The following is a 72,089-nucleotide window of genomic DNA, read 5'->3' as shown; positions in this document are numbered from 1 at the left end:
GCACAGGGTCAAGACTGATTTGCATATGGCCATGTCTGAACTGGGGTGGCGTGGTGAGCAAAATAACAATGGATTAAACACAGATCTGCGACTGGGGGTGAATGTGTTGCCAATGTGCAATATTCCATCCATCATCTTGTGTGTTTTGCTGTTCGCCCTATGTGGGAAGGGTATGCCCAGACGTGGGTCCTGTGCTCACTACGCCACTGGAGTCAAGCTATCCTGGCTGAAGAGGGGTGAAACCCCGAAACCGGTCCTAAGATGCTTGATTCCGGTCCAGGGAAGACATGGCTTGGCAGTTCGGGCTGGACTGTTCCCATGAGGCACAGGGTCAAGACTGATTTGCATATGGCCATGTCTGAAGTGGGGTGGCGTGGTGAGCAAAATAACGATGGATTAAACCCAGATCTGTGACTGGGGGTGAATGTTTTGCCAATGTGCAACATTCCGTCCATCATCTTGAGTGATTTTCTGTGCGCCCTATGTGGGAAGCGGATGCCCAGACGTGGGTCCCGTGCTCACTACGCCACTGGAGTCAAGCTATCCTGGCTGAAGAGGGGTGAAACCCCGAAACCGGTCTTAGGATGCTTGATTCCGGTCCAGGGAAGACATGGCTTGGCAGTTCGGGCTGGACTGTTCCCATGAGGCACAGGGTCAAGGCTGATTTGCATATGGCCATGTCTGAACTGGGGTGGCCTGGTGAGCAAAAACACGATGGATTAAACCCAGATCTGTGACTGGGGGTGAATGTTTTGCCAATGTGCAACATTCCGTCCATCATCTTGTGTGTTTTGCTGTTCTCCCTATGTGGGAAGGGTATGCCCAGACGTGGATCCCGTGCTCACTACGCCACTGGAGTCAAACTACCCTGGCTGAAGAGGGGTGAAACCCCGGAACTGATCCTAGGATGCTTGATTCCGGTCCAGGGAAGACATGGCTTGGCAGTTCAGACTGGACTGTTCCCATGTTGCACAGGGTCAAGACTGATTTGCATATGGCCATGTCTGAACTGGGGTGGCGTGGTGAGCAAAATAACAATGGATTAAACACAGATTTGCGACTGGGGGTGAATGTGTTGCCAATGTGCAATATTCCATCCATCATCTTGTGTGTTTTGCTGTTCGCCCTATGTGGGAAGGGTATGCCCAGACGTGGGTCCCGTGCTCACTACGCCACTGGAGTCAAATTATCCTGGCTGAAGAGGGGTGAAACCCCGAAACCAGTCCTAGGATGCTTGATTCCGGTCCAGGGAAGACATGGCTTGGCAGTTTGGGCTGGACTGTTACCATGAGGCACAGGGTCAAGACTGCTTTGAATATGGCCATGTCTGAACTGGGGTGGCGTGATGAGCAAAATAACGGTGGAATAAACCCAGATCTGTGACTGGGGGTGAATGTTTTGCCAATGTGAATCATTCCGTCCATCATCTTGTGTGTTTTGCTGTTCGCCCTATGTGGATAGGGTATGCCCAGACTTGGATCCCGTGCTCACTACGCCACTGGAGTCAAGCTACCCTGGCTGAAGAGGGGTGAAACCCCGAAACTGGTCCTAGGATGCTTGATTCCGGTCCAGGGAAGACATGGCTTGGCAGTTCGGACTGGACTGTTCCCATGTTGCACAGGGTCAAGACTGATTTGCATATGGCCATGTCTGAACTGGGGTGGCGTGGTGAGCAAAATAACGATGGATTAAACCCAGATCTGTGAGTGGGCGTGAATGTTTTGCCAATGTGCAACATTCCGTCCATCATCTTGTGTGTTTTGCTGTTCGCCCTATGTGGGAAGGGTATGCCCAGACGTGGGTCCCGTGCTGACTACGCCACTGTAGTCAAACTATCCTGGCTGAAGAGGGGTGAAACCCCGAAACCGGTCCTAGGATGCTTGATTCCGGTCCAGGGAAGACATGGCTTGGCAGTTCGGGCTGGACTGTTCCCATGAGGCACAGGGTCAAGACGGATTTGCATATGGCCATGTCTGAACTGGGGTGGCATGGTGAGCAAAATAACGATGGATTAAACCCATATCTGTGACTGGGGGTGAATGCTTTGCCAATGTGCAACATTTCGTCCATCATCTTGAGTGATTTTCTGTTCGCCCTATGTGGGAAGGGTATGCCCAGACGTGGATCCCGTGCTCACTACGCCACTGGAGTCAAGCTACCCTGGCTGAAGAGGGGTGAAACCCAGAAACTGGTCCTAGGATGCTTGATTCCGGTCCAGGGAAGACATGGCTTGGCAGTTCGGACTGGACTGTTCCCATGTTGCACAGGGTCAAGACTGATTTGCATATGGCCATGTCTGAAGTGGGGTGGCGTGGTGAGCAAAATAACGATGGATTAAACCCAGATCTGTGACTGGGGGTGAATGTTTTGCCAATGTGCAACATTCCGTCCATCATCTTGAGTGATTTTCTGTGCGCCCTATGTGGGAAGCGTATGCCCAGACGTGGGTCCCGTGCTCACTACGCCACTGGAGTCAAGCTATCCTGGCTGAAGAGGGGTGAAACCCCGAAACCGGTCTTAGGATGCTTGATTCCAGTCCAGGGAAGACATGGCATGGCAGTTCGGGCTGGACTGTTCCCATGAGGCACAGGGTCAAGGCTGATTTGCATATGGCCATGTCTGAACTGGGGTGGCCTGGTGAGCAAAAACACGATGGATTAAACCCAGATCTGTGACTGGGGGTGAATGTTTTGCCAATGTGCAACATTCCGTCCATCATCTTGTGTGTTTTGCTGTTCGCCCTATGTGGGAAGGGTATGCCCAGACGTGGATCCCGTGCTCACTACGCCACTGGAGTCAAGCTACCCTGGCTGAAGAGGGGTGAAACCCCGAAACTGGTCCTAGGATGCTTGATTCCGGTCCAGGGAAGACATGGCTTGGCAGTTCGGACTGGACTGTTCCCATGTTGCACAGGGTCAAGACTGATTTGCATATGGCCATGTATGAACTGGGGTGGCGTGGTGAGCAAAATAACGATGGATTAAACCCAGATCTGTGACTGGGGGTGAATGTTTTGCCAATTTGCAACATTCCGTCCATCATCTTGTGTGTTTTGCTGTTCGCCCTATGTGGGAAGGGTATGCCCAGACGTGGGCCCGGTGCTCACTACGCCACTGTAGTCAAACTATCCTGGCTGAAGAGGGGTGAAACCCCGAAACCGGTCCTAGGATTCTTGATTCCGGTCCAGGGAAGACATGACTTGGCAGTTCGGGCTGGACTGTTGCCATGAGGCACAGGGTCAAGACTGATTTGCATATGGCCATGTCTGAACTGGGGTGGCGTGGTGAGCAAAATAACAATGGATTAAACACAGATCTGTGACTGGGGGTGAATGTTTTGCCAATATGCAACATTCCGTCCATCATCTTGTGTGTTTTGCTGTTCGCCCTATGTGGGAAGGGTATGCCCAGACGTGGGTCCCGTGCTCACTACGCCACTGTAGTCAAACTATCCTGGCTGAAGAGGGGTGAAACCCCGAAACCGGTCCTAGGATTCTTGATTCCGGTCCAGGGAAGACATGACTTGGCAGTTCGGGCTGGACTGTTGCCATGAGGCACAGGGTCAAGACTGATTTGCATATGGCCATGTCTGAACTGGGGTGGCGTGGTGAGCAAAATAACAATGGATTAAACACAGATCTGCGACTGGGGGTGAATGTGTTGCCAATGTGCAATATTCCATCCATCATCTTGTGTGTTTTGCTGTTCGCCCTATGTGGGAAGGGTATGCCCAGACGTGGGTCCTGTGCTCACTACGCCACTGGAGTCAAGCTATCCTGGCTGAAGAGGGGTGAAACCCCGAAACCGGTCCTAAGATGCTTGATTCCGGTCCAGGGAAGACATGGCTTGGCAGTTCGGGCTGGACTGTTCCCATGAGGCACAGGGTCAAGACTGATTTGCATATGGCCATGTCTGAAGTGGGGTGGCGTGGTGAGCAAAATAACGATGGATTAAACCCAGATCTGTGACTGGGGGTGAATGTTTTGCCAATGTGCAACATTCCGTCCATCATCTTGAGTGATTTTCTGTGCGCCCTATGTGGGAAGCGGATGCCCAGACGTGGGTCCCGTGCTCACTACGCCACTGGAGTCAAGCTATCCTGGCTGAAGAGGGGTGAAACCCCGAAACCGGTCTTAGGATGCTTGATTCCGGTCCAGGGAAGACATGGCTTGGCAGTTCGGGCTGGACTGTTCCCATGAGGCACAGGGTCAAGGCTGATTTGCATATGGCCATGTCTGAACTGGGGTGGCCTGGTGAGCAAAAACACGATGGATTAAACCCAGATCTGTGACTGGGGGTGAATGTTTTGCCAATGTGCAACATTCCGTCCATCATCTTGTGTGTTTTGCTGTTCTCCCTATGTGGGAAGGGTATGCCCAGACGTGGATCCCGTGCTCACTACGCCACTGGAGTCAAACTACCCTGGCTGAAGAGGGGTGAAACCCCGGAACTGATCCTAGGATGCTTGATTCCGGTCCAGGGAAGACATGGCTTGGCAGTTCAGACTGGACTGTTCCCATGTTGCACAGGGTCAAGACTGATTTGCATATGGCCATGTCTGAACTGGGGTGGCGTGGTGAGCAAAATAACAATGGATTAAACACAGATTTGCGACTGGGGGTGAATGTGTTGCCAATGTGCAATATTCCATCCATCATCTTGTGTGTTTTGCTGTTCGCCCTATGTGGGAAGGGTATGCCCAGACGTGGGTCCCGTGCTCACTACGCCACTGGAGTCAAATTATCCTGGCTGAAGAGGGGTGAAACCCCGAAACCAGTCCTAGGATGCTTGATTCCGGTCCAGGGAAGACATGGCTTGGCAGTTTGGGCTGGACTGTTACCATGAGGCACAGGGTCAAGACTGCTTTGAATATGGCCATGTCTGAACTGGGGTGGCGTGATGAGCAAAATAACGGTGGAATAAACCCAGATCTGTGACTGGGGGTGAATGTTTTGCCAATGTGAATCATTCCGTCCATCATCTTGTGTGTTTTGCTGTTCGCCCTATGTGGATAGGGTATGCCCAGACTTGGATCCCGTGCTCACTACGCCACTGGAGTCAAGCTACCCTGGCTGAAGAGGGGTGAAACCCCGAAACTGGTCCTAGGATGCTTGATTCCGGTCCAGGGAAGACATGGCTTGGCAGTTCGGACTGGACTGTTCCCATGTTGCACAGGGTCAAGACTGATTTGCATATGGCCATGTCTGAACTGGGGTGGCGTGGTGAGCAAAATAACGATGGATTAAACCCAGATCTGTGAGTGGGCGTGAATGTTTTGCCAATGTGCAACATTCCGTCCATCATCTTGTGTGTTTTGCTGTTCGCCCTATGTGGGAAGGGTATGCCCAGACGTGGGTCCCGTGCTGACTACGCCACTGTAGTCAAACTATCCTGGCTGAAGAGGGGTGAAACCCCGAAACCGGTCCTAGGATGCTTGATTCCGGTCCAGGGAAGACATGGCTTGGCAGTTCGGGCTGGACTGTTCCCATGAGGCACAGGGTCAAGACGGATTTGCATATGGCCATGTCTGAACTGGGGTGGCATGGTGAGCAAAATAACGATGGATTAAACCCATATCTGTGACTGGGGGTGAATGCTTTGCCAATGTGCAACATTTCGTCCATCATCTTGAGTGATTTTCTGTTCGCCCTATGTGGGAAGGGTATGCCCAGACGTGGATCCCGTGCTCACTACGCCACTGGAGTCAAGCTACCCTGGCTGAAGAGGGGTGAAACCCAGAAACTGGTCCTAGGATGCTTGATTCCGGTCCAGGGAAGACATGGCTTGGCAGTTCGGACTGGACTGTTCCCATGTTGCACAGGGTCAAGACTGATTTGCATATGGCCATGTCTGAACTGGGGTGGGGTGGTGAGCAAAATAACGATGGATTAAATCCAGATCTGTGACTGGGGGTGAATGTTTTGCCAATTTGCAACATTCCGTCCATCATCTTGTTTGTTTTGCTGTTCGCCCTATGTGGGAAGGGTATGCCCAGACGTGGGTCCGGTGCTCACTACGCCACTGTAGTCAAACTATCCTGGCTGAAGAGGGGTGAAACCCCGAAACCGGTCCTAGGATTCTTGATTCCGGTCCAGGGAAGACATGACTTGGCAGTTCGGGCTGAGGCACAGGGTCAAGACTGATTTGCATATGGCCATGTCTGAACTGGGGTGGCGTGGTGAGCAAAATAACAATGGATTAAACACAGATCTGTGACTGGGGGTGAATGTTTTGCCAATATGCAACATTCCGTCCATCATCTTGTGTGTTTTGCTGTTCGCCCTATGTGGGAAGGGTATGCCCAGACGTGGGTCCCGTGCTCACTACGCCACTGTAGTCAAACTATCCTGGCTGAAGAGGGGTGAAACCCCGAAACCGGTCCTAGGATTCTTGATTCCGGTCCAGGGAAGACATGACTTGGCAGTTCGGGCTGGACTGTTGCCATGAGGCACAGGGTCAAGACTGATTTGCATATGGCCATGTCTGAACTGGGGTGGCGTGGTGAGCAAAATAACAATGGATTAAACACAGATCTGCGACTGGGGGTGAATGTGTTGCCAATGTGCAATATTCCATCCATCATCTTGTGTGTTTTGCTGTTCGCCCTATGTGGGAAGGGTATGCCCAGACGTGGGTCCTGTGCTCACTACGCCACTGGAGTCAAGCTATCCTGGCTGAAGAGGGGTGAAACCCCGAAACCGGTCCTAAGATGCTTGATTCCGGTCCAGGGAAGACATGGCTTGGCAGTTCGGGCTGGACTGTTCCCATGAGGCACAGGGTCAAGACTGATTTGCATATGGCCATGTCTGAACTGGGGTGGCGTGGTGAGCAAAATAACGATGGATTAAACCCAGATCTGTGACTGGGGGTGAATGTTTTGCCAATGTGCAACATTCCGTCCATCATCTTGAGTGATTTTCTGTGCGCCCTATGTGGGAAGCGGATGCCCAGACGTGGGTCCCGTGCTCACTACGCCACTGGAGTCAAGCTATCCTGGCTGAAGAGGGGTGAAACCCCGAAACCGGTCTTAGGATGCTTGATTCCGGTCCAGGGAAGACATGGCTTGGCAGTTCGGGCTGGACTGTTCCCATGAGGCACAGGGTCAAGGCTGATTTGCATATGGCCATGTCTGAACTGGGGTGGCCTGGTGAGCAAAAACACGATGGATTAAACCCAGATCTGTGACTGGGGGTGAATGTTTTGCCAATGTGCAACATTCCGTCCATCATCTTGTGTGTTTTGCTGTTCTCCCTATGTGGGAAGGGTATGCCCAGACGTGGATCCCGTGCTCACTACGCCACTGGAGTCAAACTACCCTGGCTGAAGAGGGGTGAAACCCCGGAACTGGTCCTAGGATGCTTGACTCCGGTCCAGGGAAGACATGGCTTGGCAGTTCAGACTGGACTGTTCCCATGTTGCACAGGGTCAAGACTGATTTGCATATGGCCATGTCTGAACTGGGGTGGCGTGGTGAGCAAAATAACAATGGATTAAACACAGATTTGCGACTGGGGGTGAATGTGTTGCCAATGTGCAATATTCCATCCATCATCTTGTGTGTTTTGCTGTTCGCCCTATGTGGGAAGGGTATGCCCAGACGTGGGTCCCGTGCTCACTACGCCACTGGAGTCAAATTATCCTGGCTGAAGAGGGGTGAAACCCCGAAACCAGTCCTAGGATGCTTGATTCCGGTCCAGGGAAGACATGGCTTGGCAGTTTGGGCTGGACTGTTACCATGAGGCACAGGGTCAAGACTGCTTTGAATATGGCCATGTCTGAACTGGGGTGGCGTGATGAGCAAAATAACGGTGGAATAAACCCAGATCTGTGACTGGGGGTGAATGTTTTGCCAATGTGAAACATTCCGTCCATCATCTTGTGTGTTTTGCTGTTCGCCCTATGTGGATAGGGTATGCCCAGACTTGGATCCCGTGCTCACTACGCCACTGGAGTCAAGCTACCCTGGCTGAAGAGGGGTGAAACCCCGAAACTGGTCCTAGGATGCTTGATTCCGGTCCAGGGAAGACATGGCTTGGCAGTTCGGACTGGACTGTTCCCATGTTGCACAGGGTCAAGACTGATTTGCATATGGCCATGTCTGAACTGGGGTGGCGTGGTGAGCAAAATAACGATGGATTAAACCCAGATCTGTGAGTGGGCGTGAATGTTTTGCCAATGTGCAACATTCCGTCCATCATCTTGTGTGTTTTGCTGTTCGCCCTATGTGGGAAGGGTATGCCCAGACGTGGGTCCCGTGCTGACTACGCCACTGTAGTCAAACTATCCTGGCTGAAGAGGGGTGAAACCACGAAACCGGTCCTAGGATGCTTGATTCCGGTCCAGGGAAGACATGGCTTGGCAGTTCGGGCTGGACTGTTCCCATGAGGCACAGGGTCAAGACGGATTTGCATATGGCCATGTCTGAACTGGGGTGGCATGGTGAGCAAAATAACGATGGATTAAACCCATATCTGTGACTGGGGGTGAATGTTTTGCCAATGTGCAACATTCCGTCCATCATCTTGAGTGATTTTCTGTTCGCCCTATGTGGGAAGGGTATGCCCAGACGTGGATCCCGTGCTCACTACGCCACTGGAGTCAAGCTACCCTGGCTGAAGAGGGGTGAAACCCAGAAACTGGTCCTAGGATGCTTGATTCCGGTCCAGGGAAGACATGGCTTGGCAGTTCGGACTGGACTGTTCCCATGTTGCACAGGGTCAAGACTGATTTGCATATGGCCATGTCTGAACTGGGGTGGGGTGGTGAGCAAAATAACGATGGATTAAATCCAGATCTGTGACTGGGGGTGAATGTTTTGCCAATTTGCAACATTCCGTCCATCATCTTGTGTGTTTTGCTGTTCGCCCTATGTGGGAAGGGTATGCCCAGACGTGGGTCCGGTGCTCACTACGCCACTGTAGTCAAACTATCCTGGCTGAAGAGGGGTGAAACCCCGAAACCGGTCCTAGGATTCTTGATTCCGGTCCGGGGAAGACATGACTTGTCAGTTCGGGCTGCACTGTTGCCATGAGGCACAGGGTCAAGACTGATTTGCATATGGCCATGTCTGAACTGGGGTGGCGTGGTGAGCAAAATAACAATGGATTAAACACAGATTTGCGACTGGGGGTGAATGTGTTGCCAATGTGCAATATTCCATCCATCATCTTGTGTGTTTTGCTGTTCGCCCTATGTGGGAAGGGTATGCCAGGACGTGGGTCCCGTGCTCACTACGCCACTGGAGTCAAGCTATCCTGGCTGAAGAGGGGTGAAACCCTGAAACCGGTCCTAAGATGCTTGATTCCGGTCCAGGGAAGACATGGCTTGGCAGTTCAGGCTGGACTGTTCCCATGAGTCACAGGGTCAAGACTGATTTGCATATGGCCATGTCTGAACTGGGGTGGCGTGGTGAGCAAAATAGCCATGGATTAAAACCAGATCTGTGACTGGGGGTGAATGTTTTGCCAATGTGCAACATTCCGTCCATCATCTTTTGTGTTTTGCTGTTCGCCCTATGTGGGAAGGGTATGCCCAGACGTGAGTCCCGTGCTCACTACGCCACTGGAGTCAAACTATCCTGGCTGAAGAGGGGTGAAACCCCAAAACCAGTGCTAGGATGCTTGATTCCGGTCCAGGGAAGACATGGCTTGGCAGTTTGGGCTGGACTGTTACCATGAGGCACAGGGTCAAGACTGCTTTGAATATGGCCATGTCTGAACTGGGGTGGCGTGATGAGCAAAATAACGGTGGATTAAACCCAGATCTGTGACTGGGGGTGAATGTTTTGCCAATGTGAAACATTCCGTCCATCATCTTGTGTGTTTTGCTGTTCGCCCTATGTGGGAAGGGTATGCCCAGACGTGGGCCCCGTGCTCACTACGCCACTGTAGTCAAACTATCCTGGCTGAAGAGGGGTGAAACCCCGAAACCGGTCCTAGGATGCTTGATTCCGGTCCAGGGAAGACATGGCTTGGCAGTTCGGGCTGGACTGTTCCCATGAGGCACTGGGTCAAGACGGATTTGCATATGGCCATGTCTGAACTGGGGTGGCATGGTGAGCAAAATAACGATGGATTAAACCCAGATCTGTGACTGGGGGTGAATGTTTTGCCAATGTGCAACATTCTGTCCATCATCTTGAGTGATTTTCTGTTCGCCCTATGTGGGAAGCGTATGCCCAGACGTGGGTCCCGTGCTCACTACGCCACTGGAGTCAAGCTATCCTGGCTGAAGAGGGGTGAAACCCCGAAACCGGTCTTAGGATGCTTGATTCCGGTCCATGGAAGACATGGCTTGGCAGTTCGGGCTGGACTGTTCCCATGAGGCACAGGGTCAAGACTGATTTGCATATGGCCATGTCTGAACTGGGGTGGCGTGGTGAGCAAAATAACGATGGATTAAAACCAGATCTGTGACTGGGGGTGAATGTTTTGCCAATGTGCAACATTCCGTCCATCATCTTGTGTGTTTCGCTGTTCGCCCTATGTGGGAAGGGTATGCCCAGACGTGGGTCCCGTGCTCACTATGCCACTGGAGTCAAACTATACTGGCTGAAGAGGGGTGAAACCCCAAAACCGGTCCTAGGATGCTTGATTCCGGTCCAGGGAAGACATGGCTTGGCAGTTCGGGCTGGACTGTTCCCATGAGGCACAGGGTCAAGACGGATTTGCATATGGCCATGTCTGAACTGGGGTGGCGTGGTGAGCAAAATAACGATAGATTAAACCCAGATCTGTGACTGGGGGTGAATGTTTTGCCAATGTGCAACATTCCGTCCATCATCTTGAGTGATTTTCTGTTCGCCCTATGTGGGAAGGGTATGCCCAGACGTGGGTCCGGTGCTCACTACGCCACTGTAGTCAAACTATCCTGGCTGAAGAGGGGTGAAACCCCGAAACCGGTCCTAGGATTCTTGATTCCGGTCCAGGGAAGACATGACTTGGCAGTTCGGGCTGGACTGTTACCATGAGGCACAGGGTCAAGACTGCTTTGCATATGGCCATGTCTGAACTGGGGTGGCGTGGTGAGCAAAATAACGATGGATTAAAACCAGATCTGTGACTGGGGGTGAATGTTTTGCCAATGTGCAACATTCCGTCCATCATCTTGTGTGTTTTGCTGTTCACCCTATGTGGGAAGGGTATGCCCAGTCGGGATCCCGTGCTCACTACGCCACTGGAGTCAAGCAACCCTGGCTGAAGAGGGGTGAAACCCCGAAACTGGTCCTAGGATGCTTGATTCCGGTCCAGGGAAGACATGGCTTGGCTGTTTGGGCTGGACTGTTCCCATGAGGCACAGGGTCAAGACTGATTTGCATATTGCCCTGTCTGCGCCGGGGTGGTGTGGTGAGCAAAATAACGATGGACTAAACCCAGATCTGTGACTGGGGGTGAATGTTTTGCCAATGTGCATCATTCCGTCCATCATCTTGTGTGTTTTGCTGTTCGCCCTATGTGGGAAGGGTACGCCCAGACGTGGGTCCTGTGCTCACTACGCCACTGGAGTCAAGCTATCCTGGTTGAAGAGGGGTGAAACCCCGAAACCGGTCCTAAGATGCTTGATTCCAGTCCAGGGAAGACATGGCTAGGCAGTTCGGGCTGGACTGTTCCCATGAGGCACAGGGTCAAGACTGATTTGCATATGACCATGTCTGAACTGGGGTGGCCTGGTGAGCAAAAACACGATGGATTAAACCCAGATCTGTAACTGGGGGTGAATGTTTTGCCAATGTGCAACATTCCATCCATCATCTTGTGTGTTTTGCTGTTCGCCCTATGTGGGAAGGGTATGCCCAGACGTGGGTCCTGTGCTCACTAACCCACTGGAGTCAACCTATCTTGTCTGAAGAGGGGTGAAACCCCGAAACCGGTCCTAGGATGCTTGATTCCGGTCCAGGGAAGACATGGCTTGGCAGTTCGGGCTGGACTGTTCCCATGAGGCACAGGGTCAAGACTGATTTGCATATGGCCATGTCTGAACTGGGGTGGCGTGGTGAGCAAAATAACAATGGATTAAAACCAGATCTGTGACTGGGGGTGAATGTTTTGCCAATGTGCAACATTCCGTCCATCTTCTTGTGTGTTTTGCTGTTCGCCCTATGTGGGAAGGGTATGCCCAGACGTGGGTCCCGAGCTCACTACGCCACTGGAGTCAAACTATCCTGGCTGAAGAGGGGTGAAACCCCGAAACCAGTCCTAGGATGCGTGATTCCGGTCCAGGGAAGACATGGCTTGGCAGTTTGGGCTGGACTGTTACCATGAGGCACAGGGTCAAGACTGCTTTGCATATGGCCATGTCTGAACTGGGGTGGCGTGATGAGCAAAAAAACTATGGATTAAACCCCGATCTGTGACTGGGGGTGAATGTTTTGCCAATGTGAAACATTCCGTCCATCATCTTGTGTGTTTTGCTGTTCACCCTATGTGGGAAGGGTATGCCCAGACGTGGATCCCGTGCTCACTACGCCACTGGAGTCAAGCTACCCTGGCTGAAGAGGGGTGAAACCCCGAAACTGGTCCTAGGATGCTTGATTCCGGTCCATGGAAGACATGGCTTGGCAGTTCGGGCAGGTCTGTTCCCATGAGGCACAGGGTCAAGACTGATTTGCATATGGCCATGTCTGAACTGGGGTGGCGTGGTGAGCAAAATAACGATGGATTAAAACCAGATCTGTGACTGGGTGTGAATGTTTTGCCAATGTGCAACATTCCGTCCATCATCTTGTGTGTTTTGCTGTTCGCCCTATGTGGGAAGGGTATGCCCAGACGTGGGTCTCGTGCTCACTATGCCACTGTAGTCAAACTATCCTGGCTGAAGAAGGGTGAAACCCCAAAACCGGTCCTAGGATGCTTGATTCCGGTCCAGGGTAGACATGGCTTGGCAGTTCGGGCTGGACTGTTCCCATGAGGCACAGGGTCAAGACGGATTTGAATATGGCCATGTCTGAACTGGGGTGGCGTGGTGAGCAAAATAACGATAGATTAAACCCAGATATGTGACTGGGGGTGAATGTTTTGCCAATGTGCAACATTCCGTCCATCATCTTGAGTGATTTTCTGTTCGCCCTATGTGGGAAGGGTATGCCCAGACGTGGGTCCGGTGCTCACTACGCCACTGTAGTCAAACTATCCTGGCTGAAAAGGGGTGAAACCCCGAAACCGGTCCTAGGATTCTTGATTCCGGTCCAGGGAAGACATGACTTGGCAGTTCGGGCTGGACTGTTACCATGAGGCATAGGGTCAAGACTGCTTTGCATATGGCCATGTCTGAACTGGGGTGGCGTGGTGAGCAAAATAACGATGGATTAAAACCAGATCTGTGACTGGGGGTGAATGTTTTGCCAATGTGCAACATTTCGTCCATCATCTTGTGTGTTTTCCTGTTCGCCCTATGTGGGAAGGGTATGCCCAGACGTGGGTCCTGTGCTCACTACGCCACTGGAGTCAAACTATCCTGGCTGAAGAGGGGTGAAACCCCGAAACCGGTCCTAGGATGCTTAATTCCGGTCCAGGGAAGACATGGCTTGGCAGTTTGGGCTGGTCTGTTCCCATGAGGCACAGGGTCAAGACTGATTTGCATATGGCCCTGTCTGAGCCGGGGTGGCGTGGTGAGCAAAATAACGATGGACTAAACCCAGATCTGTGACTGGGGGTGAATGTTTTGCCAATGTGCAACATTCCGTCCATCATCTTGTGTGTTTTGCTGTTCGCCCTATGTGGGAAGGGTACGCCCAGACGTGGGTCCTGTGCTCACTACGCCACTGGAGTCAAGCTATCCTGGTTGAAGAGGGGTGAAACCCCGAAAACAGTCCTAAGATGCTTGATTCCGGTCCAGGGAAGACATGGCTAGGCAGTTCGGGCTGGACTGTTCCCATGAGGCACAGGGTCAAGACTGATTTGCATATGGCCATGTCTGAACTGGGGTGGCCTGGTGAGCAAAAACACGATGGATTAAACCCAGATCTGTAACTGGGGGTGAATGTTTTGCCAATGTGCAACATTCCGTCCATCATCTTGTGTGTTTTGCTGTTCGCCCTATGTGGGAAGGGTATGCCCAGACGTGGGTCCCGTGCTCACTACGCCACTGGAGTCAAACTATCCTGGCTGAAGAGGGGTGAAACCCCGAAACCGGTCCTAGGATGCTTGATTCCGGTCCAGGGAAGACATGGCTTGGCAGTTTGGGCTGGACTGTTCCCATGAGGCACAGGGTCAAGACTGATTTGCATATGGCCATGTCTGAACTGGGGTGGCGTGGTGAGCAAAATAACGATGGACTAAACAGGATCTGTGACTGGGGGTGAATGTTTTGCCAATGTGCAACATTCCGTCCATCATCTTGTGTGTTTTGCTGTTCGCCCTATGTGGGAAGGGTACGCCCAGACGTGGGTCCCGTGCTCACTACGCCACTGGAGTCAAGCTAACCTCGCTGAAGAGGGGTGAAACCCCGAAACCGGTCCTAGGATTCTTGATTCCGGTCCAGGGAAGACATGACTTGGCAGTTCGGGCTGGACTGTTGCCATGAGGCACAGGGTCAAGACTGATTTGCATATGGCCATGTCTGAACTGGGGTGGCGTGGTGAGCAAAATAACAATGGATTAAACCCAGATCTGCGACTGGGGGTGAATGTGTTGCCAATGTGCAATATTCCGACCATCATCTTGTGTGTTTTGCTGTTCGCCCTATGTGGGAAGGGTATGCCCAGACGTGGGTCCCGTGCTCACTACGCCACTGGAGTCAAGCTATCCTGGCTGAAGAGGGGTGAAACCCCGAAACCGGTCCTAAGATGCTTGATTCCGGTCCAGGGAAGACATGGCTTAGCAGTTCGGGCTGGACTGTTACCATGAGGCACAGGGTCAAGACTGCTTTGCATATGGCCATGTCTGAACTGGGGTGGCGTGATGAGCAAAATAACGATGGATTGAACCCATATCTGTGACTGGGGGTGAATGTTTTGCCAATGTGAAACATTCCGTCCATCATCTTGTGTGTTTTGCTGTTCACCCTATGTGGGAAGGGTATGCCCAGACGTGGATCCCGTGCTCACTACGCCACTGGAGTCGAGCTACCCTGGCTGAAGAGGGATGAAACCCCGAAACCGGTCCTAGGATGCTTGATTCCGGTCCATGGAAGACATGGCTTGGCATTTCGGACTGGACTGTTCCCATGTTGCACAGGGTCAAGACTGATTTGCATATGGTCATGTCTGAACTGGGGTGGCGTGGTGAGCAAAATAACGATGGATTAAACCCAGATCTGTGACTGGGGGTGAATGTTTTGCCAATGTGCAACATTCCGTCCATCATCTTGTGTGTTTTGCTGTTCGCCCTATGTGGGAAGGGTATGCCCAGACGTGGGTCCGGTGATCACTACGACACTGGAGTCAAGCTATCCTGGCTGAAGAGGGGTGAAACCCCGAAACCGGTCTTAGGATGCTTGATTCCGGTCCAGGGAAGACATGGCTTAGCAGTTCGGGCTGGACTGTTCCCATGAGGCACAGGGTCAAGGCTGATTTGCATATGGCAATGTCTGAACTGGGGTGGCCTGGTGAGCAAAAACACGATGGATTAAACCCAGATCTGTGACTGGGGGTGAATGTTTTGCCAATGTGCAACATTCCGTCCATCATCTTGTGTGTTTTGCTGTTCACCCTATGTGGGAAGGGTATGCCCAGACGTGGATCCCGTGCTCACTACGCCACTGGAGTCAAACTACCCTGGCTGAAGAGGGGTGAAACCCCGAAACTGGTCCTAGGATGCTTGATTCCGGTCCAGGGAAGACATGGCTTGGCAGTTCGGACTGGACTGTTCCCATGTTGCACAGGGTCAAGACTGATTTGCATATGGCCATGTCTGAACTGGGGTGGCGTGGTGAGCAAAATAACGATGGATTAAACCCAGATCTGTGACTGGGGGTGAATGTTTTACCAATTTGCAACATTCCGTCCATCATCTTGTGTGTTTTGCTGTTCGCCCTATGTGGGAAGGGTATGCCCAGACGTGGGTCCGGTGCTTACTACGCCACTGTAGTCAAACTATCCTGGCTGAAGAGGGGTGAAACCCCGAAACCGGTCCTAGCATTCTTGATTCTGGTCCGGGGAAGACATGACTTGGCAGTTCGGGCTGGACTGTTGCCATGAGGCACAGGGTCAAGACTGATTTGCATATGGCCATGTCTGAACTGGGGTGGCGTGGTGAGCAAAATAACAATGGATTAAACACAGATTTGCGACTGGGGGTGAATGTGTTGCCAATGTGCAATATTCCATCCATCATCTTGTGTGTTTTGCTGTTCGCCCTATGTGGGAAGGGTATGCCAGGACGTGGGTCCCGTGCTCACTACGCCACTGGAGTCAAGCTATCCTGGCTGAAGAGGGGTGAAACCCCGAAACCGGTCCTAAGATGCTTGATTCCGGTCCAGGGAAGACATGGCTTGGCATTTCGGGCTGGACTGTTCCCATGAGGCACATGGTCAAGACTGATTTGCATATGGCCATGTCTGAACTGGGGTGGCGTGGTGAGCAAAATAGCGATGGATTAAAACCAGATCTGTGACTGGGGGTGAATGTTTTGCCAATGTGCAACATTCCATCCATCATCTTGTGTGTTTTGCTGTTCGCCCTATGTGGGAAGGGTATGCCCAGACGTGGGTCCCGTGCTCACTACGCCACTGGAGTCAAACTATCCTGGCTGAAGAGGGGTGAAACCCCGAAACCGGTCCTAGGATGCTTGATTCCGGTCCAGGGAAGACATGGCTTGGCAGTTTGGGCTGGACTGTTCCCATGAGGCACAGGGTCAAGACTGATTTGCATATGGCCATGTCTGAACTGGGGTGGCGTGGTGAGCAAAATAACGATGGACTAAACAGGATCTGTGACTGGGGGTGAATGTTTTGCCAATGTGCAACATTCCGTCCATCATCTTGTGTGTTTTGCTGTTCGCCCTATGTGGGAAGGGTACGCCCAGACGTGGGTCCCGTGCTCACTACGCCACTGGAGTCAAGCTAACCTCACTGCAGAGGGGTGAAACCCCGAAACCGGTCCTAGGATTCTTGATTCCGGTCCAGGGAAGACATGACTTGGCAGTTCGGGCTGGACTGTTGCCATGAGGCACAGGGTCAAGACTGATTTGCATATGGCCATGTCTGAACTGGGGTGGCGTGGTGAGCAAAATAACAATGGATTAAACCCAGATCTGCGACTGGGGGTGAATGTGTTGCCAATGTGCAATATTCCGTCCATCATCTTGTGTGTTTTGCTGTTCGCCCTATGTGGGAAGGGTATGCCCAGACGTGGGTCCCGTGCTCACTACGCCACTGGAGTCAAGCTATCCTGGCTGAAGAGGGGTGAAACCCCGAAACCGGTCCTAAGATGCTTGATTCCGGTCCAGGGAAGACATGGCTTAGCAGTTCGGGCTGGACTGTTACCATGAGGCACAGGGTCAAGACTGCTTTGCATATGGCCATGTCTGAACTGGGGTGGCGTGATGAGCAAAATAACGATGGATTAAACCCATATCTGTGACTAGGGGTGAATGTTTTGCCAATGTGAAACATTCCGTCCATCATCTTGTGTGTTTTGCTGTTCCCCCTATGTGGGAAGGGTATGCCCAGACGTGGATCCCGTGCTCACTACGCCACTGGAGTCGAGCTACCCTGGCTGAAGAGGGATGAAACCCCGAAACCGGTCCTAGGATGCTTGATTCCGGTCCATGGAAGACATGGCTTGGCAGTTCGGACTGGACTGTTCCCATGTTGCACAGGGTCAAGACTGATTTGCATATGGTCATGTCTGAACTGGGGTGGCGTGGTGAGCAAAATAACGATGGATTAAACACAGATCTGTGACTGGTGGTGAATGTTTTGCCAATGTGCAACATTCCGTCCATCATCTTGTGTGTTTTGCTGTTCGCCCTATGTGGGAAGGGTATGCCCAGACCTGGGTCCGGTGATCACTACGACACTGGAGTCAAGCTATCCTGGCTGAAGAGGGGTGAAACCCCGAAACCGGTCTTAGGATGCTTGATTCCGGTCCAGGGAAGACATGGCTTGGCAGTTCGGGCTGGACTGTTCCCATGAGGCACAGGGTCAAGGCTGATTTGCATATGGCAATGTCTGAACTGGGGTGGCCTGGTGAGCAAAAACACCATGGATTAAACCCAGATCTGTGACTGGGGGTGAATGTTTTGCCAATGTGCAACATTCCGTCCATCATCTTGTGTGTTTTGCTGTTCGCCCTATGTGGGAAGGGTATGCCCAGACGTGGATCCCGTGCTCACTACGCCACTGGAGTCAAACTACCCTGGCTGAAGAGGGGTGAAACCCCGAAACTGGTCCTAGGATGCTTGATTCCGGTCCAGGGAAGACATGGCTTGGCAGTTCGGACTGGACTGTTCCCATGTTGCACAGGGTCAAGACTGATTTGCATATGGCCATGTCTGAACTGGGGTGGCGTGGTGAGCAAAATAACGATGGATTAAACCCAGATCTGTGACTGGGGGTGAATGTTTTACCAATTTGCAACATTCCGTCCATCATCTTGTGTGTTTTGCTGTTCGCCCTATGTGGGAAGGGTATGCCCAGACGTGGGTCCGGTGCTCACTACGCCACTGTAGTCAAACTATCCTGGCTGAAGAGGGGTGAAACCCCGAAACCGGTCCTAGGATTCTTGATTCCGGTCCGGGGAAGACATGACTTGGCAGTTCGGGCTGGACTGTTGCCATGAGGCACAGGGTCAAGACTGATTTGCATATGGCCATGTCTGAACTGGGGTGGCAGGTGAGCAAAATAACAATGGATTAAACACAGATTTGCGACTGGGGGTGAATGTGTTGCCAATGTGCAATATTCCATCCATCATCTTGTGTGTTTTGCTGTTCGCCCTATGTGGGAAGGGTATGCCAGGACGTGAGTGCCGTGCTCACTACGCCACTGGAGTCAAGCTATCCTGGCTGAAGAGGGGTGAAACCCCGAAACCGGTCCTAAGATGCTTGATTCCGGTCCAGGGAAGACATGGCTTGGCAGTTCTGGCTGGACTGTTCCCATGAGGCACAGGGTCAAGACTGATTTGCATATGGCCATGTCTGAACTGGGGTGGCGTGGTGAGCAAAATAGCGATGGATTAAAACCAGATCTGTGACTGGGGGTGAATGTTTTGCCAATGTGCAACATTCCGTCCATCATCTTGTGTGTTTTGCTGTTCGCCCTATGTGGGAAGGGTATGCCCAGACGTGGGTCCGTGCTCACTACGCCACTGGAGTCAAACTATCCTGGCTGAAGAGGGGTGAAACCCTGAAACCAGTGCTAGGATGCTTGATTCCGGTCCAGGGAAGACATGGCTTGGCAGTTTGGGCTGGACTGTTACCATGAGGCAAAGGGTCAAGACTGCTTTGAATATGGCCATGTCTGAACTGGGGTGGCGTGATGAGCAAAATAACGGTGGATTAAACCCAGATCTGTGACTGGGGGTGAATGTTTTGCCAATGTGAAACATTCCGTCCATCATCTTGTGTGTTTTGCTGTTCGCCCTATGTGGGAAGGGTATGCCAAGACGTGGGTCCCGTGCTCACTACGCCACTGTAGTTAAACTATCCTGGCTGAAGAGGGGTGAAACCCCGAAACCGGTCCTAGGATGCTTGATTCTGGTCCAGGGAAGACATGGCTTGGCAGTTCGGGCTGGACTGTTCCCATGAGGCACAGGGTCAAGACAGATTTGCATATGGCCATGTCTGAACTGGGGTGGCATGGTGAGCAAAATAACGATGGATTAAACCCAGATCTGTGACTGGGGGTGAATGTTTTGCCAATGTGCAACATTCCGTCCATCATCTTGTGTGTTTTGTTGTTCGCCCTATGTGGGAAGGGTATGCCCAGACGTAGATCCCGTGCTCACTACGCCACTGGAGTCAAGCTACCCTGGCTGAAGAGGGGTGAAACCCCGAAACTGGTCCTAGGATGCTTGATTCCGGTCCAGTGAAGAAATGGCTTGGCAGTTCGGACTGGACTGTTCCCATGTTGCACAGGGTCAAGACTGATTTGCATATGGCCATGTATGAACTGGGGTGGCGTGGTGAGCAAAATAACGATGGATTAAACCCAGATCTGTGACTGGGGGTGAATGTTTTGCCAATTTGCAACATTCCGTCCATCATCTTGTGTGTTTTGCTGTTCGCCCTATGTGGGAAGGGTATGCCCAGACGTGGGTCCGGTGCTCACTACGCCACTGTAGTCAAACTATCCTGGCTGAAGAGGGGTGAAACCCCGAAACCGGTCCTAGGATTCTTGATTCCGGTCCGGGGAAGACATGACTTGGCAGTTTGGGCTGGACTGTTGCCATGAGGCACAGGGTCAAGACTGATTTGCATATGGCCATGTCTGAACTGGGATGGCGTGGTGAGCAAAATAACAATGGATTAAACACAGATTTGCGACTGGGGGTGAATGTGTTGCCAATGTGCAATATTCCATCCATCATCTTGTGTGTTTTGCTGTTCGCCCTATGTGGGAAGGGTATGCCAGGACGTGGGTCCCGTGCTCACTACGCCACTGGAGTCAAGCTATCCTGGCTGAAGAGGGGTGAAACCCCGAAACCGGTCCTAAGATGCTTGATTCCGGTCCAGGGAAGACATGGCTTGGCAGTTCGGGCTGGACTGTTCCCATGAGGCACAGGGTCAAGACTGCTTTGCATATGGCCATGTCTGAACTGGGGTGGCGTGATGAGCAAAATAACGATGGATTAAACCCATATCTGTGACTGGGGGTGAATGTTTTGCCAATGTGAAACATTCCGTCCATCATCTTGTGTGTTTTGCTGTTCACCCCATGTGGGAAGGGTATGTCCAGACGTGGATCCCGTGCTCACTACGCCACTGGAGTCGAGCTACCCTGGCTGAAGAGGGATGAAACCCCGAAACCGGTCCTAGGATGCTTGATTCCGGTCCATGGAAGACATGGCTTGGCGGTTCGGACTGGACTGTTCCCATGTTGCACAGGGTCAAGACTGATTTGCATATGGTCATGTCTGAACTGGGGTGGCGTGGTGAGCAAAATAACGATGGATTAAACCCAGATCTGTGACTGGGGGTGAATGTTTTGCCAATGTGCAACATTCCGTCCATCATCTTGTGTGTTTTGCTGTTCGCCCTATGTGGGAAGGGTATGCCCAGACCTGGGTCCGGTGATCACTACGACACTGGAGACAAGCTATCCTGGCTGAAGAGGGGTGAAACCCCGAAACCGGTCTTAGGATGCTTGATTCCGGTCCAGGGAAGACATGGCTTGGCAGTTCGGGCTGGACTGTTCCCATGAGGCACAGGGTCAAGGCTGATTTGCATATGGCAATGTCTGAACTGGGGTGGCCTGGTGAGCAAAAACACGATGGATTAAACCCAGATCTGTGACTGGGGGTGAATGTTTTGCCAATGTGCAACATTCCGTCCATCTTCTTGTGTGTTTTGCTGTTCGCCCTATGTGGGAAGGGTATGCCCAGACGTGGATCCCGTGCTCACTACGCCACTGGAGTCAAACTACCCTGGCTGAAGAGGGGTGAAACCCCGAAACTGGTCCTAGGATTCTTGATTCCGGTCCAGGGAAGACATGGCTTGGCAGTTCGGACTGGACTGTTCCCATGTTGCACAGGGTCAAGACTGATTTGCATATGGCCATGTCTGAACTGGGGTGGCGTGGTGAGCAAAATAACGATGGATTAAACCCAGATCTGTGACTGGGGGTGAATGTTTTACCAATTTGCAACATTCCGTCCATCATCTTGTGTGTTTTGCTGTTCGCCCTATGTGGGAAGGGTATGCCCAGACGTGGGTCCGGTGCTCACTACGCCACTGGAGTCAAACTATCCTGGCTGAAGAGGGGTGAAACCCCGAAACCGGTCCTAGGATTCTTGATTCCGGTCCGGGGAAGACATGACTTGGCAGTTCGGGCTGGACTGTTGCCATGAGGCACAGGGTCAAGACTGATTTGTATATGGCCATGTCTGAACTGGGGTGGCGTGGTGAGCAAAATAACAATGGATTAAACACAGATTTGCGACTGGGGGTGAATGTGTTGCCAATGTGCAATATTCCATCCATCATCTTGTGTGTTTTGCTGTTCGCCCTATGTGGTAAGGGTATGCCAGGACGTGGGTCCCGTGCTCACTACGCCACTGGAGTCAAGCTATCCTGGCTGAAGAGGGGTGAAACCCCGAAACCGGTCCTAAGATGCTTGATTCCGGTCCAGGGAAGACATGGCTTGGCAGTTCGGGCTGGACTGTTCCCATGAGGCACAGGGTCAAGACTGATTTGCATATGGCCATGTCTGAACTGGGGTGGCGTGGTGAGCAAAATAGCGATGGGTTAAAACCAGATCTGTGACTGGGGGTGAATGTTTTGCCAATGTGCAACATTCCGTCCATCATCTTGTGTGTTTTGCTGTTCGCCCTATGTGGGAAGGGTATGCCCAGACGTGGGTCCGTGCTCACTACGCCACTGGAGTCAAACTATCCTGGCTGAAGAGGGGTGAAACCCTGAAACCAGTGCTAGGATGCTTGATTCCGGTCCAGGGAAGACATGGCTTGGCAGTTTGGGCTGGACTGTTACCATGAGGCAAAGGGTCAAGACTGCTTTGAATATGGCCATGTCTGAACTGGGGTGGCGTGATGAGCAAAATAACGGTGGATTAAACCCAGATCTGTGACTGGGGGTGAATGTTTTGCCAATGTGAAACATTCCGTCCATCATCTTGTGTGTTTTGCTGTTCGCCCTATGTGGGAAGGGTATGCCCAGACGTGGGTCCCGTGCTCACTACGCCACTGTAGTTAAACTATCCTGGCTGAAGAGGGGTGAAACCCCGAAACCGGTCCTAGGATGCTTGATTCTGGTCCAGGGAAGACATGGCTTGGCAGTTCGGGCTGGACTGTTCCCATGAGGCACAGGGTCAAGACGGATTTGCATATGGCCATGTCTGAACTGGGGTGGCATGGTGAGCAAAATAACGATGGATTAAACCCAGATCTGTGACTGGGGGTGAATGTTTTGCCAATGTGCAACATTCCGTCCATCATCTTGTGTGTTTTGTTGTTCGCCCTATGTGGGAAGGGTATGCCCAGACGTGGATCCCGTGCTCACTACGCCACTGGAGTCAAGCTACCCTGGCTGAAGAGGGGTGAAACCCCGAAACTGGTCCTAGGATGCTTGATTCCGGTCCAGTGAAGAAATGGCTTGGCAGTTCGGACTGGACTGTTCCCATGTTGCACAGGGTCAAGACTGATTTGCATATGGCAATGTCTGAACTGGAGTGGCGTGGTGAGCAAAATAACGATGGATTAAACCCAGATCTGTGACTGGGGGTGAATGTTTTGCCAATTTGCAACATTCCGTCCATCATCTTGTGTGTTTTGCTGTTCGCCCTATGTGGGAAGGGTATGCCCAGACGTGGGTCCGGTGCTCACTACGCCACTGTAGTCAAACTATCCTGGCTGAAGAGGGGTGAAACCCCGAAACCGGTCCTAGGATTCTTGATTCCGGTCCGGGGAAGACATGACTTGGCAGTTCGGGCTGGACTGTTGCCATGAGGCACAGGGTCAAGACTGATTTGCATATGGCCATGTCTAAACTGGGATGGCGTGGTGAGCAAAAGAACAATGGATTAAACACAGATTTGCGACTGGGGGTGAATGTGTTGCCAATGTGCAATATTCCATCCATCATCTTGTGTGTTTTGCTGTTCGCCCTATGTGGGAAGGGTATGCCAGGACGTGGGTCCCGTGCTCACTACGCCACTGGAGTCAAGCTATCCTGGCTGAAGAGGGGTGAAACCCCGAAACCGGTCCTAAGATGCTTGATTCCGGTCCAGGGAAGACATGGCTTGGCAGTTCGGGCTGGACTGTTCCCATGAGGCACAGGGTCAAGACTGCTTTGCATATGGCCATGTCTGAACTGGGGTGGCGTGATGAGCAAAATAACGATGGATTAAACCCATATCTGTGACTGGGGGTGAATGTTTTGCCAATGTGAAACATTCCGTCCATCATCTTGTGTGTTTTGCTGTTCACCCTATGTGGGAAGGGTATGCCCAGACGTGGATCCCGTGCTCACTACGCCACTGGAGTCGAGCTACCCTGGCTGAAGAGGGATGAAACCCCGAAACCGGTCCTAGGATGCTTGATTCCGGTCCATGGAAGACATGGCTTGGCAGTTCGGACTGGACTGTTCCCATGTTGCACAGGGTCAAGACTGATTTGCATATGGTCATGTCTGAACTGGGGTGGCGTGGTGAGCAAAATAACGATGGATTAAACCCAGATCTGTGACTGGGGGTGAATGTTTTGCCAATGTGCAACATTCCGTCCATCATCTTGTGTGTTTTGCTGTTCGCCCTATGTGGGAAGGGTATGCCCAGACCTGGGTCCGGTGATCACTACGACACTGGAGTCAAGCTATCCTGGCTGAAGAGGGGTGAAACCCCGAAACCGGTCTTAGGATGCTTGATTCCGGTCCAGGGAAGACATGGCTTGGCAGTTCGGGCTGGACTGTTCCCATGAGGCACAGGGTCAAGGCTGATTTGCATATGGCAATGTCTGAACTGGGGTGGCCTGGTGAGCAAAAACACGATGGATTAAACCCAGATCTGTGACTGGGGGTGAATGTTTTGCCAATGTGCAACATTCCGTCCATCTTCTTGTGTGTTTTGCTGTTCGCCCTATGTGGGAAGGGTATGCCCAGACGTGGATCCCGTGCTCACTACGCCACTGGAGTCAAACTACCCTGGCTGAAGAGGGGTGAAACCCCGAAACTGGTCCTAGGATGCTTGATTCCGGTCCAGGGAAGACATGGCTTGGCAGTTCGGACTGGACTGTTCCCATGTTGCACAGGGTCAAGACTGATTTGCATATGGCCATGTCTGAACTGGGGTGGCGTGGTGAGCAAAATAATGATGGGTTAAACCCAGATCTGTGACTGGGGGTGAATGTTTTACCAATTTGCAACATTCCGTCCATCATCTTGTGTGTTTTGCTGTTCGCCCTATGTGGGAAGGGTATGCCCAGACGTGGGTCCGGTGCTCACTACGCCACTGTAGTCAAACTATCCTGGCTGAAGAGGGGTGAAACCCCGAAACCGGTCCTAGGATTCTTGATTCCGGTCCGGGGAAGACATGACTTGGCAGTTCGGGCTGGACTGTTGCCATGAGGCACAGGGTCAAGACTGATTTGCATATGGCCATGTCTGAACTGGGGTGGCGTGGTGAGCAAAATAACAATGGATTAAACACAGATTTGCGACTGGGGGTGAATGTGTTGCCAATGTGCAATATTCCATCCATCATCTTGTGTGTTTTGCTGTTCGCCCTATGTGGTAAGGGTATGCCAGGACGTGGGTCCCGTGCTCACTACGCCACTGGAGTCAAGCTATCCTGGCTGAAGAGGGGTGAAACCCCGAAACCGGTCCTAAGATGCTTGATTCCGGTCCAGGGAAGACATGGCTTGGCAGTTCGGGCTGGACTGTTCCCATGAGGCACAGGGTCAAGACTGATTTGCATATGGCCATGTCTGAACTGGGGTGGCGTGGTGAGCAAAATAGCGATGGATTAAAACCAGATCTGTGACTGGGGTGAATGTTTTGCCAATGTGCAACATTCCGTCCATCATCTTGTGTGTTTTGCTGTTTGCCCTATGTGGGAAGGGTATGCCCAGACGTGGGTCCGTGCTCACTACGCCACTGGAGTCAAACTATCCTGGCTGAAGAGGGGTGAAACCCTGAAACCAGTGCTAGGATGCTTGATTCCGGTCCAGGGAAGACATGGCTTGGCAGTTTGGGCTGGACTGTTACCATGAGGCAAAGGGTCAAGACTGCTTTGAATATGGCCATGTCTGAACTGGGGTGGCGTGATGAGCAAAATAACGGTGGATTAAACCCAGATCTGTGACTGGGGGTGAATGTTTTGCCAATGTGAAACATTCCGTCCATCATCTTGTGTGTTTTGCTGTTCGCCCTATGTGGGAAGGGTATGCCCAGACGTGGGTCCCGTGCTCACTACGCCACTGTAGTTAAACTATCCTGGCTGAAGAGGGGTGAAACCCCGAAACCGGTCCTAGGATGCTTGATTCTGGTCCAGGGAAGACATGGCTTGGCAGTTCGGGCTGGACTGTTCCCATGAGGCACAGGGTCAAGACGGATTTGCATATGGCCATGTCTGAACTGGGGTGGCATGGTGAGCAAAATAACGATGGATTAAACCCAGATCTGTGACTGGGGGTGAATGTTTTGCCAATGTGCAACATTCCGTCCATCATCTTGTGTGTTTTGTTGTTCGCCCTATGTGGGAAGGGTATGCCCAGACGTGGATCCCGTGCTCACTACGCCACTGGAGTCAAGCTACCCTGGCTGAAGAGGGGTGAAACCCCGAAACTGGTCCTAGGATGCTTGATTCCGGTCCAGTGAAGAAATGGCTTGGCAGTTCGGACTGGACTGTTCCCATGTTGCACAGGGTCAAGACTGATTTGCATATGGCAATGTCTGAACTGGGGTGGCGTGGTGAGCAAAATAACGATGGATTAAACCCAGATGTGTGACTGGGGGTGAATGTTTTGCCAATTTGCAACATTCCGTCCATCATCTTGTGTGTTTTGCTGTTCGCCCTATGTGGGAAGGGTATGCCCAGACGTGGGTCCGGTGCTCACTACGCCACTGTAGTCAAACTATCCTGGCTGAAGAGGGGTGAAACCCCGAAACCGGTCCTAGGATTCTTGATTCCGGTCCGGGGAAGACATGACTTGGCAGTTCGGGCTGGACTGTTGCCATGAGGCACAGGGTCAAGACTGATTTGCATATGGCCATGTCTGAACTGGGGTGGCGTGGTGAGCAAAATAACAATGGATTAAACACAGATTTGCGACTGGGGGTGAATGTGTTGCCAATGTGCAATATTCCATCCATCATCTTGTGTGTTTTGCTGTTCGCCCTATGTGGGAAGGGTATGCCAGGACGTGGGTCCCGTGCTCACTACGCCACTGGAGTCAAGCTATCCTGGCTGAAGAGGGGTGAAACCCCGAAACCGGTCCTAAGATGCTTGATTCCGGTCCAGGGAAGACATGGCTTGGCAGTTCGGGCTGGACTGTTCCCATGAGGCACAGGGTCAAGACTGATTTGCATATGGCCATGTCTGAACTGGGGTGGCGTGGTGAGCAAAATAGCGATGGATTAAAACCAGATCTGTGACTGGGGGTGAATGTTTTGCCAATGTGCAACATTCCGTCCATCATCTTGTGTGTTTTGCTGTTCGCCCTATGTGGGAAGGGTATGCCCAGACGTGGGTCCGTTCTCACTACGCCACTGGAGTCAAACTATCCTGGCTGAAGAGGGGTGAAACCCTGAAACCAGTGCTAGGATGCTTGATTCCGGTCCAGGGAAGACATGGCTTGGCAGTTTGGGCTGGACTGTTACCATGAGGCAAAGGGTCAAGACTGCTTTGCATATGGCCATGTCTGAACTGGGGTGGCGTGATGAGCAAAATAACGGTGGATTAAACCCAGATCTGTGACTGGGGGTGAATGTTTTGCCAATGTGAAACATTCCGTCCATCATCTTGTGTGTTTTGCTGTTCGCCCTATGTGGGAAGGGTATGCCCAGACGTGGGTCCCGTGCTCACTACGCCACTGTAGTCAAACTATCCTGGCTGAAGAGGGGTGAAACCCCAAAACCGGTCCTAGGATGCTTGATTCCGGTCCAGGGAAGACATGGCTTGGCAGTTCGGGCTGGACTGTTCCCATGAGGCACAGGGTCAAGACGGATTTGCATATGGCCATGTCTGAACTGGGGTGGCATGGTGAGCAAAATAACGATGGATTAAACCCAGATCTGTGACTGGGGGTGAATGTTTTGCCAATGTGCAACATTCCGTCCATCATCTTGAGTGATTTTCTGTTCGCCCTATGTGGGAAGCGTATGCCCAGACGTGGGTCCCGTGCTCACTACGCCACTGGAGTCAAGCTATCCTGGCTGAAGAGGGGTGAAACCCCGAAACCGGTCTTAGGATGCTTGATTCCGGTCCAGGGAAGACATGGCTTGGCAGTTCGGGCTGGACTTTTCCCATGAGGCACAGGGTCAAGGCTGATTTGCATATGGCCATGTCTGAACTGGGGTGGCCTGGTGAGCAAAAACACGATGGATTAAACCCAGATCTGTGACTGGGGGTGAATGTTTTGCCAATGTGCAACATTCCGTCCATCATCTTGTGTGTTTTGCTGTTCACCCTATGTGGGAAGGGTATGCCCAGACGTGGATCCTGTGCTCACTACGCCACTGGAGTCAAGCAACCCTGGCTGAAGAGGGGTGAAACCCCGAAACTGGTCCTAAGATGCTTGATTCCGGTCCAGGGAAGACATGGCTTGGCAGTTCGGGCTGGACTGTTCCCATGAGGCACAGGGTCAAGACTGCTTTGCATATGGCCATGTCTGAACTGGGGTGGCGTGATGAGCAAAATAACGATGGATTAAACCCATATCTGTGACTGGGGGTGAATGTTTTGCCAATGTGAAACATTCCGTCCATCATCTTGTGTGTTTTGCTGTTCACCCTATGTGGGAAGGGTATGCCCAGACGTGGATCCCGTGCTCACTACGCCACTGGAGTCGAGCTACCCTGGCTGAAGAGGGATGAAACCCCGAAACCGGTCCTAGGATGCTTGATTCCGGTCCATGGAAGACATGGCTTGGCAGTTCGGACTGGACTGTTCCCATGTTGCACAGGGTCAAGACTGATTTGCATATGGTCATGTCTGAACTGGGGTGGCGTGGTGAGCAAAATAGCGATGGATTAAACCCAGATCTGTGACTGGGGGTGAATGTTTTGCCAATGTGCAACATTCCGTCCATCATCTTGTGTGTTTTGCTGTTCGCCCTATGTGGGAAGGGTATGCCCAGACCTGGGTCCGGTGATCACTACGACACTGGAGTCAAGCTATCCTGGCTGAAGAGGGGTGAAACCCCGAAACCGGTCTTAGGATGCTTGATTCCGGTCCAGGGAAGACATGGCTTGGCAGTTCGGGCTGGACTGTTCCCATGAGGCACAGGGTCAAGGCTGATTTGCATATGGCAATGTCTGAACTGGGGTGGCCTGGTGAGCAAAAACACGATGGATTAAACCCAGATCTGTGACTGGGGGTGAATGTTTTGCCAATGTGCAACATTCCGTCCATCTTCTTGTGTGTTTTGCTGTTCGCCCTATGTGGGAAGGGTATGCCCAGACGTGGATCCCGTGCTCACTACGCCACTGGAGTCAAACTACCCTGGCTGAAGAGGGGTGAAACCCCGAAACTGGTCCTAGGATGCTTGATTCCGGTCCAGGGAAGACATGGCTTGGCAGTTCGGACTGGACTGTTCCCATGTTGCACAGGGTCAAGACTGATTTGCATATGGCCATGTCTGAACTGGGGTGGCGTGGTGAGCAAAATAATGATGGGTTAAACCCAGATCTGTGACTGGGGGTGAATGTTTTACCAATTTGCAACATTCCGTCCATCATCTTGTGTGTTTTGCTGTTCGCCCTATGTGGGAAGGGTATGCCCAGACGTGGGTCCGGTGCTCACTACGCCACTGTAGTCAAACTATCCTGGCTGAAGAGGGGTGAAACCCCGAAACCGGTCCTAGGATTCTTGATTCCGGTCCGGGGAAGACATGACTTGGCAGTTCGGGCTGGACTGTTGCCATGAGGCACAGGGTCAAGACTGATTTGCATATGGCCATGTCTGAACTGGGGTGGCGTGGTGAGCAAAATAACAATGGATTAAACACAGATTTGCGACTGGGGGTGAATGTGTTGCCAATGTGCAATATTCCATCCATCATCTTGTGTGTTTTGCTGTTCGCCCTATGTGGTAAGGGTATGCCAGGACGTGGGTCCCGTGCTCACTACGCCACTGGAGTCAAGCTATCCTGGCTGAAGAGGGGTGAAACCCCGAAACCGGTCCTAAGATGCTTGATTCCGGTCCAGGGAAGACATGGCTTGGCAGTTCGGGCTGGACTGTTCCCATGAGGCACAGGGTCAAGACTGATTTGCATATGGCCATGTCTGAACTGGGGTGGCGTGGTGAGCAAAATAGCGATGGATTAAAACCAGATCTGTGACTGGGGGTGAATGTTTTGCCAATGTGCAACATTCCGTCCATCATCTTGTGTGTTTTGCTGTTTGCCCTATGTGGGAAGGGTATGCCCAGACGTGGGTCCGTGCTCACTACGCCACTGGAGTCAAACTATCCTGGCTGAAGAGGGGTGAAACCCTGAAACCAGTGCTAGGATGCTTGATTCCGGTCCAGGGAAGACATGGCTTGGCAGTTTGGGCTGGACTGTTACCATGAGGCAAAGGGTCAAGACTGCTTTGAATATGGCCATGTCTGAACTGGGGTGGCGTGATGAGCAAAATAACGGTGGATTAAACCCAGATCTGTGACTGGGGGTGAATGTTTTGCCAATGTGAAACATTCCGTCCATCATCTTGTGTGTTTTGCTGTTCGCCCTATGTGGGAAGGGTATGCCCAGACGTGGGTCCCGTGCTCACTACGCCACTGTAGTTAAACTATCCTGGCTGAAGAGGGGTGAAACCCCGAAACCGGTCCTAGGATGCTTGATTCTGGTCCAGGGAAGACATGGCTTGGCAGTTCGGGCTGGACTGTTTCCATGAGGCACAGGGTCAAGACGGATTTGCATATGGCCATGTCTGAACTGGGGTGGCATGGTGAGCAAAATAACGATGGATTAAACCCAGATCTGTGACTGGGGGTGAATGTTTTGCCAATGTGCAACATTCCGTCCATCATCTTGTGTGTTTTGTTGTTCGCCCTATGTGGGAAGGGTATGCCCAGACGTGGATCCCGTGCTCACTACGCCACTGGAGTCAAGCTACCCTGGCTGAAGAGGGGTGAAACCCCGAAACTGGTCCTAGGATGCTTGATTCCGGTCCAGTGAAGAAATGGCTTGGCAGTTCGGACTGGACTGTTCCCATGTTGCACAGGGTCAAGACTGATTTGCATATGGCAATGTCTGAACTGGGGTGGCGTGGTGAGCAAAATAACGATGGATTAAACCCAGATGTGTGACTGGGGGTGAATGTTTTGCCAATTTGCAACATTCCGTCCATCATCTTGTGTGTTTTGCTGTTCGCCCTATGTGGGAAGGGTATGCCCAGACGTGGGTCCGGTGCTCACTACGCCACTGTAGTCAAACTATCCTGGCTGAAGAGGGGTGAAACCCCGAAACCGGTCCTAGGATTCTTGATTCCGGTCCGGGGAAGACATGACTTGGCAGTTCGGGCTGGACTGTTGCCATGAGGCACAGGGTCAAGACTGATTTGCATATGGCCATGTCTGAACTGGGGTGGCGTGGTGAGCAAAATAACAATGGATTAAACACAGATTTGCGACTGGGGGTGAATGTGTTGCCAATGTGCAATATTCCATCCATCATCTTGTGTGTTTTGCTGTTCGCCCTATGTGGGAAGGGTATGCCAGGACGTGGGTCCCGTGCTCACTACGCCACTGGAGTCAAGCTATCCTGGCTGAAGAGGGGTGAAACCCCGAAACCGGTCCTAAGATGCTTGATTCCGGTCCAGGGAAGACATGGCTTGGCAGTTCGGGCTGGACTGTTCCCATGAGGCACAGGGTCAAGACTGATTTGCATATGGCCATGTCTGAACTGGGGTGGCGTGGTGAGCAAAATAGCGATGGATTAAAACCAGATCTGTGACTGGGGGTGAATGTTTTGCCAATGTGCAACATTCCGTCCATCATCTTGTGTGTTTTGCTGTTCGCCCTATGTGGGAAGGGTATGCCCAGACGTGGGTCCGTTCTCACTACGCCACTGGAGTCAAACTATCCTGGCTGAAGAGGGGTGAAACCCTGAAACCAGTGCTAGGATGCTTGATTCCGGTCCAGGGAAGACATGGCTTGGCAGTTTGGGCTGGACTGTTACCATGAGGCAAAGGGTCAAGACTGCTTTGAATATGGCCATGTCTGAACTGGGGTGGCGTGATGAGCAAAATAACGGTGGATTAAACCCAGATCTGTGACTGGGGGTGAATGTTTTGCCAATGTGAAACATTCCGTCCATCATCTTGTGTGTTTTGCTGTTCGCCCTATGTGGGAAGGGTATGCCCAGACGTGGGTCCCGTGCTCACTACGCCACTGTAGTCAAACTATCCTGGCTGAAGAGGGGTGAAACCCCAAAACCGGTCCTAGGATGCTTGATTCCGGTCCAGGGAAGACATGGCTTGGCAGTTCGGGCTGGACTGTTCCCATGAGGCACAGGGTCAAGACGGATTTGCATATGGCCATGTCTGAACTGGGGTGGCATGGTGAGCAAAATAACGATGGATTAAACCCAGATCTGTGACTGGGGGTGAATGTTTTGCCAATGTGCAACATTCCGTCCATCATCTTGAGTGATTTTCTGTTCGCCCTATGTGGGAAGCGTATGCCCAGACGTGGGTCCCGTGCTCACTACGCCACTGGAGTCAAGCTATCCTGGCTGAAGAGGGGTGAAACCCCGAAACCGGTCTTAGGATGCTTGATTCCGGTCCAGGGAAGACATGGCTTGGCAGTTCGGGCTGGACTTTTCCCATGAGGCACAGGGTCAAGGCTGATTTGCATATGGCCATGTCTGAACTGGGGTGGCCTGGTGAGCAAAAACACGATGGATTAAACCCAGATCTGTGACTGGGGGTGAATGTTTTGCCAATGTGCAACATTCCGTCCATCATCTTGTGTGTTTTGCTGTTCACCCTATGTGGGAAGGGTATGCCCAGACGTGGATCCCGTGCTCACTACGCCACTGGAGTCAAGCAACCCTGGCTGAAGAGGGGTGAAACCCCGAAACTGGTCCTAGGATGCTTGATTCCAGTCCAGGGAAGACATGGCTTGGCTGTTTGGGCTGGACTGTTCCCATGAGGCACAGGGTCAAGACTGATTTGCATATGGCCCTGTCTGCGCCGGGGTGGTGTGGTGAGCAAAATAACGATGGACTAAACCCAGATCTGTGACTGGGGGTGAATGTTTTGCCAATGTGCATCATTCCGTCCATCATCTTGTGAGTTTTGCTGTTCGCACTATGTGGGAAGGGTACGCCCAGACGTGGGTCCTGTGCTCACTACGCCACTGGAGTCAAGCTATCCTGGTTGAAGAGGGGTGAAACCCCGAAAACGGTCCTAAGATGCTTGATTCCGGTCCAGGGAAGACATGGCTAGGCAGTTCGGGCTGGACTGTTCCCATGAGGCACAGGGTCAAGACTGATTTGCATATGACCATGTCTGAACTGGGGTGGCCTGGTGAGCAAAAACTCGATGGATTAAACCCAGATCTGTAACTGGGGGTGAATGTTTTGCCAATGTGCAACATTCCATCCATCATCTTGTGTGTTTTGCTGTTCGCCCTATGTGGGAAGGGTATGCCCAGACGTGGGTCCTGTGCTCACTAACCCACTGGAGTCAACCTATCCTGTCTGAAGAGGGGTGAAACCCCGAAACCAGTCCTAGGATGCGTGATTCCGGTCCAGGGAAGACATGGCTTGGCAGTTTGGGCTGGACTGTTACCATGAGGCACAGGGTCAAGACTGCTTTGCATATGGCCATGTCTGAACTGGGGTGGCGTGATGAGCAAAAACACTATGGATTAAACTCAGATCTGTGACTGGGGGTGAATGTTTTGCCAATGTGAAACATTCCGTCCATCATCTTGTGTGTTTTGCTGTTCACCCTATGTGGGAAGGGTATGCCCAGACGTGGATCCTGTGCTCACTACGCCACTGGAGTCAAGCTACCCTGGCTGAAGAGGGGTGAAACCCCGAAACTGGTCCTAGGATGCTTGATTCCGGTCCATGGAAGACATGGCTTGGCTGTTCGGGCTGGACTGTTCCCATGAGGCACAGGGTCAAGACTGATTTGCATATGGCCATGTCTGAACTGGGGTGGCGTGGTGAGCAAAATAACGATGGACTAAACAGGATCTGTGACTGGGGGTGAATGTTTTGCCAATGTGCAACATTCCGTCCATCATCTTGTGTGTTTTGCTGTTCGCCCTATGTGGGAAGGGTACGCCCAGACGTGGGTCCCGTGCTCACTACGCCACTGGAGTCAAGCTAACCTCGCTGAAGAGGGGTGAAACCCCGAAACCGGTCCTAGGATTCTTGATTCCGGTCCAGGGAAGACATGACTTGGCAGTTCGGGCTGGACTGTTGCCATGAGGCACAGGGTCAAGACTGATTTGCATATGGCCATGTCTGAACTGGGGTGGCGTGGTGAGCAAAATAACAATGGATTAAACCCAGATCTGCGACTGGGGGTGAATGTGTTGCCAATGTGCAATATTCCGTCCATCATCTTGTGTGTTTTGCTGTTCGCCCTATGTGGGAAGGGTGTGCCCAGACGTGGGTCCCGTGCTCACTACGCCACTGGAGTCAAGCTATCCTGGCTGAAGAGGGGTGAAACCCCGAAACCGGTCCTAAGATGCTTGATTCCGGTCCAGGGAAGACATGGCTTAGCAGTTCGGGCTGGACTGTTACCATGAGACACAGGGTCAAGACTGCTTTGCATATGGCCATGTCTGAACTGGGGTGGCGTGATGAGCAAAATAACGATGGATTAAACCCATATCTGTGACTGGGGGTGAATGTTTTGCCAATGTGAAACATTCCGTCCATCATCTTGTGTGTTTTGCTGTTCACCCTATGTGGGAAGGGTATGCCCAGACGTGGATCCCGTGCTCACTACGCCACTGGAGTCGAGCTACCCTGGCTGAAGAGGGATGAAACCCCGAAACCGGTCCTAGGATGCTTGATTCCGGTCCATGGAAGACATGGCTTGGCAGTTCGGACTGGACTGTTCCCATGTTGCACAGGGTCAAGACTGATTTGCATATGGTCATGTCTGAACTGGGGTGGCGTGGTGAGCAAAATAACGATGGATTAAACCCAGATCTGTGACTGGGGGTGAATGTTTTGCCAATGTGCAACATTCCGTCCATCATCTTGTGTGTTTTGCTGTTCGCCCTATGTGGGAAGGGTATGCCCAGACCTGGGTCCGGTGATCACTACGACACTGGAGTCAAGCTATCCTGGCTGAAGAGGGGTGAAACCCCGAAACCGGTCTTAGGATGCTTGATTCCGGTCCAGGGAAGACATGGCTTGGCAGTTCGGGCTGGACTGTTCCCATGAGGCACAGGGTCAAGGCTGATTTGCATATGGCAATGTCTGAACTGGGGTGGCCTGGTGAGCAAAAACACGATGGATTAAACCCAGATCTGTGACTGGGGGTGAATGTTTTGCCAATGTGCAACATTCCGTCCATCTTCTTGTGTGTTTTGCTGTTCGCCCTATGTGGGAAGGGTATGCCCAGACGTGGATCCCGTGCTCACTACGCCACTGGAGTCAAACTACCCTGGCTGAAGAGGGGTGAAACCCCGAAACTGGTCCTAGGATGCTTGATTCCGGTCCAGGGAAGACATGGCTTGGCAGTTCGGACTGGACTGTTCCCATGTTGCACAGGGTCAAGACTGATTTGCATATGGCCATGTCTGAACTGGGGTGGCGTGGTGAGCAAAATAATGATGGGTTAAACCCAGATCTGTGACTGGGGGTGAATGTTTTACCAATTTGCAACATTCCGTCCATCATCTTGTGTGTTTTGCTGTTCGCCCTATGTGGGAAGGGTATGCCCAGACGTGGGTCCGGTGCTCACTACGCCACTGTAGTCAAACTATCCTGGCTGAAGAGGGGTGAAACCCCGAAACCGGTCCTAGGATTCTTGATTCCGGTCCGGGGAAGACATGACTTGGCAGTTCGGGCTGGACTGTTGCCATGAGGCACAGGGTCAAGACTGATTTGCATATGGCCATGTCTGAACTGGGGTGGCGTGGTGAGCAAAATAACAATGGATTAAACACAGATTTGCGACTGGGGGTGAATGTGTTGCCAATGTGCAATATTCCATCCATCATCTTGTGTGTTTTGCTGTTCGCCCTATGTGGTAAGGGTATGCCAGGACGTGGGTCCCGTGCTCACTACGCCACTGGAGTCAAGCTATCCTGGCTGAAGAGGGGTGAAACCCCGAAACCGGTCCTAAGATGCTTGATTCCGGTCCAGGGAAGACATGGCTTGGCAGTTCGGGCTGGACTGTTCCCATGAGGCACAGGGTCAAGACTGATTTGCATATGGCCATGTCTGAACTGGGGTGGCGTGGTGAGCAAAATAGCGATGGATTAAAACCAGATCTGTGACTGGGGGTGAATGTTTTGCCAATGTGCAACATTCCGTCCATCATCTTGTGTGTTTTGCTGTTTGCCCTATGTGGGAAGGGTATGCCCAGACGTGGGTCCGTGCTCACTACGCCACTGGAGTCAAACTATCCTGGCTGAAGAGGGGTGAAACCCTGAAACCAGTGCTAGGATGCTTGATTCCGGTCCAGGGAAGACATGGCTTGGCAGTTTGGGCTGGACTGTTACCATGAGGCAAAGGGTCAAGACTGCTTTGAATATGGCCATGTCTGAACTGGGGTGGCGTGATGAGCAAAATAACGGTGGATTAAACCCAGATCTGTGACTGGGGGTGAATGTTTTGCCAATGTGAAACATTCCGTCCATCATCTTGTGTGTTTTGCTGTTCGCCCTATGTGGGAAGGGTATGCCCAGACGTGGGTCCCGTGCTCACTACGCCACTGTAGTTAAACTATCCTGGCTGAAGAGGGGTGAAACCCCGAAACCGGTCCTAGGATGCTTGATTCTGGTCCAGGGAAGACATGGCTTGGCAGTTCGGGCTGGACTGTTTCCATGAGGCACAGGGTCAAGACGGATTTGCATATGGCCATGTCTGAACTGGGGTGGCATGGTGAGCAAAATAACGATGGATTAAACCCAGATCTGTGACTGGGGGTGAATGTTTTGCCAATGTGCAACATTCCGTCCATCATCTTGTGTGTTTTGTTGTTCGCCCTATGTGGGAAGGGTATGCCCAGACGTGGATCCCGTGCCCACTACGCCACTGGAGTCAAGCTACCCTGGCTGAAGAGGGGTGAAACCCCGAAACTGGTCCTAGGATGCTTGATTCCGGTCCAGTGAAGAAATGGCTTAGCAGTTCGGACTGGACTGTTCCCATGTTGCACAGGGTCAAGACTGATTTGCATATGGCAATGTCTGAACTGGGGTGGCGTGGTGAGCAAAATAACGATGGATTAAACCCAGATGTGTGACTGGGGGTGAATGTTTTGCCAATTTGCAACATTCCGTCCATCATCTTGTGTGTTTTTTACTGTTCGCCCTATGTGGGAAGGGTATGCCCAGACGTGGGTCCGGTGCTCACTACGCCACTGTAGTCAAACTATCCTGGCTGAAGAGGGGTGAAACCCCGAAACCGGTCCTAGGATTCTTGATTCCGGTCCGGGGAAGACATGACTTGGCAGTTCGGGCTGGACTGTTGCCATGAGGCACAGGGTCAAGACTGATTTGCATATGGCCATGTCTGAACTGGGGTGGCGTGGTGAGCAAAATAACAATGGATTAAACACAGATTTGCGACTGGGGGTGAATGTGTTGCCAATGTGCAATATTCCATCCATCATCTTGTGTGTTTTGCTGTTCGCCCTATGTGGGAAGGGTATGCCAGGACGTGGGTCCCGTGCTCACTACGCCACTGGAGTCAAGCTATCCTGGCTGAAGAGGGGTGAAACCCCGAAACCGGTCCTAAGATGCTTGATTCCGGTCCAGGGAAGACATGGCTTGGCAGTTCGGGCTGGACTGTTCCCATGAGGCACAGGGTCAAGACTGATTTGCATATGGCCATGTCTGAACTGGGGTGGCGTGGTGAGCAAAATAGCGATGGATTAAAACCAGATCTGTGACTGGGGGTGAATGTTTTGCCAATGTGCAACATTCCGTCCATCATCTTGTGTGTTTTGCTGTTCGCCCTATGTGGGAAGGGTATGCCCAGACGTGGGTCCGTTCTCACTACGCCACTGGAGTCAAACTATCCTGGCTGAAGAGGGGTGAAACCCTGAAACCAGTGCTAGGATGCTTGATTCCGGTCCAGGGAAGACATGGCTTGGCAGTTTGGGCTGGACTGTTACCATGAGGCAAAGGGTATAGACTGCTTTGAATATGGCCATGTCTGAACTGGGGTGGCGTGATGAGCAAAATAACGGTGGATTAAACCCAGATCTGTGACTGGGGGTGAATGTTTTGCCAATGTGAAACATTCCGTCCATCATCTTGTGTGTTTTGCTGTTCGCCCTATGTGGGAAGGGTATGCCCAGACGTGGGTCCCGTGCTCACTACGCCACTGTAGTCAAACTATCCTGGCTGAAGAGGGGTGAAACCCCAAAACCGGTCCTAGGATGCTTGATTCCGGTCCAGGGAAGACATGGCTTGGCAGTTCGGGCTGGACTGTTCCCATGAGGCACAGGGTCAAGACGGATTTGCATATGGCCATGTCTGAACTGGGGTGGCATGGTGAGCAAAATAACGATGGATTAAACCCAGATCTGTGACTGGGGGTGAATGTTTTGCCAATGTGCAACATTCCGTCCATCATCTTGAGTGATTTTCTGTTCGCCCTATGTGGGAAGCGTATGCCCAGACGTGGGTCCCGTGCTCACTACGCCACTGGAGTCAAGCTATCCTGGCTGAAGAGGGGTGAAACCCCGAAACCGGTCTTAGGATGCTTGATTCCGGTCCAGGGAAGACATGGCTTGGCAGTTCGGGCTGGACTTTTCCCATGAGGCACAGGGTCAAGGCTGATTTGCATATGGCCATGTCTGAACTGGGGTGGCCTGGTGAGCAAAAACACGATGGATTAAACCCAGATCTGTGACTGGGGGTGAATGTTTTGCCAATGTGCAACATTCCGTCCATCATCTTGTGTGTTTTGCTGTTCACCCTATGTGGGAAGGGTATGCCCAGACGTGGATCCCGTGCTCACTACGCCACTGGAGTCAAGCAACCCTGGCTGAAGAGGGGTGAAACCCCGAAACTGGTCCTAGGATGCTTGATTCCGGTCCAGGGAAGACATGGCTTGGCTGTTTGGGCTGGACTGTTCCCATGAGGCACAGGGTCAAGACTGATTTGCATATGGCCCTGTCTGCGCCGGGGTGGTGTGGTGAGCAAAATAACGATGGACTAAACCCAGATCTGTGACTGGGGGTGAATGTTTTGCCAATGTGCATCATTCCGTCCATCATCTTGTGAGTTTTGCTGTTCGCACTATGTGGGAAGGGTACGCCCAGACGTGGGTCCTGTGCTCACTACGCCACTGGAGTCAAGCTATCCTGGTTGAAGAGGGGTGAAACCCCGAAAACGGTCCTAAGATGCTTGATTCCGGTCCAGGGAAGACATGGCTAGGCAGTTCGGGCTGGACTGTTCCCATGAGGCACAGGGTCAAGACTGATTTGCATATGACCATGTCTGAACTGGGGTGGCCTGGTGAGCAAAAACTCGATGGATTAAACCCAGATCTGTAACTGGGGGTGAATGTTTTGCCAATGTGCAACATTCCATCCATCATCTTGTGTGTTTTGCTGTTCGCCCTATGTGGGAAGGGTATGCCCAGACGTGGGTCCTGTGCTCACTAACCCACTGGAGTCAACCTATCCTGTCTGAAGAGGGGTGAAACCCCGAAACCAGTCCTAGGATGCGTGATTCCGGTCCAGGGAAGACATGGCTTGGCAGTTTGGGCTGGACTGTTACCATGAGGCACAGGGTCAAGACTGCTTTGCATATGGCCATGTCTGAACTGGGGTGGCGTGATGAGCAAAAACACTATGGATTAAACTCAGATCTGTGACTGGGGGTGAATGTTTTGCCAATGTGAAACATTCCGTCCATCATCTTGTGTGTTTTGCTGTTCACCCTATGTGGGAAGGGTATGCCCAGACGTGGATCCTGTGCTCACTACGCCACTGGAGTCCAGCTACCCTGGCTGAAGAGGGGTGAAACCCCGAAACTGGTCCTAGGATGCTTGATTCCGGTCCATGGAAGACATGGCTTGGCTGTTCGGGCTGGACTGTTCCCATGAGGCACAGGGTCAAGACTGATTTGCATATGGCCATGTCTGAACTGGGGTGGCGTGGTGAGCAAAATAACGATGGACTAAACAGGATCTGTGACTGGGGGTGAATGTTTTGCCAATGTGCAACATTCCGTCCATCATCTTGTGTGTTTTGCTGTTCGCCCTATGTGGGAAGGGTACGCCCAGACGTGGGTCCCGTGCTCACTACGCCACTGGAGTCAAGCTAACCTCGCTGAAGAGGGGTGAAACCCCGAAACCGGTCCTAGGATTCTTGATTCCGGTCCAGGGAAGACATGACTTGGCAGTTCGGGCTGGACTGTTGCCATGAGGCACAGGGTCAAGACTGATTTGCATATGGCCATGTCTGAACTGGGGTGGCGTGGTGAGCAAAATAACAATGGATTAAACCCAGATCTGCGACTGGGGGTGAATGTGTTGCCAATGTGCAATATTCCGTCCATCATCTTGTGTGTTTTGCTGTTCGCCCTATGTGGGAAGGGTGTGCCCAGACGTGGGTCCCGTGCTCACTACGCCACTGGAGTCAAGCTATCCTGGCTGAAGAGGGGTGAAACCCCGAAACCGGTCCTAAGATGCTTGATTCCGGTCCAGGGAAGACATGGCTTAGCAGTTCGGGCTGGACTGTTACCATGAGACACAGGGTCAAGACTGCTTTGCATATGGCCATGTCTGAACTGGGGTGGCGTGATGAGCAAAATAACGATGGATTAAACCCATATCTGTGACTGGGGGTGAATGTTTTGCCAATGTGAAACATTCCGTCCATCATCTTGTGTGTTTTGCTGTTCACCCTATGTGGGAAGGGTATGCCCAGACGTGGATCCCGTGCTCACTACGCCACTGGAGTCGAGCTACCCTGGCTGAAGAGGGATGAAACCCCGAAACCGGTCCTAGGATGCTTGATTCCGGTCCATGGAAGACATGGCTTGGCAGTTCGGACTGGACTGTTCCCATGTTGCACAGGGTCAAGACTGATTTGCATATGGTCATGTCTGAACTGGGGTGGCGTGGTGAGCAAAATAACGATGGATTAAACCCAGATCTGTGACTGGGGGTGAATGTTTTGCCAATGTGCAACATTCCGTCCATCATCTTGTGTGTTTTGCTGTTCGCCCTATGTGGGAAGGGTATGCCCAGACGTGGGTCCGGTGATCACTATGACACTGGAGTCAAGCTATCCTGGCTGAAGAGGGGTGAAACCCCGAAACCGGTCTTAGGATGCTTGATTCCGGTCCAGGGAAGACATGGCTTGGCAGTTCGGGCTGGACTGTTCCCATGAGGCACAGGGTCAAGGCTGATTTGCATATGGCAATGTCTGAACTGGGGTGGCCTGGTGAGCAAAAACACGATGGATTAAACCCAGATCTGTGACTGGGGGTGAATGTTTTGCCAATGTGCAACATTCCGTCCATCATCTTGTGTGTTTTGCTGTTCGCCCTATGTGGGAAGGGTATGCCCAGACGTGGATCCCGTGCTCACTACGCCACTGGAGTCAAACTACCTTGGCTGAAGAGGGGTGAAACCCCGAAACTGGTCCTAGGATGCTTGATTCGGGTCCAGGGAAGACATGGCTTGGCAGTTCGGACTGGACTGTTCCCATGTTGCACAGGGTCAAGACTGATTTGCATATGGCCATGTCTGAACTGGGGTGGCGTGGTGAGCAAAATAACGATGGATTAAACCCAGATCTGTGACTGGGGGTGAATGTTTTACCAATTTGCAACATTCCGTCCATCATCTTGTGTGTTTTGCTGTTCGCCCTATGTGGGAAGGGTATGCCCAGACGTGGGTCCGGTGCTCACTACGCCACTGTAGTCAAACTATCCTGGCTGAAGAGGGGTGAAACCCCGAAACCGGTCCTAGGATTCTTGATTCCGGTCCGGGGAAGACATGACTTGGCAGTTCGGGCTGGACTGTTGCCATGAGGCACAGGGTCAAGACTGATTTGCATATGGCCATGTCTGAACTGGGGTGGCGTGGTGAGCAAAATAACAATGGATTAAACACAGATTTGCGACTGGGGGTGAATGTGTTGCCAATGTGCAATATTCCATCCATCATCTTGTGTGTTTTGCTGTTCGCCCTATGTGGGAAGGGTATGCCAGGACGTGGGTCCCGTGCTCACTACGCCACTGGAGTCAAGCTATCCTGGCTGAAGAGGGGTGAAACCCCGAAACCGGTCCTAAGATGCTTGATTCCGGTCCAGGGAAGACATGGCTTGGCAGTTCGGGCTGGACTGTTCCCATGAGGCACAGGGTCAAGACTGATTTGCATATGGCCATGTCTGAACTGGGGTGGCGTGGTGAGCAAAATAGCGATGGATTAAAACCAGATCTGTGACTGGGGGTGAATGTTTTGCCAATGTGCAACATTCCGTCCATCATCTTGTGTGTTTTGCTGTTCGCCCTATGTGGGAAGGGTATGCCCAGACGTGGGTCCCGTGCTCACTACGCCACTGGAGTCAAACTATCCTGGCTGAAGAGGGGTGAAACCCCGAAACCGGTCCTAGGATGCTTGATTCCGGTCCAGGGAAGACATGGCTTGGCAGTTTGGGCTGGACTGTTCCCATGAGGCACAGGGTCAAGACTGATTTGCATATGGCCATGTCTGAACTGGGGTGGCGTGGTGAGCAAAATAACGATGGACTAAACAGGATCTGTGACTGGGGGTGAATGTTTTGCCAATGTGCAACATTCCGTCCATCATCTTGTGTGTTTTGCTGTTCGCCCTATGTGGGAAGGGTATGCCCAGACGTGGGTCCCGTGCTCACTACGCCACTGGAGTCAAACTATCCTGGCTGAAGAGGGGTGAAACCCCGAAACCGGTCCTAGGATGCTTGATTCCGGTCCAGGGAAGACATGGCTTGGCAGTTTGGGCTGGACTGTTCCCATGAGGCACAGGGTCAAGACTGATTTGCATATGGCCATGTCTGAACTGGGGTGGCGTGGTGAGCAAAATAACGATGGACTAAACAGGATCTGTGACTGGGGGTGAATGTTTTGCCAATGTGCAACATTCCGTCCATCATCTTGTGTGTTTTGCTGTTCGCCCTATGTGGGAAGGGTACGCCCAGACGTGGGTCCCGTGCTCACTACGCCACTGGAGTCAAGCTAACCTCGCTGAAGAGGGGTGAAACCCCGAAACCGGTCCTAGGATTCTTGATTCCGGTCCAGGGAAGACATGACTTGGCAGTTCGGGCTGGACTGTTGCCATGAGGCACAGGGTCAAGACTGATTTGCATATGGCCATGTCTGAACTGGGGTGGCGTGGTGAGCAAAATAACAATGGATTAAACCCAGATCTGCGACTGGGGGTGAATGTGTTGCCAATGTGCAATATTCCGTCCATCATCTTGTGTGTTTTGCTGTTCGCCCTATGTGGGAAGGGTATGCCCAGACGTGGGTCCCGTGCTCACTACGCCACTGGAGTCAAGCTATCCTGGCTGAAGAGGGGTGAAACCCCAAAACCGGTCCTAAGATGCTTGATTCCGGTCCAGGGAAGACATGGCTTAGCAGTTCGGGCTGGACTGTTACCATGAGGCACAGGGTCAAGACTGCTTTGCATATGGCCATGTCTGAACTGGGGTGGCGTGATGAGCAAAATAACGATGGATTAAACCCATATCTGTGACTGGGGGTGAATGTTTTGCCAATGTGAAACATTCCGTCCATCATCTTGTGTGTTTTGCTGTTCACCCTATGTGGGAAGGGTATGCCCAGACGTGGATCCCGTGCTCACTACGCCACTGGAGTCGAGCTACCCTGGCTGAAGAGGGATGAAACCCCGAAACCGGTCCTAGGATGCTTGATTCCGGTCCATGGAAGACATGGCTTGGCAGTTCGGACTGGACTGTTCCCATGTTGCACAGGGTCAAGACTGATTTGCATATGGTCATGTCTGAACTGGGGTGGCGTGGTGAGCAAAATAACGATGGATTAAACCCAGATCTGTGACTGGGGGTGAATGTTTTGCCAATGTGCAACATTCCGTCCATCATCTTGTGTGTTTTGCTGTTCGCCCTATGTGGGAAGGGTATGCCCAGACCTGGGTCCGGTGATCACTACGACACTGGAGTCAAGCTATCCTGGCTGAAGAGGGGTGAAACCCCGAAACCGGTCTTAGGATGCTTGATTCCGGTCCAGGGAAGACATGGCTTGGCAGTTTGGGCTGGACTGTTCCCATGAGGCACAGGGTCAAGGCTGATTTGCATATGGCAATGTCTGAACTGGGGTGGCCTGGTGAGCAAAAACACGATGGATTAAACCCAGATCTGTGACTGGGGGTGAATGTTTTGCCAATGTGCAACATTCCGTCCATCATCTTGTGTGTTTTGCTGTTCGCCCTATGTGGGAAGGGTATGCCCAGACGTGGATCCCGTGCTCACTAAGCCACTGGAGTCAAACTACCCTGGCTGAAGAGGGGTGAAACCCCGAAACTGGTCCTAGGATGCTTGATTCCGGTCCAGGGAAGACATGGCTTGGCAGTTCGGACTGGACTGTTCCCATGTTGCACAGGGTCAAGACTGATTTGCATATGGCCATGTCTGAACTGGGGTGGCGTGGTGAGCAAAATAACGATGGATTAAACCCAGATCTGTGACTGGGGGTGAATGTTTTACCAATTTGCAACATTCCGTCCATCATCTTGTGTGTTTTGCTGTTCGCCCTATGTGGGAAGGGTATGCCCAGACGTGGGTCCGGTGCTCACTACGCCACTGTAGTCAAACTATCCTGGCTGAAGAGGGGTGAAACCCCGAAACCGGTCCTAGGATTCTTGATTCCGGTCCGGGGAAGACATGACTTGGCAGTTCGGGCTGGACTGTTGCCATGAGGCACAGGGTCAAGACTGATTTGCATATGGCCATGTCTGAACTGGGGTGTCGTGGTGAGCAAAATAACAATGGATTAAACACAGATTTGCGACTGGGGGTGAATGTGTTGCCAATGTGCAATATTCCATCCATCATCTTGTGTGTTTTGCTGTTCGCCCTATGTGGGAAGGGTATGCCAGGACGTGGGTCCCGTGCTCACTACGCCACTGGAGTCAAGCTATCCTGGCTGAAGAGGGGTGAAACCCCGAAACCGGTCCTAAGATGCTTGATTCCGGTCCAGGGAAGACATGGCTTGGCAGTTCGGGCTGGACTGTTCCCATGAGGCACAGGGTCAAGACTGATTTGCATATGGCCATGTCTGAACTGGGGTGGCGTGGTGAGCAAAATAGCGATGGATTAAAACCAGATCTGTGACTGGGGGTGAATGTTTTGCCAATGTGCAACATTCCGTCCATCATCTTGTGTGTTTTGCTGTTCGCCCTATGTGGGAAGGGTATGCCCAGACGTGGGTCCGTGCTCACTACGCCACTGGAGTCAAACTATCCTGGCTGAAGAGGGGTGAAACTCTGAAACCAGTGCTAGGATGCTTGATTCCGGTCCAGGGAAGACATGGCTTGGCAGTTTGGGCTGGACTGTTACCATGAGGCAAAGGGTGAAGACTGCTTTGAATATGGCCATGTCTGAACTGGGGTGGCGTGATGAGCAAAATAACGGTGGATTAAACCCAGATCTGTGACTGGGGGTGAATGTTTTGCCAATGTGAAACATTCCGTCCATCATCTTGTGTGTTTTGCTGTTCGCCCTATGTGGGAAGGGTATGCCCAGACGTGGGTCCCGTGCTCACTACGCCACTGTAGTTAAACTATCCTGGCTGAAGAGGGGTGAAACCCCGAAACCGGTCCTAGGATGCTTGATTCTGGTCCAGGGAAGACATGGCTTGGCAGTTCGGGCTGGACTGTTCCCATGAGGCACAGGGTCAAGACGGATTTGCATATGGCCATGTCTGAACTGGGGTGGCATGGTGAGCAAAATAACGATGGATTAAACCCAGATCTGTGACTGGGGGTGAATGTTTTGCCAATGTGCAACATTCCGTCCATCATCTTGTGTGTTTTGTTGTTCGCCCTATGTGGGAAGGGTATGCCCAGACGTGCATCCCGTGCTCACTACGCCACTGGAGTCAAGCTACCCTGGCTGAAGAGGGGTGAAACCCCGAAACTGGTCCTAGGATGCTTGATTCCGGTCCAGTGAAGAAATGGCTTGGCAGTTCGGACTGGACTGTTCCCATGTTGCACAGGGTCAAGACTGATTTGCATATGGCAATGTCTGAACTGGGGTGGCGTGGTGAGCAAAATAACGATGGATTAAACCCAGATCTGTGACTGGGGGTGAATGTTTTGCCAATTTGCAACATTCCGTCCATCATCTTGTGTGTTTTGCTGTTCGCCCTATGTGGGAAGGGTATGCCCAGACGTGGGTCCGGTGCTCACTACGCCACTGTAGTCAAACTATCCTGGCTGAAGAGGGGTGAAACCCCGAAACCGGTCCTAGGATTCTTGATTCCGGTCCGGGGAAGACATGACTTGGCAGTTCGGGCTGGACTGTTGCCATGAGGCACAGGGTCAAGACTGATTTGCATATGGCCATGTCTGAACTGGGGTGGCGTGGTGAGCAAAATAACAATGGATTAAACACAGATTTGCGACTGGGGGTGAATGTGTTGCCAATGTGCAATATTCCATCCATCATCTTGTGTGTTTTGCTGTTCGCCCTATGTGGGAAGGGTATGCCAGGACGTGGGTCCCGTGCTCACTACGCCACTGGAGTCAAGCTATCCTGGCTGAAGAGGGGTGAAACCCCGAAACCGGTCCTAAGATGCTTGATTCCGGTCCAGGGAAGACATGGCTTGGCAGTTCGGGCTGGACTGTTCCCATGAGGCACAGGGTCAAGACTGCTTTGCATATGGCCATGTCTGAACTGGGGTGGCGTGATGAGCAAAATAACGATGGATTAAACCCATATCTGTGACTGGGGGTGAATGTTTTGCCAATGTGAAACATTCAGTCCATCATCTTGTGTGTTTTGCTGTTCACCCTATGTGGGAAGGGTATGCCCAGACGTGGATCCTGTGCTCACTACGCCACTGGAGTCAAGCTACCCTGGCTGAAGAGGGGTGAAACCCCGAAACTGGTCCTAGGATGCTTGATTCCGGTCCATGGAAGACATGGCTTGGCTGTTCGGGCTGGACTGTTCCCATGAGGCACAGGGTCAAGACTGATTTGCATATGGCCATGTCTGAACTGGGGTGGCGTGGTGAGCAAAATAACGATGGACTAAACAGGATCTGTGACTGGGGGTGAATGTTTTGCCAATGTGCAACATTCCGTCCATCATCTTGTGTGTTTTGCTGTTCGCCCTATGTGGGAAGGGTACGCCCAGACGTGGGTCCCGTGCTCACTACGCCACTGGAGTCAAGCTAACCTCGCTGAAGAGGGGTGAAACCCCGAAACCGGTCCTAGGATTCTTGATTCCGGTCCAGGGAAGACATGACTTGGCAGTTCGGGCTGGACTGTTGCCATGAGGCACAGGGTCAAGACTGATTTGCATATGGCCATGTCTGAACTGGGGTGGCGTGGTGAGCAAAATAACAATGGATTAAACCCAGATCTGCGACTGGGGGTGAATGTGTTGCCAATGTGCAATATTCCGTCCATCATCTTGTGTGTTTTGCTGTTCGCCCTATGTGGGAAGGGTGTGCCCAGACGTGGGTCCCGTGCTCACTACGCCACTGGAGTCAAGCTATCCTGGCTGAAGAGGGGTGAAACCCCGAAACCGGTCCTAAGATGCTTGATTCCGGTCCAGGGAAGACATGGCTTAGCAGTTCGGGCTGGACTGTTACCATGAGACACAGGGTCAAGACTGCTTTGCATATGGCCATGTCTGAACTGGGGTGGCGTGATGAGCAAAATAACGATGGATTAAACCCATATCTGTGACTGGGGGTGAATGTTTTGCCAATGTGAAACATTCCGTCCATCATCTTGTGTGTTTTGCTGTTCACCCTATGTGGGAAGGGTATGCCCAGACGTGGATCCCGTGCTCACTACGCCACTGGAGTCGAGCTACCCTGGCTGAAGAGGGATGAAACCCCGAAACCGGTCCTAGGATGCTTGATTCCGGTCCATGGAAGACATGGCTTGGCAGTTCGGACTGGACTGTTCCCATGTTGCACAGGGTCAAGACTGATTTGCATATGGTCATGTCTGAACTGGGGTGGCGTGGTGAGCAAAATAACGATGGATTAAACCCAGATCTGTGACTGGGGGTGAATGTTTTGCCAATGTGCAACATTCCGTCCATCATCTTGTGTGTTTTGCTGTTCGCCCTATGTGGGAAGGGTATGCCCAGACGTGGGTCCGGTGATCACTATGACACTGGAGTCAAGCTATCCTGGCTGAAGAGGGGTGAAACCCCGAAACCGGTCTTAGGATGCTTGATTCCGGTCCAGGGAAGACATGGCTTGGCAGTTCGGGCTGGACTGTTCCCATGAGGCACAGGGTCAAGGCTGATTTGCATATGGCAATGTCTGAACTGGGGTGGCCTGGTGAGCAAAAACACGATGGATTAAACCCAGATCTGTGACTGGGGGTGAATGTTTTGCCAATGTGCAACATTCCGTCCATCATCTTGTGTGTTTTGCTGTTCGCCCTATGTGGGAAGGGTATGCCCAGACGTGGATCCCGTGCTCACTACGCCACTGGAGTCAAACTACCTTGGCTGAAGAGGGGTGAAACCCCGAAACTGGTCCTAGGATGCTTGATTCGGGTCCAGGGAAGACATGGCTTGGCAGTTCGGACTGGACTGTTCCCATGTTGCACAGGGTCAAGACTGATTTGCATATGGCCATGTCTGAACTGGGGTGGCGTGGTGAGCAAAATAACGATGGATTAAACCCAGATCTGTGACTGGGGGTGAATGTTTTACCAATTTGCAACATTCCGTCCATCATCTTGTGTGTTTTGCTGTTCGCCCTATGTGGGAAGGGTATGCCCAGACGTGGGTCCGGTGCTCACTACGCCACTGTAGTCAAACTATCCTGGCTGAAGAGGGGTGAAACCCCGAAACCGGTCCTAGGATTCTTGATTCCGGTCCGGGGAAGACATGACTTGGCAGTTCGGGCTGGACTGTTGCCATGAGGCACAGGGTCAAGACTGATTTGCATATGGCCATGTCTGAACTGGGGTGGCGTGGTGAGCAAAATAACAATGGATTAAACACAGATTTGCGACTGGGGGTGAATGTGTTGCCAATGTGCAATATTCCATCCATCATCTTGTGTGTTTTGCTGTTCGCCCTATGTGGGAAGGGTATGCCAGGACGTGGGTCCCGTGCTCACTACGCCACTGGAGTCAAGCTATCCTGGCTGAAGAGGGGTGAAACCCCGAAACCGGTCCTAAGATGCTTGATTCCGGTCCAGGGAAGACATGGCTTGGCAGTTCGGGCTGGACTGTTCCCATGAGGCACAGGGTCAAGACTGATTTGCATATGGCCATGTCTGAACTGGGGTGGCGTGGTGAGCAAAATAGCGATGGATTAAAACCAGATCTGTGACTGGGGGTGAATGTTTTGCCAATGTGCAACATTCCGTCCATCATCTTGTGTGTTTTGCTGTTCGCCCTATGTGGGAAGGGTATGCCCAGACGTGGGTCCCGTGCTCACTACGCCACTGGAGTCAAACTATCCTGGCTGAAGAGGGGTGAAACCCCGAAACCGGTCCTAGGATGCTTGATTCCGGTCCAGGGAAGACATGGCTTGGCAGTTTGGGCTGGACTGTTCCCATGAGGCACAGGGTCAAGACTGATTTGCATATGGCCATGTCTGAACTGGGGTGGCGTGGTGAGCAAAATAACGATGGACTAAACAGGATCTGTGACTGGGGGTGAATGTTTTGCCAATGTGCAACATTCCGTCCATCATCTTGTGTGTTTTGCTGTTCGCCCTATGTGGGAAGGGTATGCCCAGACGTGGGTCCCGTGCTCACTACGCCACTGGAGTCAAACTATCCTGGCTGAAGAGGGGTGAAACCCCGAAACCGGTCCTAGGATGCTTGATTCCGGTCCAGGGAAGACATGGCTTGGCAGTTTGGGCTGGACTGTTCCCATGAGGCACAGGGTCAAGACTGATTTGCATATGGCCATGTCTGAACTGGGGTGGCGTGGTGAGCAAAATAACGATGGACTAAACAGGATCTGTGACTGGGGGTGAATGTTTTGCCAATGTGCAACATTCCGTCCATCATCTTGTGTGTTTTGCTGTTCGCCCTATGTGGGAAGGGTACGCCCAGACGTGGGTCCCGTGCTCACTACGCCACTGGAGTCAAGCTAACCTCGCTGAAGAGGGGTGAAACCCCGAAACCGGTCCTAGGATTCTTGATTCCGGTCCAGGGAAGACATGACTTGGCAGTTCGGGCTGGACTGTTGCCATGAGGCACAGGGTCAAGACTGATTTGCATATGGCCATGTCTGAACTGGGGTGGCGTGGTGAGCAAAATAACAATGGATTAAACCCAGATCTGCGACTGGGGGTGAATGTGTTGCCAATGTGCAATATTCCGTCCATCATCTTGTGTGTTTTGCTGTTCGCCCTATGTGGGAAGGGTATGCCCAGACGTGGGTCCCGTGCTCACTACGCCACTGGAGTCAAGCTATCCTGGCTGAAGAGGGGTGAAACCCCGAAACCGGTCCTAAGATGCTTGATTCCGGTCCAGGGAAGACATGGCTTAGCAGTTCGGGCTGGACTGTTACCATGAGGCACAGGGTCAAGACTGCTTTGCATATGGCCATGTCTGAACTGGGGTGGCGTGATGAGCAAAATAACGATGGATTAAACCCATATCTGTGACTGGGGGTGAATGTTTTGCCAATGTGAAACATTCCGTCCATCATCTTGTGTGTTTTGCTGTTCACCCTATGTGGGAAGGGTATGCCCAGACGTGGATCCCGTGCTCACTACGCCACTGGAGTCGAGCTACCCTGGCTGAAGAGGGATGAAACCCCGAAACCGGTCCTAGGATGCTTGATTCCGGTCCATGGAAGACATGGCTTGGCAGTTCGGACTGGACTGTTCCCATGTTGCACAGGGTCAAGACTGATTTGCATATGGTCATGTCTGAACTGGGGTGGCGTGGTGAGCAAAATAACGATGGATTAAACCCAGATCTGTGACTGGGGGTGAATGTTTTGCCAATGTGCAACATTCCGTCCATCATCTTGTGTGTTTTGCTGTTCGCCCTATGTGGGAAGGGTATGCCCAGACCTGGGTCCGGTGATCACTACGACACTGGAGTCAAGCTATCCTGGCTGAAGAGGGGTGAAACCCCGAAACCGGTCTTAGGATGCTTGATTCCGGTCCAGGGAAGACATGGCTTGGCAGTTTGGGCTGGACTGTTCCCATGAGGCACAGGGTCAAGGCTGATTTGCATATGGCAATGTCTGAACTGGGGTGGCCTGGTGAGCAAAAACACGATGGATTAAACCCAGATCTGTGACTGGGGGTGAATGTTTTGCCAATGTGCAACATTCCGTCCATCATCTTGTGTGTTTTGCTGTTCGCCCTATGTGGGAAGGGTATGCCCAGACGTGGATCCCGTGCTCACTAAGCCACTGGAGTCAAACTACCCTGGCTGAAGAGGGGTGAAACCCCGAAACTGGTCCTAGGATGCTTGATTCCGGTCCAGGGAAGACATGGCTTGGCAGTTCGGACTGGACTGTTCCCATGTTGCACAGGGTCAAGACTGATTTGCATATGGCCATGTCTGAACTGGGGTGGCGTGGTGAGCAAAATAACGATGGATTAAACCCAGATCTGTGACTGGGGGTGAATGTTTTACCAATTTGCAACATTCCGTCCATCATCTTGTGTGTTTTGCTGTTCGCCCTATGTGGGAAGGGTATGCCCAGACGTGGGTCCGGTGCTCACTACGCCACTGTAGTCAAACTATCCTGGCTGAAGAGGGGTGAAACCCCGAAACCGGTCCTAGGATTCTTGATTCCGGTCCGGGGAAGACATGACTTGGCAGTTCGGGCTGGACTGTTGCCATGAGGCACAGGGTCAAGACTGATTTGCATATGGCCATGTCTGAACTGGGGTGTCGTGGTGAGCAAAATAACAATGGATTAAACACAGATTTGCGACTGGGGGTGAATGTGTTGCCAATGTGCAATATTCCATCCATCATCTTGTGTGTTTTGCTGTTCGCCCTATGTGGGAAGGGTATGCCAGGACGTGGGTCCCGTGCTCACTACGCCACTGGAGTCAAGCTATCCTGGCTGAAGAGGGGTGAAACCCCGAAACCGGTCCTAAGATGCTTGATTCCGGTCCAGGGAAGACATGGCTTGGCAGTTCGGGCTGGACTGTTCCCATGAGGCACAGGGTCAAGACTGATTTGCATATGGCCATGTCTGAACTGGGGTGGCGTGGTGAGCAAAATAGCGATGGATTAAAACCAGATCTGTGACTGGGGGTGAATGTTTTGCCAATGTGCAACATTCCGTCCATCATCTTGTGTGTTTTGCTGTTCGCCCTATGTGGGAAGGGTATGCCCAGACGTGGGTCCGTGCTCACTACGCCACTGGAGTCAAACTATCCTGGCTGAAGAGGGGTGAAACTCTGAAACCAGTGCTAGGATGCTTGATTCCGGTCCAGGGAAGACATGGCTTGGCAGTTTGGGCTGGACTGTTACCATGAGGCAAAGGGTGAAGACTGCTTTGAATATGGCCATGTCTGAACTGGGGTGGCGTGATGAGCAAAATAACGGTGGATTAAACCCAGATCTGTGACTGGGGGTGAATGTTTTGCCAATGTGAAACATTCCGTCCATCATCTTGTGTGTTTTGCTGTTCGCCCTATGTGGGAAGGGTATGCCCAGACGTGGGTCCCGTGCTCACTACGCCACTGTAGTTAAACTATCCTGGCTGAAGAGGGGTGAAACCCCGAAACCGGTCCTAGGATGCTTGATTCTGGTCCAGGGAAGACATGGCTTGGCAGTTCGGGCTGGACTGTTCCCATGAGGCACAGGGTCAAGACGGATTTGCATATGGCCATGTCTGAACTGGGGTGGCATGGTGAGCAAAATAACGATGGATTAAACCCAGATCTGTGACTGGGGGTGAATGTTTTGCCAATGTGCAACATTCCGTCCATCATCTTGTGTGTTTTGTTGTTCGCCCTATGTGGGAAGGGTATGCCCAGACGTGCATCCCGTGCTCACTACGCCACTGGAGTCAAGCTACCCTGGCTGAAGAGGGGTGAAACCCCGAAACTGGTCCTAGGATGCTTGATTCCGGTCCAGTGAAGAAATGGCTTGGCAGTTCGGACTGGACTGTTCCCATGTTGCACAGGGTCAAGACTGATTTGCATATGGCAATGTCTGAACTGGGGTGGCGTGGTGAGCAAAATAACGATGGATTAAACCCAGATCTGTGACTGGGGGTGAATGTTTTGCCAATTTGCAACATTCCGTCCATCATCTTGTGTGTTTTGCTGTTCGCCCTATGTGGGAAGGGTATGCCCAGACGTGGGTCCGGTGCTCACTACGCCACTGTAGTCAAACTATCCTGGCTGAAGAGGGGTGAAACCCCGAAACCGGTCCTAGGATTCTTGATTCCGGTCCGGGGAAGACATGACTTGGCAGTTCGGGCTGGACTGTTGCCATGAGGCACAGGGTCAAGACTGCTTTGCATATGGCCATGTCTGAACTGGGGTGGCGTGATGAGCAAAATAACGATGGATTAAACCCATATCTGTGACTGGGGGTGAATGTTTTGCCAATGTGAAACATTCAGTCCATCATCTTGTGTGTTTTGCTGTTCACCCTATGTGGGAAGGGTATGCCAGGACGTGGGTCCCGTGCTCACTACGCCACTGGAGTCAAGCTATCCTGGCTGAAGAGGGGTGAAACCCCGAAACCGGTCCTAAGATGCTTGATTCCGGTCCATGGAAGACATGGCTTGGCAGTTCGGACTGGACTGTTCCCATGTTGCACAGGGTCAAGACTGATATGCATATGGTCATGTCTGAACTGGGGTGGCGTGGTGAGCAAAATAACGATGGATTAAACCCAGATCTGTGACTGGGGGTGAATGTTTTGCCAATGTGCAACATTCCGTCCATCATCTTGTGTGTTTTGCTGTTCGCCCTATGTGGGAAGGGTATGCCCAGACCTGGGTACGGTGATCACTACGACACTGGAGTCAAGCTATCCTGGCTGAAGAGGGGTGAAACCCCGAAACCGGTCTTAGGATGCTTGATTCCGGTCCAGGGAAGACATGGCTTGGCAGTTCGGGCTGGACTGTTCCCATGAGGCACAGGGTCAAGGCTGATTTGCATATGGCAATGTCTGAACTGGGGTGGCCTGGTGAGCAAAAACTCGATAGATTAAACCCAGATCTGTGACTGGGGGTGAATGTTTTGCCAATGTGCAACATTCCGTCCATCATCTTGTGTGTTTTGCTGTTCGCCCTATGTGGGAAGGGTATGCCCAGACGTGGATCCCGTGCTCACTACGCCACTGGAGTCAAACTACCCTGGCTGAAGAGGGGTGAAACCCCGAAACTGGTCCTAGGATGCTTGATTCCGGTCCAGGGAAGACATGGCTTGGCAGTTCGGACTGGACTGTTCCCATGTTGCACAGGGTCAAGACTGATTTGCATATGGCCATGTCTGAACTGGGGTGGCGTGGTGAGCAAAATAACGATGGATTAAACCCAGATCTGTGACTGGGGGTGAATGTTTTACCAATTTGCAACATTCCGTCCATCATCTTGTGTGTTTTGCTGTTCGCCCTATGTGGGAAGGGTATGCCCAGACGTGGGTCCGGTGCTCACTATGCCACTGTAGTCAAACTATCCTGGCTGAAGAGGGGTGAAACCCCGAAACCGGTCCTAGGATTCTTGATTCCGGTCCGGGGAAGACATGACTTGGCAGTTCGGGCTGGACTGTTGCCATGAGGCACAGGGTCAAGACTGATTTGCATATGGCCATGTCTGAACTGGGGTGGCGTGGTGAGCAAAATAACAATGGATTAAACACAGATTTGCGACTGGGGGTGAATGTGTTGCCAATGTGCAATATTCCATCCATCATCTTGTGTGTTTTGCTGTTCGCCCTATGTGGGAAGGGTATGCCAGGACGTGGGTCCCGTGCTCACTACGCCACTGGAGTCAAGCTATCCTGGCTGAAGAGGGGTGAAACCCCGAAACCGGTCCTAAGATGCTTGATTCCGGTCCAGGGAAGACATGGCTTGGCAGTTCGGGCTGGACTGTTCCCATGAGGCACAGGGTCAAGACTGATTTGCATATGGCCATGTCTGAACTGGGGTGGCGTGGTGAGCAAAATAGCGATGGATTAAAACCAGATCTGTGACTGGGGGTGAATGTTTTGCCAATGTGCAACATTCCGTCCATCATCTTGTGTGTTTTGCTGTTCGCCCTATGTGGGAAGGGTATGCCCAGACGTGGGTCCGTGCTCACTACGCCACTGGAGTCAAACTATCCTAGCTGAAGAGGGGTGAAACCCTGAAACCAGTGCTAGGATGCTTGATTCCGGTCCAGGGAAGACATGGCTTGGCAGTTTGGGCTGGACTGTTACCATGAGGCAAAGGGTCAAGACTGCTTTGAATATGGCCATGTCTGAACTGGGGTGGCGTGATGAGCAAAATAACGGTGGATTAAACCCAGATCTGTGACTGGGGGTGAATGTTTTGCCAATGTGAAACATTCCGTCCATCATCTTGTGTGTTTTGCTGTTCGCCCTATGAGGGAAGGGTATGCCCAGACGTGGGTCCATTGCTCACTACGCCACTGTAGTTAAACTATCCTGGCTGAAGAGGGGTGAAACCCCGAAACCGGTCCTAGGATGCTTGATTCTGGTCCAGGGAAGACATGGCTTGGCAGTTCGGGCTGGACTGTTCCCATGAGGCACAGGGTCAAGACGGATTTGCATATGGCCATGTCTGAACTGGGGTGGCATGGTGAGCAAAATAACGATGGATTAAACCCAGATCTGTGACTGGGGGTGAATGTTTTGCCAATGTGCAACATTCCGTCCATCATCTTGTGTGTTTTGTTGTTCGCCCTATGTGGGAAGGGTATGCCCAGACGTGGATCCCATGCTCACTACGCCACTGGAGTCAAGCTACCCTGGCTGAAGAGGGGTGAAACCCCGAAACTGGTCCTAGGATGCTTGATTCCAGTCCAGTGAAGAAATGGCTTGGCAGTTCGGACTGGACTGTTCCCATGTTGCACAGGGTCAAGACTGATTTGCATATGGCAATGTCTGAACTGGGGTGGCGTGGTGAGCAAAATAACGATGGATTAAACCCAGATCTGTGACTGGGGGTGAATGTTTTGCCAATTTGCAACATTCCGTCCATCATCTTGTGTGTTTTGCTGTTCGCCCTATGTGGGAAGGGTATGCCCAGACGTGGGTCCGGTGCTCACTACGCCACTGTAGTCAAACTATCCTGGCTGAAGAGGGGTGAAACCCCGAAACCGGTCCTAGGATTCTTGATTCCGGTCCGGGGAAGACATGACTTGGCAGTTCGGGCTGGACTGTTGCCATGAGGCACAGGGTCAAGACTGATTTGCATATGGCCATGTCTGAACTGGGGTGGCGTGGTGAGCAAAATAACAATGGATTAAACACAGATTTGCGACTGGGTGTGAATGTGTTGCCAATGTGCAATATTCCATCCATCATCTTGTGTGTTTTGCTGTTCGCCCTATGTGGGAAGGGTATGCCAGGACGTGGGTCCCGTGCTCACTACGCCACTGGAGTCAAGCTATCCTGGCTGAAGAGGGGTGAAACCCCGAAACCGGTCCTAAGATGCTTGATTCCGGTCCAGGGAAGACATGGCTTGGCAGTTCGGGCTGGACTGTTCCCATGAGGCACAGGGTCAAGACTGATTTGCATATGGCCATGTCTGAACTGGGGTGGCGTGGTGAGCAAAATAGCGATGGATTAAAACCAGATCTGTGACTGGGGGTGAATGTTTTGCCAATGTGCAACATTCCGTCCATCATCTTGTGTGTTTTGCTGTTCGCCCTATGTGGGAAGGGTATGCCCAGACGTGGGTCCGTGCTCACTACGCCACTGGAGTCAAACTATCCTGGCTGAAGAGGGGTGAAACCCTGAAACCAGTGCTAGGATGCTTGATTCCGGTCCAGGGAAGACATGGCTTGGCAGTTTGGGCTTGACTGTTACCATGAGGCAAAGGGTCAAGACTGCTTTGAATATGGCCATGTCTGAACTGGGGTGGCGTGATGAGCAAAATAACGGTGGATTAAACCCAGATCTGTGACTGGGGGTGAATGTTTTGCCAATGTGAAACATTCCGTCCATCATCTTGTGTGTTTTGCTGTTCGCCCTATGTGGGAAGGGTATGCCCAGACGTGGGTCCCGTGCTCACTACGCCACTGTAGTCAAACTATCCTGGCTGAAGAGGGGTGAAACCCCAAAACCGGTCCTAGGATGCTTGATTCCGGTCCAGGGAAGACATGGCTTGGCAGTTCGGGCTGGACTGTTCCCATGAGGCACAGGGTCAAGACGGATTTGCATATGGCCATGTCTGAACTGGGGTGGCATGGTGAGCAAAATAACGATGGATTAAACCCAGATCTGTGACTGGGGGTGAATGTTTTGCCAATGTGCAACATTCCGTCCATCATCTTGAGTGATTTTCTGTTCGCCCTATGTGGGAAGCGTATGCCCAGACGTGGGTCCCGTGCTCACTACGCCACTGGAGTCAAGCTATCCTGGCTGAAGAGGGGTGAAACCCCGAAACCGGTCTTAGGATGCTTGATTCCGGTCCAGGGAAGACATGGCTTGGCAGTTCGGGCTGGACTTTTCCCATGAGGCACAGGGTCAAGGCTGATTTGCATATGGCCATGTCTGAACTGGGGTGGCCTGGTGAGCAAAAACACGATGGATTAAACCCAGATCTGTGACTGGGGGTGAATGTTTTGCCAATGTGCAACATTCCGTCCATCATCTTGTGTGTTTTGCTGTTCACCCTATGTGGGAAGGGTATGCCCAGACGTGGATCCCGTGCTCACTACGCCACTGGAGTCAAGCAACCCTGGCTGAAGAGGGGTGAAACCCCGAAACTGGTCCTAGGATGCTTGATTCCGGTCCAGGGAAGACATGGCTTGGCTGTTTGGGCTGGACTGTTCCCATGAGGCACAGGGTCAAGACTGATTTGGATATGGCCCTGTCTGCGCCGGGGTGGTGTGGTGAGCAAAATAACAATGGACTAAACCCAGATCTGTGACTGGGGGTGAATGTTTTGCCAATGTGCATCATTCCGTCCATCATCTTGTGAGTTTTGCTGTTCGCACTATGTGGGAAGGGTACGCCCAGACGTGGGTCCTGTGCTCACTACGCCACTGGAGTCAAGCTATCCTGGTTGAAGAGGGGTGAAACCCCGAAAACGGTCCTAAGATGCTTGATTCCGGTCCAGGGAAGACATGGCTAGGCAGTTCGGGCTGGACTGTTCCCATGAGGCACAGGGTCAAGACTGATTTGCATATGACCATGTCTGTGTCAGGTTCTACAGAGCTCCTCGGAATCCGGGTGGCGAAGAATAGAGTTCCACCTCCAGATCGCCTCGAGCTCCAACCAGTAGGTTACAGAGCCCAGAGGGGATCAGGCGAGGGACAGGGAAAGGGGAAGGGTCAGCAGGGAATAGGTCCTGAAACGAGAAAACAACATAACAACCAAACAATATATAAACCAACAGTCTACTCTCCGTTTGTCTCGCTAATGCCAGTGCTACCAACCATGTACTTCACAGCTCTCTCTCTGTGAGCATCGACATAAAATAAGCACCAAAATACAGGTAAATCATACAGTCTACTCTCTGTGAGTCTCGCTGAATCGCAATGAACTCTGCTGCCTGAACTCGAATCCCTACATAAGGTCTCTCTCCTCTTCCCTCGATGGGTTATGTCCTGGGTGCCTTCCCGGGGTGAATCGGCTTCCGCGGTGAAAACACCGTCGCCTGGGATTCCTACGTTGTAGCGCTCCTTCCCCGGGGATATCAACGCGCTATTGCTCACTCCTAATGTGCCCGTTTCCTTGTCTAAGTTCAGGCCAAGTCTCGAGCTAGTTTCCTAATCCTGCTATCATTCGCACACTTGTGCGTGTTAAACAAACGTGGTTGCCTAATTCCACACCGCCCTGCTGGGATAGATTACGCCGCAGTGCTTTTTCTATGGGTTCTAGGAGAGTCAATGAGATCCGCCCTGAGGGCCGTCCGCGGTATCTCCGCCGAGATACGGGTCTCTCACCTTCCTCCCTTCTTCCCGCTGTAGGCCTGTAAATACTCTCCCCGCCTGGTCGCCAAGCTCCGAGGGACGGGGAAGAGTACTCCGCTGTTCCTCCTTCGGATGCGCTGTTCCGTACCTGCTTCGCCGTGGACGCCGAGCTCCAACCAACGAACAGGGTGATTACTGGAATTCAAAATAACGCACGCCTCCGTACGTGCGTGCCGGCCTTATGTAGCCGCCCACTTCCTGGTTCTAGGGTGGTTGGGACTTGTAGTCCCGAGACGCTAGGTAGGCGCCTCGGAACCTGAAACCTCACAGTAGGTCCTCCCCCCAAGCGCCTCCTAGAGCCAGGTTTCTCCGGATGTCTGCCGTAAAACCTCCGAACCGCTGCAGGGGCGTGCACCGCGTCAGCAGGTTCCCAGGAATCTTCCTCCTCGGAGTACCCTTTCCAGGAAACTAAAAACCACACCCGACCTTTCCTGTACTTGGCGTCTCTGATGCAAGCCACTTCGTACTCCAGACCCCCATCCACCCACACCGGGGGGGGCGGTCTTCTGGCGGTCGTCAAGGCGGGTTTGAGTAAACTGCAATGGAATACCGGGTAAATCCGTAGAGATCCCGGCAACTTAAGCCTGTAGGCCACCGGATTAATCTTTTTCACCACCCTGTAAGGGCCTATGAACCTCGGGTGGAACACACTCCGCAGTTTAAACCGTATATAACGGGTTGAAAGCCACACATGGTCGCCCACTTGATACTCCGGACCCGCTCTCCTCTTCCGGTCTTCCCATGTTTTGTACTGCAGTTTCGCTTTCTTCAACGCCCCCTGCGTGTGCTTGTGAATCCTGCGCAATGCTTGTAGCCTGGAATGAACCGCCGGTTGATCCCTCAGATTCTCCGGCCAGGACACAGGTAGGATTTTAGCCTCATAACCGAAATTGGCCTGAAATGGGGACCTTTTTATCGAACTATGCCATGCTCCATTATAAGCTAGTTCGGCCATCCATAGCTTGGATACCCACGAATCCTGGGCGTGAGCCACGTAGCATCGTAAATACTGCTTTAGTGTTTGGTTCAGACGTTCCGTCTGCCCGTCCGACTGAGGGTGAAAGCTAGTAGACGTAGCTGATTCGATCATCAGGGCCTTTCACCACGTCTTCCAAAAACTGGCCACGAATTGGGGGCCCCGGTCTGACACAATCACACCTGGTAACCCATGAAGGCGGACCACCTGGGACAATAACAGTTGCGCCGTTTGAGCCGCCGTGGGTAGGTTGTGGCAGGGAATGAAATGCCCCATCTTTGTCAAGCTGTCTATTACCACTAAGATGGCTGAATGCCCGTCATCCTCCGGTAGTCCAGTGACGAAGTCAACGCTGATTGCTTGCCATGGTTGGTGAGGAGTGGGTAACGGGAGTAATAGTCCTTTTCTCTTCCCTCTTTCACTCTTATTCCTGGCGCACACTTCACATGCAGCCACCCACAGCCGGAGGTCCTTTTGCATGTTGTTCCACCAGAAATGTCTGGCGACTGTCACCCTTGTCTTTTGCAACCCGGGGTGACCTGCCAGTGGGGAATCATGGCACCATTGAAAGGCCTGGCGTCTTAATATCTTCGTCGGGAGGAACAACTGTTGCCCTTGAAAAGGAAGCCCGTCCTTGAGGCGTCGGTTCGGTGCTCCTAGCCTCCAAGCCTCCCACCTTTCCACTGATCTACTGGCTCTTAGGTTCGTCAAAAAGTCCTCTGCCCTCACCACACAGATGACCTTGTCCGGGTGGATGATTGGCATAGGCGCTGGGGTGATGCATCCATCCGTTAGGTTCTGGCGGGATAAGGCGTCTGCCTTCCGATTCTCGGTGCCTGGGCGATAGGTGATGATAAAATCGTACTCGGCAAAAAAGAGGGTCCATCTCATTTGCCTTGGTGTTAAGTGGCGTGCTGTTTTCAAATACAGTAGATTCCGATGATCGGAGTAGACCACTACCTGATGTTGCGCCCCCCACAGGTAATGGCGCCATTCTTGAAACGCCCGTTTTATTGCCAAAAGTTCCTTTTCGGCGATCGTATAGTTGCGTTCTGCTTTGTCCAGCTTCTTCGACAGGTACGCCACCGGATGTAGCCGGCCTGTCTCCCGGTCTCTTTGGGACAGAACCGCCCCTAGTGCTTCCTCCGATGCATCTGCCTCAACGACGAACTGTCCATCCACTTGTGGGTGTCGAAGGATGGGAGCTGTCATGAAGCTGGTCTTTAGTGCCTCAAACGCCTCCGTCGCCTCAGTCGTCCACCGGAAAGGTACTCCTTTCCTTAACAGTCGAGTAATGGGTACCGCTGTTAGGGAAAAGTCATGTATGAATCTGCGATAATAGTTCGCAAATCCGAGAAAACACTGGACTTCCCGCACTGAACGGGGAATAGGCCAGTCTCGTATGGCTTGTACCTTCCTCTCCGACATGCTCAGCCCTTCTGGTGTTAGGATGACGCCCAAAAACTCCACTGTGGTGACACCGAACTCGCATTTACTGAGTTTGCAGTATAAGCCATTGGTCCTTAGTTTTTCCAAGACCATTTTAACATGTGTGGTATGGTCCCGTTTGTCTGCAGAGTATATCAAAATGTCGTCGATATAGACCACTACTATGATATCCATGTACTCTCTCAGTACCTCGTTTAAGAAATACTGAAATGCCGCCGGGGCATTACACAGCCCAAACGGCATCACCAGATATTCGTACAAACCAAACCTGGTTTTAAAAGCGGTCTTCCACTCGTCCCCCTGCCGAACTCTTACCAAATGGTAGGCCCCTCGGAGATCCAAACGTGTGTACACCACTGCACCTCTTACTTGATCTAGCAGGACACTGATCAGTGGCAACGGGTATCTGTTTCTTACGGTGTTTTTGTTTAGGTTTCGATAATCGCAACAGGCTCTCAATTCCCCGTTAGCTTTCGCTATGAAAAAGAGTGGCGAGGCAGCAGGGGAACGAGAAGGCCTGATGAACCCCAAGGACAAATACTTGTCCAGATACTCTCTTAAGTGGCGGGTTTCGGGATCGGACAAAGCATACACCCTACAAGACGGGACCACTGCTTCGTCTATCAGATCTATCCTGCAGTCAAAGGGTCTATGCGGTGGCAACTGTTCCTCCTCCCTTTTATTAAACACTTCAGCATACTCTTCATACGCCGCAGGCAACTCTACATCCTTTTCAGCCGCTGTAGCCAAGCGAAAAGGACCCGCTAGCGCCAGGGCCTGAGAATGTGGCTCCTTTAAACAACTGTCGATACACTTGTGTGAGTCAAAGCGTACGGTTCGTTCCCTCCAGTTAACGGAGGGGTTGTGGCTAACAAACCAAGGCATCCCCAATATTACTTCGTATTGTGGCGCGGCTATGATGTTGAATTCTATGAATTCCTGATGTTGTTGATCTCCTTCATTCATGGTCATTTTTAAATCCCCGGTATGCATTGTGATGTTACCCGACTTGAGAGGTTCGCCATCTACAGCTAGAACCTCCTCCGGGGATTCCCTAGGTACCGCCTTAATGGATAGCAGATCAACCAGTCCTTTATCTATGAAGTTCCCTGTGGCCCCCGAGTCTAACATGACTAGTACCTGGTGCTCCTGTCCCCCTACCTCCAGTCCTGCGGTCAACACTATGTGTGCTTCCGTGGCAGTGGACTTGGTATTGGCTAAGGACGGAATCCTCCATACTGTGGTCTCTGGTGGAGAAGAGGAAACCCGCTCTGGGGTGCTGTCTGCTGTTACCTGCGAGGACACTGCCGCTTTCTTCCCTCGAAACGGTATCCCCGTATTTTTTGGTTTAGTAGGGCATTCTCGAACAAAGTGCCCTCTTTTGCCGCAGTACATGCAGAGCCCTAATGCCCTCCTGCTTTCTCTTTCCGCCTTGGTCAGTGCCGGTCTCAAGGCCCCCACCTCCATAGGTTCCGTATTAGGGGACACGGGGTTCATCTCTCTCCGCGGGGTTTTATTAACCATCCCACTCCCCTTGTACCTGTCACCCCCTCGTTCCGTCAATCGGCCATCTAGTCTTAAAACCAAATTCATCAAGGCCAGGCAGGTTACGGGTTGGGGGTCTATCTGTGCCACTATGTCCTTTAACTCATCGCTCAGCCCTTGATAAAATAACGACATGCGTTTTTCTTCCGGCCACGCAGCCTCGGCCACCAATCTATTAAAGGTAGTAAGATAGGATACCAAATCGGTCTTCCCCTGTCTTAACGTCAACAGCTCTTTGTCAGCGCTGAACGTCGTCGTGCGTCTATCGAACACCCCTTCAAACGCCAACCTAAAGGCGTCCCAGTCGGAGAGTACTGCGTCATTATTCCTGACTAAGGGAACCGCCCACGATGCGGCGTCCCCTATTAGATAAGAGATGGCGAACGCCACCCTAGAATGGTTGGTGGGAAAAGACGAGGGTCTGCAAGAGAAATGTAATAACACCTGCGTGAGGAAGATCTGTACCTTTTGTGGGTCACCCGCATACCGTTCTGGACTGGCCAAAGGAATGGGAGGGGGTACGGACACGTGTATCTGTTGCCCAACAGGCGCGGCTACGTCAAACGGATTGCGCGACAGCCTGTCTACCTTGTCCCGTAATGCCGTTGCCTCTACCCGTGAAGCCACCAGTTCTTGTTGAACCAATGTCAATGCCTGCAACACATCTTCTAATGAGGTCATACTCTATTCTGCCTCCCCCCCGGACCGGGAGGAGCACCGAACTTGGGTGCGTTATTCTGTCAGGTTCTACAGAGCTCCTCGGAATCCGGGTGGCGAAGAATAGAGTTCCACCTCCAGATCGCCTCGAGCTCCAACCAGTAGGTTACAGAGCCCAGAGGGGATCAGGCGAGGGACAGGGAAAGGGGAAGGGTCAGCAGGGAATAGGTCCTGAAACGAGAAAACAACATAACAACCAAACAATATATAAACCAACAGTCTACTCTCCGTTTGTCTCGCTAATGCCAGTGCTACCAACCATGTACTTCACAGCTCTCTCTCTGTGAGCATCGACATAAAATAAGCACCAAAATACAGGTAAATCATACAGTCTACTCTCTGTGAGTCTCGCTGAATCGCAATGAACTCTGCTGCCTGAACTCGAATCCCTACATAAGGTCTCTCTCCTCTTCCCTCGATGGGTTATGTCCTGGGTGCCTTCCCGGGGTGAATCGGCTTCCGCGGTGAAAACACCGTCGCCTGGGATTCCTACGTTGTAGCGCTCCTTCCCCGGGGATATCAACGCGCTATTGCTCACTCCTAATGTGCCCGTTTCCTTGTCTAAGTTCAGGCCAAGTCTCGAGCTAGTTTCCTAATCCTGCTATCATTCGCACACTTGTGCGTGTTAAACAAACGTGGTTGCCTAATTCCACACCGCCCTGCTGGGATAGATTACGCCGCAGTGCTTTTTCTATGGGTTCTAGGAGAGTCAATGAGATCCGCCCTGAGGGCCGTCCGCGGTATCTCCGCCGAGATACGGGTCTCTCACCTTCCTCCCTTCTTCCCGCTGTAGGCCTGTAAATACTCTCCCCGCCTGGTCGCCAAGCTCCGAGGGACGGGGAAGAGTACTCCGCTGTTCCTCCTTCGGATGCGCTGTTCCGTACCTGCTTCGCCGTGGACGCCGAGCTCCAACCAACGAACAGGGTGATTACTGGAATTCAAAATAACGCACGCCTCCGTACGTGCGTGCCGGCCTTATGTAGCCGCCCACTTCCTGGTTCTAGGGTGGTTGGGACTTGTAGTCCCGAGACGCTAGGTAGGCGCCTCGGAACCTGAAACCTCACAGTCTGAACTGGGGTGGCCTGGTGAGCAAAAACACGATGGATTAAACCCAGATCTGTAACTGGGGGTGAATGTTTTGCCAATGTGCAACATTCCATCCATCATCTTGTGTGTTTTGCTGTTCGCCCTATGTGGGAAGGGTATGCCCAGACGTGGGTCCTGTGCTCACTAACCCACTGGAGTCAACCTATCCTGTCTGAAGAGGGGTGAAACCCCGAAACCAGTCCTAGGATGTCTGATTCCGGTCCAGGGAAGACATGGCTTGGCAGTTTGGGCTGGACTGTTACCAAGAGGCACAGGGTCAAGACTGCTTTGCATATGGCCATGTCTGAACTGGGGTGGCGTGATGAGCAAAAAAACTATGGATTAAACTCAGATCTGTGACTGGGGGTGAATGTTTTGCCAATGTGAAACATTCCGTCCATCATCTTGTGTGTTTTGCTGTTCACCCTATGTGGGAAGGGTATGCCCAGACGTGGATCCTGTGCTCACTACGCCACTGGAGTCAAGCTACCCTGGCTGAAGAGGGGTGAAACCCCGAAACTGGTCCTAGGATGCTTGATTCCGGTCCATGGAAGACATGGCTTGGCAGTTCGGGCTGGACTGTTCCCATGAGGCACAGGGTCAAGACTGATTTGCATATGGCCATGTCTGAACTGGGGTGGCGTGGTGAGCAAAATAACGATGGATTAAAACCAGATCTGTGACTGGGGGTGAATGTTTTGCCAATGTGCAACATTCCGTCCATCATCTTGTGTGTTTTGCTGTTCGCCCTATGTGGGAAGGGTATGCCCAGACGTGGGTCCCGTGCTCACTATGCCACTGGAGTCAAACTATCCTGGCTGAAGAGCGGTGAAACCCCAAAACCGGTCTTAGGATGCTTGATTCCGGTCCAGGGAAGACATGGCTTGGCAGTTCGGGCTGGACTGTTCCAATGAGGCACCGGGTCAAGACGGATTTGCATATGGCCATGTCTGAACTGGGGTGGCGTGGTGAGCAAAATAACGATAGATTAAACCCAGATCTGTGACTGGGGGTGAATGTTTTGCCAATGTGCAACATTCCGTCCATCATCTTGAGTGATTTTCTGTTCGCCCTATGTGGGAAGGGTATGCCCAGACGTGGGTCCGGTGCTCACTACGCCACTGTAGTCAAACTATCCTGGCTGAAGAGGGGTGAAACCCCGAAACCGGTCCTAGGATTCTTGATTCCGGTCCAGGGAAGACATGACTTGGCAGTTCGGGCTGGACTGTTACCATGAGGCACAGGGTCAAGACTGCTTTGCATATGGCCATGTCTGAACTGGGGTGGCGTGGTGAGCAAAATAACGATGGATTAAAACCAGATCTGTGACTGGGGGTGAATGTTTTGCCAATGTGCAACATTCCGTCCATCATCTTGTGTGTTTTCCTGTTCGCCCTATGTGGGAAGGGTATGCCCAGACGTGGGTCCTGTGCTCACTACGCCACTGGAGTCAAACTATCCTGGCTGAAGAGGGGTGAAACCCCGAAACCGGTCCTAGGATGCTTGATTCCGGTCCAGAGAAGACATGGCTTGGCAGTTTGGGCTGGACTGTTCCCATGAGGCACAGGGTCAAGACTGATTTGCATATGGCCATGTCTGAACTGGGGTGGTGTGGTGAGCAAAATAACGATGGACTAAACAGGATCTGTGACTGGGGGTGAATGTTTTGCCAATGTGCAACATTCCGTCCATCATCTTGTGTGTTTTGCTGTTCGCCCTATGTGGGAAGGGTATGCCCAGACGTGGGTCCGTGCTCACTACGCCACTGGAGTCAAACTATCCTAGCTGAAGAGGGGTGAAACCCTGAAACCAGTGCTAGGATGCTTGATTCTGGTCCAGGGAAGACATGGCTTGGCAGTTTGGGCTGGACTGTTCCCATGAGGCACAGGGTCAAGACTGATTTGCATATGACCATGTCTGAACTGGGGTGGCCTGGTGAGCAAAAACACGATGGATTAAACCCAGATCTGTAACTGGGGGTGAATGTTTTGCCAATGTGCAACATTCCATCCATCATCTTGTGTGTTTTGCTGTTCGCCCTATGTGGGAAGGGTATGCCCAGACGTGGGTCCTGTGCTCACTAACCCACTGGAGTCAACCTATCCTGTCTGAAGAGGGGTGAAACCCCGAAACCAGTCCTAGGATGTCTGATTCCGGTCCAGGGAAGACATGGCTTGGCAGTTTGGGCTGGACTGTTACCAAGAGGCACAGGGTCAAGACTGCTTTGCATATGGCCATGTCTGAACTGGGGTGGCGTGATGAGCAAAAAAACTATGGATTAAACTCAGATCTGTGACTGGGGGTGAATGTTTTGCCAATGTGAAACATTCCGTCCATCATCTTGTGTGTTTTGCTGTTCGCCCTATGTGGGAAGGGTATGCCCAGACGTGGGTCCCGTGCTCACTATGCCACTGGAGTCAAACTATCCTGGCTGAAGAGCGGTGAAACCCCAAAACCGGTCCTAGGATGCTTGATTCCGGTCCAGGGAAGACATGGCTTGGCAGTTCGGGCTGGACTGTTCCAATGAGGCACCGGGTCAAGACGGATTTGCATATGGCCATGTCTGAACTGGGGTGGCGTGGTGAGCAAAATAACGATGGATTAAAACCAAATCTGTGACTGGGGGTGAATGTTTTGCCAATGTGCAACATTCCGTCCATCATCTTGTGTGTTTTGCTGTTCGCCCTATGTGGGAAGGGTATGCCCAGACGTGGGTCCCGTGCTCACTATGCCACTGGAGTCAAACTATCCTGGCTGAAGAGCGGTGAAACCCCAAAACCGGTCCTAGGATGCTTGATTCCGGTCCAGGGAAGACATGGCTTGGCAGTTCGGGCTGGACTGTTCCAATGAGGCACCGGGTCAAGACGGATTTGCATATGGCCATGTCTGAACTGGGGTGGCGTGGTGAGCAAAATAACGATAGATTAAACCCAGATCTGTGACTGGGGTGAATGTTTTGCCAATGTGCAACATTCCGTCCATCATCTTGAGTGATTTTCTGTTCGCCCTATGTGGGAAGGGTATGCCCAGACGTGGGTCCGGTGCTCACTACGCCACTGTAGTCAAACTATCCTGGCTGAAGAGGGGTGAAACCCCGAAACCGGTCCTAGGATTCTTGATTCCAGTCCAGGGAAGACATGACTTGGCAGTTCGGGCTGGACTGTTACCATGAGGCACAGGGTCAAGACTGCTTTGCATATGGCCATGTCTGAACTGGGGTGGCGTGGTGAGCAAAATAACGATGGATTAAAACCAGATCTGTGACTGGGGGTGAATGTTTTGCCAATGTGCAACATTCCGTCCATCATCTTGTGTGTTTTCCTGTTCGCCCTATGTGGGAAGGGTATGCCCAGACGTGGGTCCTGTGCTCACTACGCCACTGGAGTCAAACTATCCTGGCTGAAGAGGGGTGAAACCCCGAAACCGGTCCTAGGATGCTTGATTCCGGTCCAGAGAAGACATGGCTTGGCAGTTTGGGCTGGACTGTTCCCATGAGGCACAGGGTCAAGACTGATTTGCATATGGCCATGTCTGAACTGGGGTGGTGTGGTGAGCAAAATAACGATGGACTAAACAGGATCTGTGACTGGGGGTGAATGTTTTGCCAATGTGCAACATTCCGTCCATCATCTTGTGTGTTTTGCTGTTCGCCCTATGTGGGAAGGGTATGCCCAGACGTGGGTCCCGTGCTCACTACGCCACTGTAGTCAACTATCCTGGCTGAAGAGGGGTGAAACCCCAAAACCGGTCCTAGGATGCTTGATTCCGGTCCAGGGAAGACATGGCTTGGCAGTTCGGGCTGGACTGTTCCCATGAGGCACAGGGTCAAGACGGATTTGCATATGGCCATGTCTGAACTGGGGTGGCATGGTGAGCAAAATAACGATGGATTAAACCCAGATCTGTGACTGGGGGTGAATGTTTTGCCAATGTGCAACATTCCGTCCATCATCTTGAGTGATTTTCTGTTCGCCCTATGTGGGAAGCGTATGCCCAGACGTGGGTCCCGTGCTCACTACGCCACTGGAGTCAAGCTATCCTGGCTGAAGAGGGGTGAAACCCCGAAACCGGTCTTAGGATGCTTGATTCCGGTCCAGGGAAGACATGGCTTGGCAGTTCGGGCTGGACTTTTCCCATGAGGCACAGGGTCAAGGCTGATTTGCATATGGCCATGTCTGAACTGGGGTGGCCTGGTGAGCAAAAACACGATGGATTAAACCCAGATCTGTGACTGGGGGTGAATGTTTTGCCAATGTGCAACATTCCGTCCATCATCTTGTGTGTTTTGCTGTTCACCCTATGTGGGAAGGGTATGCCCAGACGTGGATCCCGTGCTCACTACGCCACTGGAGTCAAGCAACCCTGGCTGAAGAGGGGTGAAACCCCGAAACTGGTCCTAGGATGCTTGATTCCGGTCCAGGGAAGACATGGCTTGGCTGTTTGGTCTGGACTGTTCCCATGAGGCACAGGGTCAAGACTGATTTGCATATGGCCCTGTCTGCGCCGGGGTGGTGTGGTGAGCAAAATAACGATGGACTAAACCCAGATCTGTGACTGGGGGTGAATGTTTTGCCAATGTGCATCATTCCGTCCATCATCTTGTGAGTTTTGCTGTTCGCACTATGTGGGAAGGGTACGCCCAGACGTGGGTCCTGTGCTCACTACGCCACTGGAGTCAAGCTATCCTGGTTGAAGAGGGGTGAAACCCCGAAAACGGTCCTAAGATGCTTGATTCCGGTCCAGGGAAGACATGGCTAGGCAGTTCGGGCTGGACTGTTCCCATGAGGCACAGGGTCAAGACTGATTTGCATATGACCATGTCTGAACTGGGGTGGCCTGGTGAGCAAAAACACGATGGATTAAACCCAGATCTGTAACTGGGGGTGAATGTTTTGCCAATGTGCAACATTCCATCCATCATCTTGTGTGTTTTGCTGTTCGCCCTATGTGGGAAGGGTATGCCCAGACGTGGGTCCTGTGCTCACTAACCCACTGGAGTCAACCTATCCTGTCTGAAGAGGGGTGAAACCCCGAAACCAGTCCTAGGATGCGTGATTCCGGTCCAGGGAAGACATGGCTTGGCAGTTTGGGCTGGACTGTTACCATGAGGCACAGGGTCAAGACTGCTTTGCATATGGCCATGTCTGAACTGGGGTGGCGTGATGAGCAAAAAAACTATGGATTAAACTCAGATCTGTGACTGGGGGTGAATGTTTTGCCAATGTGAAACATTCCGTCCATCATCTTGTGTGTTTTGCTGTTCACCCTATGTGGGAAGGGTATGCCCAGACGTGGATCCTGTGCTCACTACGCCACTGGAGTCAAGCTACCCTGGCTGAAGAGGGGTGAAACCCCGAAACTGGTCCTAGGATGCTTGATTCCAGTCCAGTGAAGAAATGGCTTGGCAGTTCGGACTGGACTGTTCCCATGTTGCACAGGGTCAAGACTGATTTGCATATGGCAATGTCTGAACTGGGGTGGCGTGGTGAGCAAAATAACGATGGATTAAACCCAGATCTGTGACTGGGGGTGAATGTTTTGCCAATTTGCAACATTCCGTCCATCATCTGTGTGTTTTGCTGTTCGCCCTATGTGGGAAGGGTATGCCCAGACGTGGGTCCGGTGCTCACTACGCCACTGTAGTCAAACTATCCTGGCTGAAGAGGGGTGAAACCCCGAAACCGGTCCTAGGATTCTTGATTCCGGTCCGGGGAAGACATGACTTGGCAGTTCGGGCTGGACTGTTGCCATGAGGCACAGGGTCAAGACTGATTTGCATATGGCCATGTCTGAACTGGGGTGGCGTGGTGAGCAAAATAACAATGGATTAAACACAGATTTGCGACTGGGGGTGAATGTGTTGCCAATGTGCAATATTCCATCCATCATCTTGTGTGTTTTGCTGTTCGCCCTATGTGGGAAGGGTATGCCAGGACGTGGGTCCCGTGCTCACTACGCCACTGGAGTCAAGCTATCCTGGCTGAAGAGGGGTGAAACCCCGAAACCGGTCCTAAGATGCTTGATTCCGGTCCAGGGAAGACATGGCTTGGCAGATCGGGCTGGACTGTTCCCATGAGGCACAGGGTCAAGACTGATTTGCATATGGCCATGTCTGAACTGGGGTGGCGTGGTGAGCAAAATAGCGATGGATTAAAACCAGATCTGTGACTGGGGGTGAATGTTTTGCCAATGTGCAACATTCCGTCCATCATCTTGTGTGTTTTGCTGTTCGCCCTATGTGGGAAGGGTATGCCCAGACGTGGGTCCGTGCTCACTACGCCACTGGAGTCAAACTATCCTGGCTGAAGAGGGGTGAAACCCTGAAACCAGTGCTAGGATGCTTGATTCCGGTCCAGGGAAGACATGGCTTGGCAGTTTGGGCTTGACTGTTACCATGAGGCAAAGGGTCAAGACTGCTTTGAATATGGCCATGTCTGAACTGGGGTGGCGTGATGAGCAAAATAACGGTGGATTAAACCCAGATCTGTGACTGGGGGTGAATGTTTTGCCAATGTGAAACATTCCGTCCATCATCTTGTGTGTTTTGCTGTTCGCCCTATGTGGGAAGGGTATGCCCAGACGTGGGTCCCGTGCTCACTACGCCACTGTAGTCAAACTATCCTGGCTGAAGAGGGGTGAAACCCCAAAACCGGTCCTAGGATGCTTGATTCCGGTCCAGGGAAGACATGGCTTGGCAGTTCGGGCTGGACTGTTCCCATGAGGCACAGGGTCAAGACGGATTTGCATATGGCCATGTCTGAACTGGGGTGGCATGGTGAGCAAAATAACGATGGATTAAACCCAGATCTGTGACTGGGGGTGAATGTTTTGCCAATGTGCAACATTCCGTCCATCATCTTGAGTGATTTTCTGTTCGCCCTATGTGGGAAGCGTATGCCCAGACGTGGGTCCCGTGCTCACTACGCCACTGGAGTCAAGCTATCCTGGCTGAAGAGGGGTGAAACCCCGAAACCGGTCTTAGGATGCTTGATTCCGGTCCAGGGAAGACATGGCTTGGCAGTTCGGGCTGGACTTTTCCCATGAGGCACAGGGTCAAGGCTGATTTGCATATGGC

The sequence above is a fragment of the Triturus cristatus genome, chromosome 4_2 (assembly GCF_964204655.1).
Source record: "Triturus cristatus chromosome 4_2, aTriCri1.1, whole genome shotgun sequence".
Taxonomy (NCBI): Eukaryota; Metazoa; Chordata; class Amphibia; order Caudata; family Salamandridae; genus Triturus; species Triturus cristatus.
Note: the sequence above shows the minus strand (reverse complement) of the source record.